At 32.0% G+C, this 72,089-nt stretch overlaps 5 protein-coding genes across 5 annotated transcripts; 3 read left to right on the plus strand and 2 right to left on the minus strand.

Moving 5' to 3' along the window:
- Positions 1–3,844: 3,844 nt before the first annotated feature.
- On the plus strand, positions 3,845–11,981 carry LOC124944665 (protein ENHANCED DOWNY MILDEW 2-like). The gene is made up of 19 exons (XM_047484979.1): positions 3,845–4,123; positions 4,481–4,911; positions 5,008–5,104; positions 5,743–5,796; positions 5,972–6,108; positions 6,360–6,456; positions 6,546–6,644; positions 6,830–7,077; positions 7,434–7,523; positions 7,619–8,116; positions 8,294–8,441; positions 8,552–8,653; positions 9,131–9,223; positions 9,401–9,442; positions 9,856–9,966; positions 10,084–10,155; positions 10,272–10,390; positions 10,474–10,537; positions 10,622–11,981. The coding sequence occupies exons 2-19, from the start codon at positions 4,499–4,501 to the stop codon at positions 11,810–11,812; spliced, it is 3,675 nt and encodes a 1,224-aa protein (XP_047340935.1). The 5' UTR covers positions 3,845–4,123; positions 4,481–4,498; the 3' UTR covers positions 11,813–11,981.
- A 9,853-nt stretch (positions 11,982–21,834) lies between these two features.
- On the minus strand, positions 21,835–22,961 carry LOC124945501 (long-chain-alcohol O-fatty-acyltransferase-like). Its single transcript, XM_047485946.1, has one exon. The coding sequence runs from the start codon at positions 22,918–22,920 to the stop codon at positions 21,853–21,855; it is 1,068 nt and encodes a 355-aa protein (XP_047341902.1). The 5' UTR covers positions 22,921–22,961; the 3' UTR covers positions 21,835–21,852.
- Positions 22,962–31,101: 8,140 nt separating this feature from the next.
- LOC124946237 lies at positions 31,102–32,252 on the plus strand. Its single transcript, XM_047486804.1, has 3 exons — positions 31,102–31,234; positions 31,662–31,873; positions 32,136–32,252. Exons 1-3 carry the CDS (start codon positions 31,102–31,104, stop codon positions 32,250–32,252), a joined length of 462 nt encoding a protein of 153 aa, XP_047342760.1.
- Positions 32,253–33,760: 1,508 nt separating this feature from the next.
- Positions 33,761–34,865, minus strand: LOC124946124 (long-chain-alcohol O-fatty-acyltransferase-like). The gene has a single exon (XM_047486689.1). It carries the CDS (start codon positions 34,854–34,856, stop codon positions 33,774–33,776), a length of 1,083 nt encoding a protein of 360 aa, XP_047342645.1. The 5' UTR covers positions 34,857–34,865; the 3' UTR covers positions 33,761–33,773.
- Positions 34,866–64,727: 29,862 nt separating this feature from the next.
- On the plus strand, positions 64,728–65,465 carry LOC124946238 (uncharacterized mitochondrial protein AtMg00810-like). The gene has a single exon (XM_047486805.1). The coding sequence runs from the start codon at positions 64,728–64,730 to the stop codon at positions 65,463–65,465; it is 738 nt and encodes a 245-aa protein (XP_047342761.1).
- Positions 65,466–72,089: the final 6,624 nt, after the last annotated feature.

Here is a 72,089-nt window from a genome sequence, read left to right on the forward strand (position 1 = left end):
AAAAATTAAATTAATTTGATACTTAAAATTTAATATTCAATTTCAAATATTTAATAATGAATTTTTTATTTACAATAATTATAGATTAAATGCCATTCATTTTATTATTCATTTATTTATTATTAACTTTTCAATTTTAGTATATTAATATTAATTCACCATTTTCTCTTCTACTTCAGTTAGAGTAATAAATATTAACTTAATATTTATTATAATAGGTTTGAGTTAAAAATTATTTTTTTTACATGTCTTAAAAAAATATAATATTTGTGGAGAGAAATTAAATAAATAAAAATAAATGAGTACGAAGATTGCCTATAATGAGATCTCCGACCGAATCTCTCGGTATTGCAGATCGAACCTAATATAATATCAAGATAATAACATTATAAAGGATCCGCAATAAACGTTTGAGAATGTTGAAAGATTTACAATTTCTTTTTACCAAATTATCCACGAGAAAATATTAAGAATATAGTTCCATTGTTTTAGACCTGCAAATGTAGTTGTCTCAATCTATTTTCCTAACCCACACCAATGGTTCATGACATAACCAATGAATACCATAATATTCTAAACTCTAAAGAAGACTCAAGATATAAACAATACCCTTACAATATAACATAAGATGAGGGGTTGTCTCCATTTTTTGAGACACAAAGGACATCATCAACTAACCAAGATAAATCATTTGTGAATGCATTTATCATCAGTTATAATCTTATCGTAAATTGCACTTCATCCAAAAAAAAGAAATCTTAGTGAGAACCATTGACTCTCGTAATTCTCCCAACAAAACATAGTTGAAACAACTCTATCAAAAAGAGAATAAAGTATCCCACATTAAACTTATTCATATCATTCAATCGCATTGTATCTTGGTTCAACGGAGACACCTCTTTGTTGGCCATCAAGGATAACAACCTATTGTGAGAAAACATTTTTTCAAACGATAACCTTCTTTTATACTTGACACGATGATCAAACACTTGAGAGCGATGACTGTGATATCTCTACAAATAACAATAGAGGCAAACAAAGAGAATGCAACCGCAAAACACTTACCCCACACCATTTATCATTCCAAAGAGAATTGATGAACCATCGCCCACGGTAACTTTTTCCATATGATTGATATGTCACTCTATATGTTACATCCCACATGGCAGCTAAGTATTTTAGCAAACCAACCAGACCAATCCATCACATACTTGTTTCTAATTATACTAACCTAAAGTCTCCCATGTTCCGAAGTAAAACGACCACACCACTTTAACAAAATGACCTTATTAAAAGCAAATAGGACACAGAAACTCAACCCATTTTCATCCTTGGGCATTTTTACTTTATCTAGTTAACTAGATGTGAGAACGAAGACTTAAAGGACTCTCACAAAAAATTACACAATAATCTCTCAATTTTTACTACCACATTTTTAGGAATAATAAAAAGTGACATCATGTGAATAGGCATAGATGCCTCCATTAGAATCAACTCGTTCTTCCAAATAGAAATATTTTTTCTATCTGAAAGATAATCGGATCTAAAAAATTTTAGAACGAGATTTCGCACATAGTGGAAACTAAGATACGTGGCCAGAAATCATTAAATGCCAAAACCCAAAATACTTGTCAAACAAAATCTTCTCATAGCCAACGCAGAATTAGAGAAGAAGATTTCAGATTTGCTAAGATTAAAACAAAACCCCAAGCAAATGCCAAATAACCACAAAATATCTCGAAGATATTTAAAATTTCTACAGCTATTCTGAATCATACTAAACGTATTATTAACAAAAAGCAAGTGAGAAATAGAAAAGGAAACTCACTCGATCTGCATTCAACCCCATGGACAAGTTCATTATTTTCAGCGAAAAACATCATCCTAGAAAGAGTTTTCATGACAATGACAAACAAAAAGGTGACAATGAATCTCCATACTTAATCCCGCTCGAACTCTCGAAAAAATCCTCAGAATTATCATTCACGATAATATAAAATTTAGTCGTGGCAATGCAAAATTTTATCTGTTGGATTCACTTATCACTCATTCCCATTCTGACTATGACTTCAAAGAAAAAATCTTAGTTAACATCATCATACATTTTTTTAATATCAAATTTGACGGAAACACATTGACCACCATTGAAGTTAGTTAAATTAATGCACTCATTGACAACCAACGCTGATTCAAAAATTTGTTGCCCTTAATAAACGTCATTTGAATTACATATATAACTAATTGCAACACTACATAATCTGTTTGTCAAACAATTCGAAATAATCTTATAAAAGACGTGACTAAACTAATAGACCAAAAATTTTGTAAGTCTATAATCCATAAACTTTGTAGATGAAAACAATTAAGCTAGATTTCTAGCTTTTGTCAAAATATGAGAAACCATAAAAGTGTTTAATAGGCACCATAACATCATCATCCACACATTTTTGTAAGAAAAAAGGTGAAGTTATCTCTACCCGGAGCATTGTCACTGCAACATTCATTTATAGCATCTTCCACCTCCACCTTCTCCATCGTAAAATGTGCCTCAAGAAGACTCTTTTACTCGTAATTGATAGACACAAAGTTATGTCATCTAACTTTGACCTATAGATAAATGGTTTAAAAAACAGTTTTTTAATAAAACTAAATAATTCTAGCGGAAATAGATGCCTCGCTCTCATGAACAATGCCGAGAACCGAAATAGAATTAATCACATTATTCATAGTTTGAGAGTTCGAAACACTATGAAAAAATATGTGTTTTTATTCCTGTATTTTAACTAGGTGATTCTACTACGCTGACGAGTCCCAATTTCCCTTTCATTACATAGAGAGAGCAACTCACCAATCTAAAAAATTCGAGAGCTAAACTCAAAATTCAACAACTCACACACCTTTTCTACTCCATCTATGATATTGATCTCATAACATAAAGCATCGACCTTAAAACCAAAAAAAACACGTTCCCCACAAATCAGCATTTATACATTCAAAAATTTCTAAATTTAACAAAAAAAAATCTTAGAAGAATGTGACCTATATATCACTTGGTTCTCACACCAAATTGCACCATCGAAAAAAAATCAACTATAGTCAACAATTTATTGTCAAACCTAAATGTATGACAAGCCCTTAAAATCACCCTACGCTCAATCAAGATAGATCGATGATCAAAACAGAAGACATTAGCCTCCCCACAAAAGATTGAATCACTTAATAGAAACTTGTCTAAACGAGATTTAATGAGTTCACTATAATGGTCACCCCTCAACTAGCTCGAGATTCTCAATAGTCTCAGAAAACTCATGCTTGACGCTCGTGAGTCTTCTCGCACCTTATCTTTCGAAAGGAGATCTAACCTCGTCACCCGCAAACATAATATGAAGACCTATATACTACCAACACTAATTTCCAAAATTTTGTAAAAACATATCTAACCCATATATTAGGAATGTAAACGTAACTGGAAAAATCAAATCGAATTGATTTGTGCCAGGTTCACTATTTTCTATATCGAGATTCGTAAATTCGCGAATTTAAAGATAGAACGACAGTTTAACCAATCAACCGTGTGTATTTCAATACTATTTTTTAAATGATTTTTTAATCAACTGGTCTTATAACCAAATCTAATCCACTCTCATTCAATGAACTATAGGAAGATTTTAAAAAATCCACACCAAACCAACCAATAAGAACAAAAGTATTTAGACTCTTACCCTATATTTGATTAAAAAAACTCAAACTCTAAAAACTAACTGTCATCCAAAAGTAAATAATATATTAAGTAAAAACTGGTGACGTATAAAATTCTATTAAGATTTTATCATAGGTAATGAGGATCTCGCCGCCTTCTCTTCTTTGATTCAAGCTATGAAATCTTCTTCCTTCTTTTCGCCATTAATCTCTCCAATTCCAGATCAAAAACTAGTGTATAGATCTATCTGATTGTTTAAGAAAGTTATCTGATTACAGAAATATAGTCAAGTTCGTCGTGGGGGAAGTCCAAAGCGAAATCAACTGAACTCGCTATCGCGTTTGAAGAATCCCATAGCGTCAGAGACTCAAAAGAATCCCATTGTATTAAACTATATTCAACCATTCTTCTTAGGGTTTAGAGGTACGCATGCATATGTTCTTACATTACAATTGACAAATTTGATTTGGGTTTTATTACGTTATGGGTTTCACAATATCCAGTCGCTAATTTGTAATTTTACATATTTCCCTTCTTTCTTTCTTCTTTTGGGGGTAATTTGCGTCTGTGGACCATTCTCGCGAGCGGAAAAGGTTTATTATTTAGGTTATCTTTTCACGAAAATAGAAATCTAACTAAGTTTTCCTCCCCTGCCTCATTTGTCACTGATTATGAATTGTTAATTTAATTTCATACAGATTTCACGTGCTTCGAATTCCGATACACGTATAGTATATTGGGGGTGTTTTAATTTGTGACCTTTCTATGGAGCTATTATAGGTTTTGACTGGAAGGAGGATGCTGGAATCTTCAGATGATGAAAGCGAGATTATACTGCAGGAGGTTTCCAATTATCATTTTGTTGATGGGGAGGATGAACCCATTTCCTTTTCTGAATTACCAATCAGATGGGATGATAAGGAGGAGCTTGATGGGAAGCAAAAACAGATATTCTTGAAAGGATCTGGTGACAATGGGCTTCAACCAATATATAGACAAGTCCTAGAGTGGAAATTCAACATATCTGATGAAAAACCAGAGATATCAGTTCTCGCCAAGGGAATTGGTTGGATCACGCTTGAAAAGCCTAGAAAGAGTTATGAGGAGATAATCAGGACAATCTTCATCACTCTTCACTGCTTATACTTGGTGAAGGAAGATCCTGAAATATCAAGAAAATCCCTTTGGGATCAGTTATCTAGGGCTTTGAGGTTTGTTTGTTATATGAATCTGTTTGATATTTTTATATATCCTCATTTCTACGTATAATCAGTGACTAAACCCATTGTTCTGTGGTGAACATGTAGCTCCTATGATCCATTGCCATCAGAGAAAGATTTGGTCGATCACATAGCTCTAATACGCGAAGCTGTTAGAAGAGACAGAACTTTAGCTAAGGCTGAGGTTTGTACTCAATGTCTTGTATAATTTTGACCACCTTAGAGAACTTGCATAGTATTTGATCAAAATTGAAATTGGTATTTGTTGCATATAGCACAACTATTGAGCTTATTTGGTAACTCAACTAAAAATCGCAAAAGTTAAAACTGAAAGTGATATTTTTGTTTTCGTTTGGTACAAGATTTTTTCTGGGTTGTGATTTCTGGATTATTATTCAGATTATAGTGTGACTTTGTTGCTTTATTTGGTATACAAATTATGTTTTAGACCATGATTTATAGAGTAACCTTTTGTTTTATTTTGTATATATTTAGATAATACTGTGACTTTGTTGCTTTATTTGGTATACAAATTATGTTTTAGACCATGATTTACAGTCATTTTGTATAGAGATTTTTTTTTCATGAGCATGATCCGAATTTATATATTTTTTAAATCATTGTGATTCTTCACAAACATAACAATGTAGATTCTTCATATCATGATCAACCTAAAAAATGTTAATAACAAAACAGCCATTTGTTAAAATTAATTTAGTATTTTAGGCCTGAACACCCTGTTTTGTTCCATGATCATGCATCGGTTTTACAGATCTAACAATTATTTCTATTAACTATCTTGTACATTAATTTGTCGAACAGTTTATAGTTACGTTTCTGGAGGAGAAGCCTCAAAAGAAGAAATTGTCAGAGCAGGTTGTTCTTGCTCCCTCCCTCCCTACCTATTTCTCTCTTTTCTACACACAGAAACATCAATTCACAAATGGACATATAAACACCCCTCCCGAAAAAGAGTTATGCACTAGCATTTGTTTCTCAGGTTCTACTCCTTTTAGCTTTTTGTTAATGATAATAGATTTTGGTTGATCAGGATGTTGCCACCATAGCAAGGCCTGAATTTATTGTCAGCGATCATATGGATGAAGAGGATGAAGAAGGGTCTGATGAAGATGAGGACTTATTTGATTCCGTCTGTTCCATTTGTGACAATGGGGGTGAAATTATAGTGTATGTATTTCTATTCGCTTGAACTATTATGTAATAGATAATTGCTTTATAGAGTGTGTAAATTTGCATAAACACTGATTATAATTGTTAGAGATAATTGATATTTGTCTCTAAGATTACTTTTATTACTGGGAAATAGGAGAATATATTTACTTTGTTTTGGTTGTTGTGTTGCACTTGCCTGTCAAGATTTAGAAAGTCAATTTCTTTAATCGAAAGAAGACTAAAAATTGATATATTATTATATATAGTTGTGAAGGAAGGTGCTTGAGGTCATTCCATGCTATTGAAACTGCTGGTTTGGAGTCTGAATGTGAGACTCTTAGATATTCAACGAGACAAGTAAAAGTAAGTACATATAAACTTTATATAACTGTTATTGCTGTTTGCTTTTTCAATAGAATTTCATCGTTGTACATCTCTTTTTTTTTCTATAGGCAATACAGAATTTTTTCTGTGCAAACTGTGAAAACAAGCAACATCAGTGCTTTGTGTGTGGCAAGTTAGGCTCTTCTGATAAAGAAGCTCATGCAGAGGTGATAAATTTGTGCAGAGTATTTAGTTTTATGTGTACCTTTTTGTTATTTATTATACTGTAATAACTAGGTGGCCATTGCTTTATTGAATTGTCTTTGTTAGTTGTTTTTACTAAATGCATCTTTCTAATCTGTTTTCTTGATTATTTGATCAATGTATTGGACTTCTTCTCTTTGCTTTTCAGGTATTTCCATGTGTTTCAGCAACTTGTGGTCACTTCTACCATCCACATTGTGTGGCAGGGCTTCTTCATCATGGTAACGCATCTGAAGCAGAAAAACTTGAGAAGAAAATCTCGGCTGGAGAATCTTTCACCTGTCCGATTCACAAGTGTTGTGTCTGCAAATTGGGAGAGAATAAGACCGATGTGGATTTGCAATTTGCTATATGTAGACGTTGCCCCAAATCTTATCACAGAAAATGCCTACCCAGGTTCTCCTCCCTTATTTTTGCATCACGAGCCTATTCGATATCATTGGAAAATTACCAAAGTTAAAATTGTAATTGTTTTTTCTTCTTTTGTTATAAGATTTTTTGGATCATAATCAGATCATTCTTCGATACTTCATTTGGCATGATTCAAATTATAGTGTACTTTTTTGCTCAGTTTAGAGATTTCTTCTCTAACATTATCAGATTATATTTTAGTTCATGATTTTTGGTAAACATAACAAATGTAGATTTTTTAAATTATGTTCAATATGACCTAAACCGGCCAATGTTCTTTCCATATGTTGCAATTGAATTAGTTATCACAGTTAACAATTTCCATCTCTATGATTCACTAGGGATATCGCTTTTGAAGATGACAATGATACAGGCTTGGTGCAGAGGGCATGGGATGATCTTATTCCTAACCGAGTTTTGATATATTGCTTGTAAGTGGTATTACATAACTTATATTTTCTGCTACAAGTTGTAAGTTAGTTGCTGAAATGTTATCATGTCTTTCTTTTTAAATGTTCTTTGCTAGGGAGCATGAAATTGATGAAGTACTTAGAACTCCAATCAGAAATCACTTAAAATTTCCAGGTGGTTGGCCAAATAAGAAAAAACAGGCATCAGAGCAACTCCCAAAGAAAGTGAGAACTGTGCCAAAGGATAATAGTGTGGTGATAGAAGTTTCTAAAAAACAAAAATCTAGTACAGGGAAAGTTCGGAAACAAACTGAAAGATCACCTTCAATCATGGATAATGGATCTTCAAGAAGCAGTGTCAAAAGAAGAGTTGGTTCATTAGATATCTCAAATAAAAAGAAAGTTGGCAATTTATCTAAACCATCACTCAAGGCCACTGGTTCGTTTAAAGAGAAAAAGGTTTCTATGGATGACAATGGCCCTTCCTTGGGGGATCAACTATATTCATTGGTATCTAGAACCAAGAAGGGGGAAATTCCTGATCAAGAAGATAAACAAACCATGTCTAATGAGCACGATGATATGCTATCTCTTGATGCTGAATCTCAAAAAAGGTATTGGATTTAGATAAATGTTGTCAAAGTGTCACGAGTAGATCAAAAGAGATGTATAAAATTACTCTAGGCTTGGATGTAGAGAATTATATCTCTTGTAACACAAAGGTTATAGTTAGGGATTTATATGTATATTCTAGATTGGTAAATTTCAATGAAATCTATGGTGAAATGCAGAATACTAGCCTTAGTCGAGGAAGCTTCTTCTTCAATAACGTTGCAAGATATCACAAAAAGCAACAAGATGCCTATGATTTATTCATACTCGTCAAAAGCTTCTGTTGATAAGGGCATAACATTGGGTAAAGTGGAGGGCTCCATTGAGGTATATAGCATAATGTACATTTGCTACTTTTTTTTTGGATGTAAATGCTTCTTCTTCATGGAGAAGTTTCTTACAGTTACTCTTGGACTTGATTGACTGTGTACATGCAGGCAATGCGTGAATCTTTACAGAAGCTAAAAGGTGGCTGCAGTGTTGAAGATGCAAAAGCTGTTTGTGAGCCTCAGCTTGTGAATCAGATTGTTAGATGGAGGGTAATTTGCAGATCTTGTTCTATATTCTTAAACATAAATCTAATTTGTTTAGGATGATTTTGTTTGGAAACTAAACTTAGTAAGATAAAAAAAGTTTTTTGGTTGCAAAAACAAAAATTATAAGTGTTTCCAAATGGGCTTAGGCTGTAAATTTATTGTAGCTTGTTGCTCTATTTATTTGTTGCAACAAAACATTGACCTTGTTTTTTATTATTGCTTCCAACAACTTTATTTCTCTAGCGTGAGTTCATTAAGTGCTGAAGCACCATATGATTCTCATTGAACCTATTTGGTATCGGGTAGGTGGGAACGAATATTCCTTGGTGTTCTAATTTAAATATAAGAATTGTTATTGCATTTTGTAATTGACATGTGAGATATTTTATTTCAATATTTTGTAGTGCTAAATAAGCTTGCTATATGGTTTTCTCTTCTATTGGAACTGATCTCATTGATTCAAATATATGTTTGGTACAGAACAAGCTAAAAGTGTACCTTTCTCCATTCCTTCATGGCATGCGATATACCTCTTTTGGACGCCATTTTACGAAGGTAGATAAACTGAAAGAGGTGAGTATTTTTCTCAGAATGTTCTTCCTATTCATCTATTGGTTATAAAGTTAATATGAAACCATGTTTGAGAAAAAAAATGGGACAACTTGAATTTAGTTAAGTAGGTAACTGAACTCAATACTTTACTAAATTGTCCCCAATTCTTACATCTAAGTCTATATTTTCCATCTACAGATTGTTAATAAAGTCCACTGGTATGCACAAGAAGGTGATACGGTAAAAGATCTCTCTTTTCTTATTTTTCAACCAATTTACTACAACTTCTCTGAACTTGTAAAATTGGAGGCTGATTATCTTGATGCCTAATGACATGTGAGAGGTTATACAGACATTAAGAGCTTGTTTAATCTTCTTTTTTTTTCAAATATATTGTTTGATGTAAAAAGTGGTTTATTTGGGGGTGGGTTGCTGTTCTTTCTAGCCTCTCAAGGAAAATAAACCTTAGTCTCGAGAATGGAAAGAAGAAAAAAAGCCTAATACTTGTAGTCATTCTAATGTCTAAATTTAATTTAAAATGGGAGGCACTGTTGAAGTATATTTATTTCCCCTGATTGTGAGGACATTTTCACCCTGAACTATGTACATCTAAATTTGGGTTTTCTGTTTTTTTTATTGCGCATCTTCTACAGATTGTCGATTTTTGTTGTGGTGCCAATGACTTTAGTTGGTTTATGAAGAACAAAATGGATGAGACGAAAAAGAAGTGCTTCTACAAAAATTATGACGTCTTTCAAGCTAAGGTGAAGGTCTTTCTCCCTTTTTTATGTATATTTTGTATCTTCAATTTGATTGGACACACTTGCAAACATTTTCCATGGGTATTTGATTCATTCATTTGTTCAAATGCTTGTGGACAGAATGATTTTAATTTCCGGAGGCAGGATTGGATGACAGTCCGCCCAAAAGAATTGCCAAAAGGATCAAAGCTGGTAAGACGTTTTTTCACTTAAAAAGTAAAAAACAAAAGAGAACTTCAATCCAAAGTGTTTTTCTTTTTTTCTTCTTGACTCTGTTTTAGCTTTTTTTTTTCTTTTCAAATGTATAGATCATAGGGTTGAATCCACCTTTTGGAGTCAATGCAGTTCTTGCAAACAAGTTCATTAACAAGGCTCTCGAGTTTAAACCTAAGCTTCTTATTCTTATTGTTCCGCGAGAGGCAGAAAGGTAACCTGAACCTTATGTCTTATCTATGATTAGTTGTTGAATCAAAATCCCAACTAAACTTTTGTTTTGTCATATTGGTCCAGGTTAGAAAAAAAGAACCCTCCTTATGAGATGATTTGGGAGGATACTGAGTTACTTAGGGGAATGGTAAATTTCTTCATTCATTCATTCTTTAAAGTGCCATATTTTATTTTTGGTTGCTCATGCGTTTTTGCTTCATCATCTACCCAGTCGTTTTATTTGCCCGGATCTATTGATGTAAACGACAATCAAATGGAAGACTGGAACGTCAATGCACCGCCACTTTATCTATGGAGTCGCCCAGATTGGGCAGATAGACACAAGGAGATCGCTGAACAGAATGGACACTTGAACCGAAAAACTCAAATCATAGAAAGCCAACATGAACCCGCTGTGCAAGTTCCTATAATGATTGATAATCAAAACACCTCCTCGGAAAATCAGCTCCGAAGGTCTCGAAATCCTAAAAATGCATGTTCTCCCAAAACCGATGAAAAGAATGCATCTGAATCTAACCGGAACTCGAATAAGAGAAAGAGGAATGGTAATGAAGGATCGAATAGGGAAAGACTATCCGGTGATCCTTTGTCGTCTGATAGGATGGAGAAGCGATCAGCTGAGCCGACTTCAGACAGGATTGGAACAGAAAGACGATCTGTTGACAAGACGCCAACTTATCCAAGAAAACAATACAATTTTTACGAAATACCTAAAGATGTCCCTCTGAGAGGAGAAATTCCCAAAGAAGAGCATGGTTTATCATCAAGGGCGTTGTCTTCCCATTCTGAGCTTAACAAGGAACGATATTTTCGGAATGACCAATTTGGTAGTGGTGGATCCAATTCAAACGCCACCATTGTTGATGATATAGGAGGGAGGTATAGAGAGGAGCCTTATTCAGGAACAAACCCGACTTGGCCAGGTTTGAGACAAGGCTATGCACATTCCTACCACGAGAGGGAACAGCCACAGCCACATCCACATCCGTTAAGATATCACACTCAGATTTACGGGACACCAGAGAATAATAATACGTTTAGTCACATTAGTAGTAGCAGTTATTTGGCTGCAACAGCAACAGGATCAAGAACAAATCCTCATTCTGGATCAATTACAAATCCGCATTCTGGATTTGGATCTTCACATGGTCATCAACAAATGGTATTGGGAATCGGAAGTAGGGTATACAACCATATGAACAACAACACTGCAGAGTTGCTGCAGAGATATGGGTCCCATTTGGATGAGACAAATCATGCGAGGAGGCCAGAGTTTTCTCCTGTTGTTTATGGAGGGATTCGACCGGTTGCCCAACCTCCGGGGCATTTTGGGTTTGCTCCTGGGGCTTATAGGCCTCCTCATTTCAACCCGAATAATACATCGGGATGGTACAATGACTAGAATAATAATGTATGGTTTTCAATTTCTCTTGACGATTTTGCTGGTTATGAACATGCAGTTTGGTTTAGTTTATTTTCAAGGTAGTGTTCTTATTTTGTAAGATACAAGTTTGGAGTTTTTGAAACTGTAAGTCAGTTGTAAGATATAATTTACATTTTGGAAATGATTTTGTCACATGCTGAAATTTTTGGGCACATATATTTGTTTTGGAAATTAGAAGGATCCTCTCTTATTGAGAATTAAATTTGGCTTTTAGGCAAATTCTTAGAACTTGCTTTGTGATGAAGTACTATTATTTTTGGATTAATGAGAAAATGAATAGTGATATTATTTAATGAAAAATAATTATGATATGATTATAATATTATTTTATATTTACAAGATAGTTCATCTTTGTGCATGTTTTATATTTAATATTTCATCTGGACTTGAAAACAATCATAACTCAATGAGATGAAACAACACAATCTTCTTTAATGTAGGACATTGGACAAGTTTATTTGGTCTATTTTAGTGTTTTTTGTGTTGTTTTTCTATTGTTTTCCCTTTTATTTTATTTTTTGTCATAGGAAAAGAAAATGAAGCAAAAATTAATATACATATTAATTGTTATATGATTATAGAATGTGAATATTAGAATCTCATTAAATTCGTGAATTATTGTAGGATGACAACTTAATCTTGGTGAATAGTAAATTATTAATTTTTTTTTTTTTTTTTTTTATCTCTTTTGTTTGAAATATCATAAAAGTGGTTTATACTATATCCGCAAAAATAATATTTTTAAAGTAAAATTTATTTTAATTTTTTTATAATATTAAAAAGAATTAATTGAAAATAAACTTACAATAACTGTAAAATATAAAATATTAAAAATAAATATATTAATAATAATATAATTATAATTTAATAAGTTTTTATTAGTGTTTAGAGTTTGAAAATTGAGCAAAATATATATATATATATATATATATATATATATATATATATATATATATATATATATATATATATATATATATATACATATATACATATACATATATACATATACATATATACATATATATATATATACATATATATATATACATATATATATATATATATATATATATATATATATATATATATATATATATATATATATATATATATATATATATATATATACATATACATATATACATATATATATATATATATATATATATATATAGATTTTTTGTTTTGTTTCCTATTAGTGAAATGAAAATCTAACGAGAGAGATAATTTTAAAAATTTTATTTCACTTACAAATTTTTTCTATAAATGTTATGAGGAGTGATAGAGTAAGGGAATTTAATAAGGGAATTTGGTGAGGGAATGACGTGGCATCACCTTCTTCATTGGTTGGAAAAGGTAAAAGTAGGAGGAAAGAGAGAAAAGAAAGAAATTATTTGATTTTTTCAGCAAATAAAATTATGCCACGTCATTCCCTCACCAAATTCCCTCACCAAATTCCCTCACCTAATCATTTCTCAAATGTTATTTACGTTTACTCTACAATAGATAAAGTGAACAAGATAAAATAAAAAAAGAGAGATAATTTTTAAAATTTCATTCCACTTACAAATTTTTTTTATATAAAAGTATCTACGCCTATCATTACTCTATAATAGATAATGTGAAAAAGATAAAATTAGTTTTAAGTAAAATTCAATAGAAAAGAAATCCAATATCAAACAAGCTCCATGAGTTACGTTTCTTATTTTTCTAAAAATTAAATGAGTCAAAATTTAAAACTTAATTTTTATATATATTTCTCTCAAAATTATTAATTTTCATAAACACTAAAAATTTATATACCAAATTTATAAATTTAAAATAATTATTTTGATTTATTATCAAATAAATAAAATCAAAATAATTAACCCCAATACCAAAACCTAATTAACAATAAATTATAATTAAAATATAATTAATTAAAGATTATGACCAAATCAAATAAATAAAATTATTTAGGATAAATGTTGTATTCATTTTATCTCAAAATAATTTAAAAAAAATCAAAGGATTAAAATAAATAATTTAGGATGAAATGTGGTACTCATTTCTTCCCAAAATTATTTATTTGACCAAAAAGTATATAAAAAATAAAATAAATTGGCAAAATATTTTTCATATTTATTTGTATATTTTAAAGATTTAAAAATATAAGCTAAAAGGGTGAAAGAAAAATCAATTTCAAACAAATCCTTAAGGTTATAAAATAAAAAATAAATTCACAATCGGGTGTAGCCGAAATGCAGAAGGATTAGTACACCCGAAACTACAGCCATCAGATGAGCGTTGATTTTTCATCCAATGCCCAAAAGTATGTCACGTCGCTCGCTACAACGAAAGGAACACGCGCCCGCGAAGTAGTGAATCAGATAACGCATTATTAGCTGAAACACGACGGAACGCCGAAACGCAACGACGCCTAGACAGAACACAGACGAAACGCTCCACATCCGCATTTACACCTAAAATGGCGTCGTTTTACGCTTGAGTTGTCTTCTTTCTCGTGATCGCCGAAAAATAAGAACATTTCCCATATTTGATTTCTCAAAGATGGAACTCCGCCTACAGTCAACTATTTCGGCTGATTCAAAAGGTGAAATGATCACCCTACCACGGTGATCATTTCCCTTATATTCATAGGTATCAATGATGCCTATTCCCGCAATTGGAATGAAGAACAACCAAAACACCATAATTGTTGTTTGACTGATTCAAGCCTACTTGTTGCCTCAACCAACTTCGGGAGGCTGTAAATAAACTCCCTTAACAATTCCGAAGCCAAGAGAATCCATCTCCAGCTTCCAATTAAAAGATTTCAAAAATCCGTCATTTAAGCTCAAAGCTTCCAATTTTTCAATTTTTTTTGTATAAAGCTCTAAAACTTAGATTAGGCATCCCAAAAGCTTCCCTAAGGCCTAAGGAGTGTTATGCAACCCTTGGTAAGTTTTTCAATCATCCTTTAATTCATACTTTCAATTTAAAATTGAAATTTGTATATTTCAGTTTTCATAAGCTTGTATATTGTCTGATATTTAAATTTGATGATTGATAATCGATCATAAGATTATTTATGAGCTTTTTGTGAAAGCCAAGATCAATCAATCGATCTCAAACAAAATATCCAAATTTGGATTTTAAAAACTTAAAAAACGGGTTTTCTGTTTTTGGGTTAATCCTTAAGAACAACAGTTTAAAAAGCTTTCTAACATGTTTTAATGACGCTGAGCAACTATTTGAATAATGTTTAATCCATCCCGATCATGTTTGATCAAAATAAATGAAAATTTTGAGTTATTGAATTGGTCAAAATGAACAAATACTATTTATGTTTTGGTATCAATCAAATATATGAAGTATAAGGAAATTATTGGCAAACTCTTTTTTATTTCAAAACAATTTTAAAACCAAAAACCCGATTTTTGGCCATAAACTATTTTGAACAAATTGATAATCACATAGGTCGAATGATACCTTGAGATGATGATTTTAATGTTCTTGGGAGCTTCGTGAAGCTATCTAGGCCATTGGATCAAAGGATCCAAGCCTCTATCAAAATTGCAAAACCTGCAATTGTGATGTTCTAGAGGACCGAGAGGTCCGACCAGGACCAAGAGATCCGACCGAGGATCTTCGGTCAAGGCCGATAAATTTAACATAGGACTGACATCCGACCAAGGATTTTTTTCATCCGACCGAGAAGTTAGACCAAGAACTCCTAAACCCAGGACCAATGACTTCCATCTAGGCTTGAGAGGTCCGACTGAGAAGTTAGATCTAGGATCGAAGAGTCTCGCACCCAATCGAGAACATTTGAATCCAGGACCGATGACTTTTACCCAGGACCGAGGCGTCCAATTGAGAATTCTAGCACCCGACCGAGGATCCTAAACTCCGACCAGGGCCAAAGGAGTTTTAGTCCCGACCGATAAAACGAACCCAAGACCTAGGACACCGGTTCTAAGACATGTTTAGTTTCGATTTTCAAATTCCAAAATTATTTTTGTAATTTAGAAACCTCAAACCATTTGTCTAAAATCTTGAAAATTTAGAAAATACTTTGAAAATATTTTTGGAATATTTCCACAAAAATATATTTTGACAAAGGCTTGTTTAAGATTTATTTTTAAACTCTAATGTCTTTTAAAGTGATGTTCTTTAGGTATTTTCCTTCATAGTCATCATCAACAACATGTACGAGTATTTAAATAATTATTGTGACAATTTTTTAAATACGTAAAAACCTATGCATGTCTAGGACCGGAAGAATAATCGGTTAAAATAAAACGTTATACAACCTATTTTCAGAAGACAAATTTATAAGTAGAGACCGTTTTAAAATGGGTACGAAGAATAAAGCGCGAAGCCTTTTTCCGAGTATCACCAAACTACTAATTGAAAAAACTTTGGCTAAAATACGTTTGTACACATATGTTTTTTTTTATTGATTTTCAAAAATCAATTGCCGACTCTGTTTCAAATAATAATCTTTTAAATTAATTATTTTTATTTAATTTAACACAGATTTTTAAATAATCAAATTTTAATTTGATTAAAACAAATCTAAAGATTATTTTAACTTGAACTCAAATTAATTATTCTTATAATTAATTTTAAAAACTGTGAAGGATTAAATAAAATATTTTAAAATAATGTTTTATTTTTAAAAGATTAATGACACCCAAATCGATGTTGAACTTCTCGAACCTCGAGCTTCTCTTAAACATCACAACACATTACCCGTTTGTTTGAGCAGGCGAGTAGTGTTGTTAGTTTGCTGGTTGATCCCTCCATAAAATTTGATGTGATTAAATTTTAAAATTAAAAATTATATATATATATATATATATATATATATATATATATATATATATATATATATATATATATATATAAAAAAGTTTTAAACATCATCTTAAAAATATTAGTACATCATTTTAACCCTTTTAAATATAAAGTTGGATAAACGTGTGATATTTAATTTATATAATTTTAAATTTTATATTATTTATTTTTTCTAAAAAAATAATACATAATTTTATTTATTAGATAACACATCATCTTACATTGTACTTAATTTATATATTTTTAGTAATTGATATTAAATACTTACTTTTATTTTGAATTTTAATGTGAGTGTAAATAAATATAAATAACATGTTAATCAATATACTAATTAACTAGTTGTTCAAAATCTTAAAACAAAATACACACATGGTCAATATATTAATTAACCAGTTGGTCAAAATTTCAAATAAAAAATATATATTTATCTATACAAAATTATAAATTAAATTCAACAATTACAAATGGCCTAATAGTTAAAGTGTTCATATTATACGAATTTGAGAGTGACTATTATAAAGATTAAAATAACAATAATAATATATGTAGGTGCAAATTTGAGAGATGATGAAATGATGATTTGAATTGTGAGTAGTGTTAAAAATACATCATTCAAAGGGAATGTATGGTGGTATATGTGAGTACGAATTTGAGAGAATGATGATTTGAATTGAAACAACATTCTTTCTTGTAGAGACCTAACCTAATATTTGGTATATGTGGTTGCAAATTTGAGAGAATTGTGGTTTGAATTGAAGCGACATTCTCTTTTATAGAGACATAACATAATATTTGGTACATGTGATTGCGAATTTAAGAGAATATGGGTTCAAATTGAAGTGACATTGACATTCTCTTTCCGAGACCTATGTGATATATGTGGTTATAAAATTGAGGAATAAAAGAATGTGCACGTGGGTGCAAATTTTGGGGGAAGGATGGTTCAAATTTAAGCGTCAATCGCATTCTTTTTCGTCGATACCTAAGTAACCTAACATAATATTTTATCTTTTTTTTCCTCATTATATACGTTTTCAATTTCTTTACTCTTTCAACCTTATGGTAAATTATGACAAAAGACTTTTTTAAGAACGTCCATTGTTTTAGTTTTATGGTTTGTAGTTCGCAACGTGACGTTAATGTAAGATTTTGTAAGTACAATACCAAACCACTCGAAAAATATTGATCCGTAGGAGAACTTGTCATCCCAGATTAGTCAACCATCAGACGTCTATGATAAGAGCCGATACAATGATCTCGGTTGCGACCTTAACAAGTAAGATGATATTTGTTTCAAGACTATTCAGCTTCTTTATAAGATAAAATTTCGAACTATAATAATAATCATAAAAATATTATTATCACTTTAAATAATGAGATATTTTTTAAAAATTAATTTTAAAAATTATTTTTACATTAATATTTTTTTTATTATGAAGCATACTATTAATAGTTAAATGTACAGTACATTTTTTTTTATAATTTTCTTTTAGTAGTAGAAACATTTCAAACTCTCTTTAAAAAAAAATAAGAATAATGTAGATACTAATAGTGTTAAAAATTTGTATTATATATATACATATTAAGACACATAAACCATATAATATATAAAATTATTTTATATTTGCACTATTAAGCGCGGGTAACTTTATATTTGCACTGTCGAGTTGAATTTTAAAAATTAATTTTCATTTGTATTTTAACCGTTCAACAATGCAAGGTGAAATGAGATTGTTTGTTCATAGCTTCAAGTAAAACTTATATTCAGAGTTGAAGTTGACCTTGAATAAATAAAAAAATCCGATAAATTTTATTGAAAATATATTTTTTAATATTTATATAAATTAGATAATGTTATGGAACAAAACTTTATACATATTTATAATATTAAAGACATTTTCTCGTTAAAACTCAACTTCGATTCAAAATATTTTTAAACATTTATATAAATTAGATAATGTTATGGAACAAAACTTTATACATATTTATAATATTAAAGACATATAAATTAGATAATGTTATGGAACAAAACTTTATACATATTTATAATATTAAAGACATTTTCTCGTTAAAACTCAATTTCGATTCAAAATATTTTCAAACATTCTTATTTTCATAATCATGATTTATTGTTTGTTTTTATGAAGAATAGGTAACTATATATTTTTTTTGGAAATGACTTATTGGCATTTAGTTAAAGCTCAAAAGGGAAAGAGTACATGAGTTTTGAACTAGGACAAAACAAATCTTTGTCCTAGTTTTGAAAGAACTAAACATGAATAACAACAAACCACAAACACCACAAATGAATACAAAAAATCCTACACAAAACAATTAATTCATCTTGCCTTAAACAATGACAACTTAATGACTTATTCAAAGGTGATACCCCAATTTACATAAAGCTCCAAATTCACCAAAATAATGGGAGTTCTTCTCCATATATGAATAAGAGCAAGTCTATCAAATATAATGTCATTAACACTTGGTCCTCATTTCTCCAAGCTCTTAAGAATATTCTAGCATTCATCTCCATCCAAACTTGATATATAATAGTTCCGTAAGCACTTGAAGACATTAGCATGAAACGAATCACCACTAGTCTTTGTGAGCACTAGGTCTTTAATGTGGCTCCAATCATCCGAAAAACTATGAAATCTGAAATTGTTAGCAAATTTCCTCCAAAGAATATTTAATGAAAGCACTCCTCCAATAAATGAACTATCGATTCTTTACAATTAGAACAAAGAACACAACAAATATTAGGAATTGTCATGAACTTACTTTAGTTTATAAAGTCTTTGTTTTTGTTGCAAAGTTAAGCTCTTTCAATATGTATAATTGAAAATGACTTAAATTTACATTATAAAAATGTTGAAGTGGTGGAATTTAAAAGTCAAATATATATGTTACTTTGGTGAGATGTTTTTATTTATTGTTTTTTTTTTATTATTATTATCCTACCAAATATTTTATAATACGTGTTTGTTTTGACAATTTTTTTAATAGAGTGACTTAAGCATATTATTAAAAAATTGTTTTGTTTTTTTTTATAAAAATTTGAAATAGTTGTCTAATCCATTATTCAGTGTTTCATTAGGTGTCTATTATTTTTTTAATCTCCCATCGAGATTTTGAATTGTGCAATCTAAGGTTGGAACTTTTATATTATGAATCATTTGAGGTTTTCCCCTCAACATTTTTGTTTACTACTTAATTATTTAAAACAAGATATTTATTAATTTAAAAGAAGAAACTTAAATTATTTATTTATTATTCTTTTGTGAGCAGTTCATTTGAGAAAAAAAAGAGTCATAAATAACTAAAAATGTTTAAGAGTTCTAATATTAAATAGCACAATTTAAAATTTGAATCTCATTATCTTTGGATCTAAACAATGCTATTAATATTATATTGAATATATAATTGACCAAAAGATTAATTGTATGAAATTGCATGCAGGTCTGGTGGTAATAGAGTTTTAAAATATCTTACAATGAAGGTCAAACTTAAATAATAAGATTATCATCGAGGAATATTTAATGAATTAGGTTAAAGACTACATATTATATATATATATATATATATATATTATGAAATTATAATAATAGAGCAAAACTGATGAATTTCATTAGTTAAAGTAAGTAATAGATATTATATTATAAAAATAATTTAAATTTGATTTGCATGTTATTGTTTTGAGTTACTAGTATTATATTAAATAATGTTTCTTTATTGTTTCCCTCTTCTTGACATTTTGTTATAAATACACTATTGAAAAAGAAAAAGAAAAAGAAGAAGAAGGAAAAATTGATGTATTTAGTCATTTAAAGTTCTAGAATTACATAAAAGTAATGAAGTGTGAAGGTTCATACTCACATGGCCTTGTTGTGCTTTTAGCTATAAAGTAATTGAATGTTCACGTCACTTTCTAATAAAATATTGTAAATATATAAATTCAATTTTTATTTTTTCTAGAATATATATATAAAGTAATTGAATATTCACCTCAATTCCTATTAAAATTCATTTTTTTCATGGATTAATAGCTTTTGTTGTATTGGACGAATACTCAATGAAACACATTATGGAAACCAGCTAATTTGACAAGACGTTAACAAGATGTATCTTTTGACATATGTTGTGGTTGACAATGAAAATGCCAAAACTAAGAATTATGGGCCAATTGAAAAAAATTTTCCTTGTGATATAAAATTATAATATTTATGGTATAAAATATATAATAATATATATAAAAAAGTTAATATAATTGTGAAAAAAATATACTCATATTAATTTAATAATAAAAATTTGGAATCCATATATGCGGGCCCTCCAATTATATAGCTTGTCCTTCTTTTGGACTGACATAGATATTAAAAACAAGAAATTTTGGAATTGGTTCATAGAAATCTATATATAACACTTAGACATTAAATGAGTTTTGGATAGTATTTGTGTCTCACAAATAAAATGTATAAATTTTACTAAAATTAACTTAATAGCAAAATATAAAAAGAGAAATGATTAAGTGAGGAAATTTGGTGAAAGAATGACTTGACATAATCTTATTCGTTGAAAAAATCAAATAATTTCTCTCTTTCCTCCCACTTTTACATTTTCTAAATAATGAAAGGTGATGCCAAGTCATTCCCTCACCAAATTCTCTTACCAAATTCTCTCTTTATATCACTCCTCATATAAAAAGTACATTAATTTTTTTTTATTTTTATTTTTCTTATATTTTTTATTTTTTATAAGAGACCTTTTAAGTGGACTTTCCTAGTGGGCATAGTTTTTTTTAGATTTTAATTTTTTTTTATCTAAAATCATTTTTTCAATTAATCACTTATTTCATTAACCAAAATATTAAAATATTTTTTATTTTAAATTATTATTTTTTATTTTATTCATATATATCAATACTTTTAAATATTTTTACCAAAAATAATCATTACCTTTTCAAGATAATCACCGATCATTATATTTTTTCCTCTCTAAATTTTTTCAAAAACAACCCTTCGAACACGAACATATACATGTTCTCATAGTTATAAACCTTAAGTACTAAATGTGGAAAAGAATAAAACCACATCATCTTAAAATAACATTAAATTATGAGGCAACCAACCATCAATAAACTAAAAATTACATCAAAAACTAATTACAGAAAATAAAAACAGAATTTTATCCTTAACAAAATTAACCATAATAGGATATTCATCAATAGCCTTTATATCAACATCATTTCTCAATAACTGTGGGAAGAACAACCAATTCCCCGTCACAGCCAAAAACAGACACGTCATCATCACCGACACAAACTCCGGCAACCTCAACCTCCCCGCAACCGCCTTCTTAACCTCCACCTCCACCGCCGTACAAATTCCATGAAGAACAAAAAACCACGTCACCTCCCACGTAGGCGACGCACGTGACAGATAATAATACATAACCTCGTGCATTAATCCCGACACCAAAAACGTCGCCAAAACCGCCGCCGCCGCCGCCAATTTCCGCCGAAGAAACCTCCCGGTAAATCTCCTCACCGGAATGTAAACCGTCGGCCGGAGAATTCCGGTGACCATTAAATTCCAACGTCTACCCCAAAAATCTTGTAAAGATGTAGACTTATAAGGTTGGTCGAATTGCGGTTCTAGATCCGCACCTAGAATTGCCTTCGCCGGCGCGGCGGTTAGGGCTAACGTCAGCTGAACGCCGAAGTATAAGTGTAAGGAATAGAGACAGAGTAATATATATGGATGAAGATATGGTCTGTATTTATATGCTTCGATTACAGCTGAGAAAAGAAGAATCTTGATTGATAAAATAGCTGATTTCTTAAAAACTGATTCAACCTTTGATGGGTTTTTGGATCTTTGAAAAGGGCCTCCGATTTTGATGGGTAGAAGGCCGACGGAGATGAAATGGACGAGGGATTTGTTGGGATTTGGAGGAGAGAGATGAAACAGGGGAGGTTGGTTGAAGGCGAAGAGGAGTAATTTGAAGTTTCCTAGCCATGTTAGGTAAAAGGCCATGGGACCGCTGAAATGGAAGGAATTTAGGGTTAGAGGTAGAATGGTGAAAAGGTAGAAGATGGGAAGGAGAGAGATGAGTTTAGGAAGAGGGTTATGTAAACGTGAGACTAGGAAGTAACAGTAACAGAGAGCTGCCATTGATGAGATCCATACCTTGAAGAAGCTTTGTATTTCATTCTCCATCTTCAAGGAACTCTGGTATTTGATTTGCTAACACTAGCAGGAGGGTTATGTTTTTATATAGCCAATCCTACACTTACAACAACAAAAAAAATATATATATATAAAGAGTGCTGATTCCCACTTTCTACCTGACATTCCATTTTAGGATAGGCTAGGGCTAAACATAAATTAAGGGCTTGTTTTCTTTGGGTTTTTTTAAAAATTCAACCGAAATCAATTTTTAAATCAATCACTTCTTAACAATCACATTACTCATTTCATTAACCAAAATATCAAAATACCCTGTATTTTAAATTATTATTTATTATTTTATTTATATATATCAATACCCTTTAAGTCTTTTTATAAAAAACAATCACCACCTCCTCAAAATCATCACCAATCATTATTTTTTTCTCCCTCTAAGTTTTAAAAAAAATCCCAATCCGAACAAGGCCTAAAATTTTTAGTTGAATTTAACCAAAATTAGGAAGAATATATATATATATATATATATAGAGTAATGAAAGAAAATTATGTGTCTTTATATTACTAGTTTGAAAAAAAAGATAAAAGGGCAAAAGAGAATAAAGAAATTTTTTATTATTTTTTCGATTAATCAAATTACATCACACATTTCTCTCTCAAATTCCCTTCCTCAGTCATATATATATATATATATAATTTGTTTAAAAGTTAAAATCACACATTTCTCTCTCAAATTCTCTTCCTCAGTCATATATATATATATAATTTGTTTAAAAGTTAAAATTATTTAATTAATGACATGATAATGATTACACATAAAATAAAATTAGAAGATAAGCCTCGAGAAGCAAATGGACAAAAGAAAAAAAAAAAAAAAGAAACTTTCACAAAACTTTCACAACATTAATATAATTAGAAAGATTCCCATGTGATACACACAAATAAAAAATATAAATAACATAATTTTTTTAAATTTTTTAATAAATTATGAATAATATATTAAAATAAAAAATATAACACTCTCTTCCATATTTTAATCATTTCGGTAAAACAATTATATTCTTACATATTTCATCACATATTTTTTCGAATGAACCTCTCATCTCCTAACCTTACACTTTCACTTTGGTCAATAAAATATTTGATTCATATTTTTTAATATTTAGTATCGTGATCTCACACTTTGGTCAATCAAATATTTGTTTCATATTTTTTTAATAACTTTCAATTGATACCGACCTATTATCTTTCGACAAACCACATCTTAATCACACTTGTTAAAGGTTGTACTTGTTTTTGTTAGGTTGCAAATTCTAAACATACATAAAACATTTTTAATTTTATTTTTAACCGTTTTAAGTTTATGGGTGGGTCAACCCACAATCCGACCTAAGTATCCATTTACTCTCACATATATATCCAAATTAACCACAGTTCTCGACCCGGCAATCTGGACACTTTAAAAATTAAGCATAATTATATATAAATAAATTAAAATGTCCCGTGTTCATTAAATTTGGTGTTGAATTTAAAATATAAAGTGTTATTAGCCTAGTTGGTTAAAGGGTTATATTTGCTTTGTTATGTTGCAAATTCGAAACATACATATAATATTTTTAATTTTATTTTTAACCGTTTAAAATTTATGGGCGGGTCAACTCACAATCCGACCCAAATATCCATTTACCCTCACATATATATCCAAATTAACCACAGCTCTCGACCTGATAATCCGGACACTTTAAAAATTAAACATCATTATATCTATAGATTATAATAAACTTTAAGAGTTAATTTGTAAGGTAGCAGGGTTAACATGTAAAATAGAAAATCATCATAATTTATGATTTTAAGGAGGTGATAATATTTTTTTTAGTAAAATAATTTAAATAAAAGGTATATATAATAATTTTAAATAAAGAATAATTTCGTATTTTGGTTAATAAATAATTGAGTGATTTGATGGATAAAAGGAGTGAAATGGTTTTGGATTCTTTTGGGTTGCAAACCTTATTTTTGTTTGATTGATGTTGTTGAGTATTTTTTGTTTTTGTTTTTATTGTTAATCCTCAACTAATAATTTATTATGTTTGGTAACATTAAATATAGACACTTTGTCTTTTTAATGATTTTATTGTTAGATTTAAACCACTCTAGTTTATATCATATAATTATATGAATTATTAAAAAATCTTAATAACTAATAATAAGTGTTAGTTTGCTCAGCTTATTTGAGACATTGTAATAAATTTTTAGTAATTTTAACGAATAAGATATCACGAATAAATAAGATCAAACAAAATCAACTAGAACAAATAAGAAAGATAACTAGATAAGCCCAAGAAGTTGAACATATCAAACACCACAAACATTAACTATTCAAATAAACAAATGTATCTAAACGTTTAAAGAATAAGATGAATCAAACAAGTCCCAAGTGAAATCAAACATGAAACTTTAATTATTTTAGGATTCGATTTAGTTGCATGATGGGCTTGAACAACTATGGAGCTTATGCATATTTCTCTCGTGCAAAAACTTAGTTCCTCGTCTTTGTTTCTTCTCAATGTTCTAAAAGTTTAGCAGAAGCTTTCTTGTGCATTTGATTATTCAGCTCATCTCATCTAGATTCTCCCAACGTTAGCATCGGGTATTGCAACTTGATATTTGTCATGTAATTGCAAGCATCGCACAATTCCTTTTCGAAACCCGCAATTTAATGTGGCCATGATTTCACATCACCAAATACAAAACTCCAATCCAAAGAATCTTTGGATATAAACAATGATATCATATTGAACAATTAATTGTCCAAAAGAATTATTAAATAACAAATTGCATGTATACAGTATGGTTTAAGTATTTATAATCTCCCAATGTAAAAGATAATGATTTTAATTTCTTCTAAAGAAGCTAACACATAAAGAATAAGATTATCTTCTAACTAATGGACTCATAGAATCGATCACATGAAAAAGGAACAAAATATTCAACCAAATAGTTACTAAAAATAATATATCAGATACCAATATCTTTGTATCTAGTCTCTATCTTACATTATTATTATTTTCAATGATTAATCTAGATACGTGAAAAACTGGTTTATAAACATAATTGCGAAAATATCAATGTCTCAATCTCTACAAGAATATTATTCAACAAGCCTAACATTAGAAGTTTTATTTTTATTATGTGGTTAAAATTTAGTATGGATTTTGATTCTTCATGACCAATAAAAAAGTATGGGGATATGATTGGCTTATAATATATATTAAGCAATTACCATTTGACCATTGATTTTCAATAATAAAGTAAGCAATTAATTAATTTGTTGGCCATTGATTTTCAATAAGAAAACTAACTTGTTTGAAACAATTAACATTAATAAATTAATGTGATTAATTTTAAAATATATTTTTGATTTTATTTTTATTTTTAATTATATTAATATTTTGAATTTAAATTAGGTAGTTATTTAAAACACTTATATTTAAATTTTAAAATGTAATATCAATCTCCAACTTATAAGTGATCAAGTAAATTATTATTTTTAATTAAAAAATTTAGTAGAATCTACTAATACATTCATTTTAATTTAAGGTGTTTATAGTAAAAATTAAATCCGAAACTTTTGATGAGATCTATATTTGAGTTAACTAGTGAGTTAAACGATGAAATAAGATTATTAGTTTTTCTTTTATAAAAATATTTAATGTATTATATTAATATTAATTAACATAATGTTGTCCCACGAACTGTCTAATGTACAAAAGTTGTCCGACAAGTGGCGTGAAAGACTAAAGCTTTATTGTTTCTTTTGTCATATTGAGACATTTATCATCCCACAATGGTCCAAGCCATTAAAAATAATGTTTTTTAAAATAAAAATTTTGGAAAGAGATTACAATTATATATATCTATGAATATTCCACTTCAACCTAAAAAAGGTATTTTTAATTAAAACTGAATACAAAACTAATTCTACATGATTTAATATGCTATATAGAATAGTGTGCCTTTAGCAAATCATATATCATATAGAAGATAATTAACTTAATTTTAGATGATTTGTTTGAGGAATCTTTGGATATAAACAATGATATCATATTGAACAATTATCCAATAGATTTGTAAGGAATTGCATGAATACAGTACATGTCTAGCCTTAGGGATATATAATTCTACAATGCAAAATTTCTTTAAATGAAGAAAAACATAAAGAATAAGATTATCATTTAGGAACACTAATGGATTCAAGAAATTGAATCACAATAAAAGGTAGGTAAAAGAAACACAATATTTCACCAAATAGTTATGTATGTGTTTTTTTTTCATTCGTTCGCTCAAAAGTTTTAAAAAATTATCGTGTCTTTAAGTGAGGTTCGTGCGATCAAAATTATTGACCCTATTCCTTGCCTCCCCACGTGCTCCCGCGGTAGTAGACGAAGATTTTTTTTGGTAGGTACGACCCATGCATTGCTTTTAAGAAAGAAAACGTTTTGGGTGTTTTAGGCGAACTATGTTAGATAACCTCTTGACTTACCTTCCTCTATATCCCGTAAAAAAAAATGAAAAGGAATGAGGAACCAAAAGTAGAGTTCTCTAGCATAGGCATTTTTAATTTGGCTTGTACATGTTTTAGATCGATCTTCTCGCGAAAGAATCTATCTAATTGACTTTAGAGTCATCACTTTAGTTTGTTTCTTAAAAATACTAAAGAAATAAAACATAAATTTGTTTTTAAGGGTCTAATGCTTGGTTACGTATGAGAAAGAGCCATCAACGCTATATCCCACGCGCCTATCCTAAAGGATCGTCTCCACTCCTAAATAGTTGGCCATTTCATGTTTGAAGGAGTGTTATAATTTCTTGCTGAGTTCAAAATTCTTTTACTCTTTTGAGAATATTGTAACTTGTGTCTAAAATGGCTAGTCCTATTCATTAGAGTAGACAATGTTAAAATAGAGAACTCAGAACAATATTCTGAGAGTACAATCAAGAAGTGAACAATTCCTTGTTTGCTTGATTATAGATCGAATTGAGCATCTGGGTAGAAAATGTTTCAAAAATCACATTGAAGCCCTCCTTGGAATTTTCGGGATCGAGAACTTTGTGTTTAACACCGTCTAACAAAGATATTTTTTAGAAATTGTTCCCAAAAATACTGAAGATTCCCGAGTTGAGAATATTTTTAGGAGCACATTCCAATCGAGTTAGAAATTTCAAAGTTATAGAACTCTGGTTACGACAATGCAAATATAGACGTTTTTCCGAACGTGCTCCGAAATTTTTGAAATTTTTTATAGAGGTCCAGAATATTATCAAGATCTTACAGAATTAATTTCATAATTTTTCTAATTATAAAACTCGAAACACGAGTTTTCAAAATTATAAAATTTTCCAAACGTGTCCTCAAAAATTGTGAATTTTTTTTTTATTATCGTTGAAAATAATATTCTTGACCATCATGTATTTTTTTTTTTAAGATGATTTGGATATTTAAATCCATGAAATGATGTTGTTGGTTAAAGAGGATAAACAAACCAGCCCTAAGGAATATTAGAATTTTAAAATAAAAAGTTTAGGACTAAATCAGATATAAGAAAAGTCCAAGTGTCCCTGTGAAGAAGGCAGAAAGTTTGGGACTGATTATTTTTATGTTACGTGGAATAAGTTAAGATTAAGAGAATTTGGTCAAAATTGCAGTTCAGGGAAGTCAAGGTTAAGAAAGGACAGATTAAAATTCAGGGCTTAGACATAAAGTGAGCATATATTGGTTTCCTCCAATTTTAATTCGAATCCAAAATATTAATTTGAATTTGAATAAGATAATTTGATTTGAGTTAGGTTAGAGTTACCTAAATTAAATAAATTTAACTATTTTTTTATTTAATTAGTCTATAATACTCATACTTTTCTTATTCAATATATTGTTATTTGATTTTTTCATATTAAGCGACTTGATTTTTAAATTGTGATTGTTACTTCCAATAGTAATATTAAGCGATTGATATTCAATAATAATAAAAATAAAACAAACTTGTTTATGATTAACATTAACCAATGTGATTAATTTACAAACATTTGGTTGGAAAAAAATTATTTTGAATGATAATAAAATTTTAAATAGGTAACTTTTAAAGTACATATATTTAAAATTTGAAGATCTTAGCAAAATGGTCCAAAAAGTATTGCTTGGTTTAATGTAGAAAAGCTTTAATGAGGCTGGCTTGGCAGCCTTATCATGTTGTTACATTTATCAACAACACAACGGTCCCTATCATTATTTATCTATATATAAGTTTTTTAATATTTAAATTTGATAGTTTTATAAAAAATAATATTTTGTATTTCATGAATAATATTAATAAATGTGGCAATACCATATTTAAAAAAATATGGTCAATGCGTGTCCCTGGTTGTTTAACACCTTAACAACCTTCTCACAACAAAACAATAGCCTTCGATTGATGTATCGATACAGTACTAATATATCGAACAATGTTGTTAGTTGATTATTTGTTATCAATGGTTAAGATAATTCATTCTTATGAAAAAAATACATCTTTAATTATAAATCTTTAAAGATTAAATTGTATTTGTTAATATACTTTTGTATGTATTTCTAAACTAACAAGCTATCTACAATAATTTAATTCAACCTCACTCAATAACTGTTTTAGTGATTAAAATCTGATCAAATAAGTTCCTTTTCGATTTCATATGAAAGTACTTGTCATTCTAGTTCTTAAAAAAAAGAAAAAAATTGTCCTTCTAAATTCCTTTATATATGTTGAGGTCATATTAAAACTTGTTTTTGCTTTTTCTTTATTGGTTGTTTCAGTCTCTCATAGTACAAGTAAGGATGGTTGATCTCTTTGTCTTCTTAACCAATTTTTCTTTTTTAACCACATAATTTCTAAGAGGAGTAATAGGGAGAGGAAATTTGTGAGAGGGAATGAAGTGTCACCAAATCATTGGCCGAGGAAAAGATAAAATGTGAGGAGAGAGAGAAAAAATAAAAAATTTGTTATTTTTTAGTGAATCAGATTGTGCCCACGTCATTCCCTTTCTCAAATTCCCTCTCCCAGTCATTTCTCAATTCCTAATTTACCATCATCTACTATTTGACCTTTTCATAAATATATATGTTTATTAGAAGTTTGAGACAAGTAGTGAAATAGGAAACGAAGAATAACAAAATTTAAACATGAATATGAATCTCGATCAACATTAATTGTTATAACGGAACGCGTGAGATGACGTAAACAATAAAGAATGACACAGATTTTAACGTGGTTCACCAAGATAAAACTTGGCTACGTCCACCAGAAAGAGATAATCTTATTAGGAGATCAGAACAAATATTACAACCGTATAAACTAGGGTTATGACACGAGTTTATATAACACTCGGTCCCCTGAAACCCTAACAGTTACAGAACTGGGACTGGAAACAATGCTCTCAAGGCAAAGACTTCGCCTTTCTGAAGTGCCCGACTGAACCTTTAAATAGTCTTCAACTAGGTCAACACAATATTTTGGCAAGTAATCTCCAAAATATTATCACAATACTTTTCTAGTTATATTACCATAACGAAAGATCATATTTCCTTTTGTGTTAATCTTATTTCCTTAAATCAAGATTACACACCAAACAGATATATTTTCCTTTTGTTCAATATTCTCTTTCCTTACATCATCAATTCAAGACATCTCAATAAATCTCCACCTTGACTTGAATTCCCTTAAATGTCCCAAATGCATTAATCAATGCTCAAATATTCTATCTCCTCTATCTAATCTAGAGTTGTCATATGACAACTTAACAGATGCATTCGTCAATGCTAGATGGCCCATATGCACTCACCGGTGTCGGATGACCCAGATGTACTCGCCGATGTCGGATGGCCCAGAAGCACTCGCTAGTATTGGATGGCCCAGATGCACTCGCCGGTGTCGAATGACCCTGATGCACACGCAGGTGCTGGATGGATCAGATGCACTCACTAGTGTTAGATGGCCTAAAAGCATTCACCGATGTTAGATGACCCAAAAGCACTCACCGGTGCTGGATGGCCCAGATGCACTCACCGGTGCTGGATGACCCAGATGCACTCGCCGGTGCCGGATGACCCAGATATACTCGCCGGTGTCGGATGGCCCAGAAGCACTCGCTAGTGTTGGATGACCCAGATGCACTCGCCGGTGTCGGATGGCCCAGAAGCACTCGCTAGTGTTGGATGACCCAAATGCACTCGCCGGTGTCAGATGGCCCAGAAGCACTCGTTGGTGCCGGATGACCCAGATGCACTCGCCGGTGCCGGATGGCCCAGAAGCACTCGCAGGTGCTAGATGGCCCAAATGCACTCGTCGGTGCCGGATGACCCAAATACACTCGTCTCTCTCTTTTAGATCCAGAGTTGTCTCCAAGATAACTTAACATCTTCTTAGGTAACCCAAATATTCAAGTCTACTCAGCAAATCTCCACCTTGACTTGAATACTCCCATTGTTGCAAACAATAATAGCACAGACACATTAATCAATGCTGGATGTGACCCAGATGTATTTGTCAATACTAGAGATGGCCCAGGTACATTTATCAATGTTAGAGATGGCCCAGATGTATTAGTCAATGCTAGAGATTGCCCATATGCATTAGTCAATGTCAGAGTTGGCCCAAATACATTAGTCAATGTCAGATGTGACCCATATGCATTAGTCAATGTTAGATGTGACCCAGACGCATTAGTCAATGTCAGATGTGGCCCAGATGCATTAGTCAATGCTAGAGTTGGCCCGGATGCATTAGTCAATGCCAGAGATGGCCCGGATGCATTGGTCAATATCAGAGATGGCCCGGATGCATTAGTCAATTCTAGAGATGGCCCGGATGCATTAGTTAATGCCAGAGATGGCCCGGATGCATTAGTCAATGTTAGAGATGGCCCGTATGCATTAGTAAATGCCAGAGATGGACTGGATGTATTAGTCAATGCCAAAGATGGTCCGGATGCATTAGTCAATGCTAGTGGTGACCTAGATGATCTACTACATCTCTCTTCTAGATTTAGAGCTGTCTCCAAAACAACTTAACAACTCCTTTATTGACCCCAAGTATTCAAGTCGACTTAATAAATCTCCACCTTGACTTGAATAGTCCCATTGCTGTAAATCATTGTGCAACTTCAGAACCGAATACATTATCTTCATAGGTGAATGGTTCTGACATATTCACCTCCTCTAGAATGGCAATCTCAACGGTTATTCTGCTCCTACCGATAACTTCGGCAACCCCATAAGCCCTATTATTTCAGTGAAGCCCGCATTTTCATCTATCACATTATCTTCTCCTCCAGATTGACAATCTCAACGGTTGTTCTGCTCCTACTAATAACTTCAGCAACACCATAAGTCTTGTTGTTTTAGTAGAGCGCGTATCTTGATCTGCCACATTATCTTCTCCTCCGGAATGACAATATCAATGGTTATTTATGCTCTTGTTGACAACTTCAACGACCTCCATAAGCCCTGTTGTTTCAGCAAAGCTCGCGTCTTGATTTGTCACACTGTCTTCTCCTTCTGAACTTGTCGTCTTGATTCTTACTATTGTCATCTCAATTGAAAGAACAAACAATCGAATAACCTGAAGCTCTGATACCAGTTTGTTATAACGGGGCGCGATAGATGACGTAAGCAATAAAGAACAACACACGTTTTATCTTGGTGAACCACGTTAAAATCTGTGTTGTTCTTTATTGTTTACGCCATCTATCGCGCCCCGTTACAACATTAATGTTACTCTTACAACTTGTTTGATTTATTTTTTTTTCTTGTTTTTGAGATTATGTTCTCTTTTCTTCTTAGGTTCACTTTTTAATGTCGAAACTATTTGTCGCAAACTTATTATTGAAAATACAATCGTAAAGTTTTATTTTGTAGTGGAAGTAAATATTAATCGAAAGAACCACTTATATATGTTATTGGAAGAATCACTATTAACCATTGAGTACGACAATGCAAACAATCACTTCAGATTCACTTTCTCGACCTTTTCGTCTTTCACGAGAGTTGCCTTATTCTGATAGTCCGATTGTAGGGATGCCAATTATAATTCGTTTCAGAGTTTTTCGATTGAATTGTTCAATTATAAACGATTTTGCCTTATTTAACCGGTAATTGATTAGAGATGATATTTGTGTTCTCCGTACGATCTCACTTTAATTCTGACCCGAACACTAATAAAACACAATTAAATAAATAACATCACTAATATATTTATTAATTCTTCATATTTTATAAAAATTTTAAATTTATTTCTTAAAATAATTTAAATTTTAAATATATTATAATATATTTAAAAATTCATTTATATAATTTTATTAAATTATTTATTTATTTAAAAATTATGATATATATAACGTGCTGTGCTGCGAATATTTTTTGAAACTAAACAGTCCGTGGGTGATACTAATATTTTTTTTTGAAATATAATGGGATAGAGATTTTCACTTGACACAATAAGTTCCATTACCATCCTATCCAAGTGTTCGATGATCATTGTGTCTTTATGATAACCTCAGCATCATGTTCTTTTTATTTAAGTTTTAGTTCCTCACAATTAATTAATATGTTTATTCATAAAAAGAATTATATTCATACTATTAAGAAGATACTAATAAAAACATATATTATATTTATTATTTTGACAAAAATAATGTATGAATAATCATTACACCCATCTACAAATTCAACAACGCTTAAATGCCGACACATAAGTTGTACTCTAAACTAAAACATGAAAGAAAATATATTTAGCACTTTAACACCCTTAATTAAAGTACCTAAAAAGGTTTGCATGCATATATCATTTATATAATTTTTTTTACCAAAAACAAATAAATGAAAGTAAAAACTGAATTTTATCCTTAACAAAATTAACCATAACAGGATATTCTTCAAGAGCCTTATTATCAACGCCATTTCTCAACATCTGCGGGAAGAACAACCAATTCCCCGTCACAGCCAAAAACAGACACGTCATCATCCCGGACACCAACTCCGGCAACCTCCACCTCCCGGCAACCACCTTCTTCACCTCCACCTCCACCTCCGTACAAATTCCATGAAGAACAAAAAACCACGTCATTTCCCACGTAGGCGGCGCCCTTGAAAAATTATAGTTCATAACCTCATGCATTAATCCCGACACCAAAAACGTCGCGAAAACCGCCGTCGCCGTCGCCCATTTCCGACCAATAAAACGGCTTGTATATCTTCTAACCGGAATATACACGGTTGGCCGGAGAATTCCGGTGACTACTAAATTCCAACGACGACCCCAAAAATCTTGTAAAGATGTAGACTTATAAGGCTGGTTGAATTGAGGCTGGAGATCATTCCCTAGAATCATCATCACCGGGACGGCGGTTAGGGCTAACGTCAGCTGGATGCCGAAGTATAAATGTAAGCAATAGATACAGAGTGATACATGTGGATGTAGATATGGCCTGTATTTATAAGCTTCGATTACAGCTGAGAAAAGAAGAAACTTGATTGATAAATCAGCCCATTTCTTAAAAATCGATTCAACCTTTGATGGGTTTTTCGATCTTTGAAAAGGGTCTTCGATTTTGATGGGTAGAAGGCCGACGGAGATGAAATGGAGGAGTGATTTGTTGGGATTTGGAGGAGAGAGATGAAACAGGGGAGGTTGATTGAAGGCGAAGAGGAGTAATTTGAAGTTTCCTAGCCATGTTAGGTTAAAGGTCATGGGTCCGTTGAGATGGAAGGAATGAAGGGTTAAAGGGAGAATGGTGAAAAGGTAGAAGATGGGGAGGAGAAAGAAAAGTTTAGTAAGAGGGTTATGTAAACGTGAGACTAGGAAGTAACAGTAACAGAGAGCCGCCATTGATGAGATACATACCTTGAAGAAGCTTTGAATTTCATTGTCCATGTTCAAGTGCATGCAAGGAACCGATAGAGTAATGTGTTTATATAGTAAATCATATAGAATGGGCACTCATTCCTATTATATATGGTTTGATTGCAATAAACTAATATATATTTCGAATAGAGTGCCCATTCCTAGTTTCTAGCTAACATGCATTCTTTAGGATATGTTAGGGCTAAACTAAGGTTTTGTTTATTCAAATAATTTTGAAAGTGTAACTCAAACTCAAGTGATTTAAAAGCTTTTATTTAAAGTGGGTCTTAAAAGCTTTTAAATTCAAAATAATAACAATAATAATTTTGATTGGTATGATTGATAATTTTAATTTGTTCCATAAAAATATGTAAAAGTATAAATTTTTAATAAAAATATAATTTATATATATATATATATATAATAAATTAATTGACTAAAACATTTGTTTCTCTCTAAAAGATCATCTCATGTTAAAAACTATTTTATTTGGTCTTTTTGATATTTATTTAGCATTAGAGTTTACCTTGTTTTTTTTACTACTGATTTTTGACTTAGTGTTATATTTGGTTCAGTTTGACATAATGTTTTAGTCCGATCGAATTTGTTGTTCCAATTTTTTATAGACCGGATAATACTATCAACTTTGTACTTTGTGTAGATTGTTTGTTGCTCATATTCGTTAATTGTCTTAGTAACATTTTCTCGAATTTGTATGCATCCCTTTCTAAAAGACAAAGTGTACGCATTTTATCTTTTATAGTCTCACTTTTTTCTCTTTCTAAGGCTTCATATTTAGGGGCGTTTTCAGTGTCGTTCCTGAGATTTTTTAGGCCTTAGGCGAAGCACGAAATTGGGGCCCTACACATAAATTTCACTTGTGTTTCACTGTTGATCTTCAATAACCTTCCAATATCTACAAAGATGCAACATAAATTATCAACGAAAGTGACTTCTTCTTGCATTTTTAGATGCAAAATCATTAATAATTGTATCGTAATCAATATATTCCAAAAAATCTTTTTCAATACATAAAATAGCAAGTCCATTCAATCTATCTTGAGACATCGAAGATCTTAGATCATTTTTTAATAATTTTAACTTAGAAAAACTTCTTTCAGCAGAAGCTACCGTAACAGACAATGTTAGTAAAATTCGATATACAATAGAGACATTAGGATAGCAATCTATTGACATTATAAAATCAAGAATTTCAAATTTTAATTCCCGTCTAGGACCCTTTTCAACCAATAAATCTTTTGTTTTATTATCAAGATTATCGAAATTTATAGGATCATATATATCTACTAGGGGTTTATCCACGAGAGAGATAAAATGGTTGTTCGTTTGACTATCGTTTTCGGGAATGATATTTATTTCCTCCACATTCTCATCTACATTAACTATATTAATTTCTTCAGCATTTATCGCTTCAGTGGAGTCTAAATTTTCAGAAGCTTTTGTTCTTTTAACAAACTTGTCAAGCGCACCACTTTGAGATTTAACAAATTGTTCTTCTAATTCTTTCCTTTTTCGTTTTTCATATCCAGATAAATATTTTTTCGGCGCCATCAAACAGGTAAACTATTTTCAAAAATCTTTACGGCTTAACCACACAAATACACAATCTCAAAACAAAGCATAAAAATAAATAACAATCAAACCCTAATGTTGAATTTTCACTTTTAATGGTTAAACCTTACCTCAAGGCTCAACCCAGCGAAACAGAGCCACCGTCGAAATTATTTTGTTGTCGGTTTCTTTGTCGGTTTCGTTGTGAGTTTCGTTGTCGGTTTCGTTGTCGATGTAGGATATAGAGACTAAGAGAGACAGACAGTGAGACAGACAATAGGGTTTTCAATTTTTTGTTCTGAAAGTGTTAGTTTCTCTATTTGGGCTATAGAGCCATGGGCCAAAAAATCTAACATAATAAAAAAAATTAAAGAATAAGAAACTAAAAATTCTTACTAATACCTAGCATATATAAAAAAATGGGCCCTTTTTGGTCCTAGGCCGTGGCCTAGGCTGCCTACCCCTCCGGGCCGGGCCGGGCCTGGGCGTTTTGTACGTTGATAGTTGGTCTGAGCCCATGCATATCTATCTTGCTTGCATATCGCCTTAGAGGAGATTTTAGATGGTAGACTCGACCTCGAGTATTATTTAAAAAAAAATAAAGTTTTCGTGTCGTTTAGGTTATGTTAGAGAACCTATTTGATTACATTTTTCTCGATTTTCATAAAACAAAATGAGATGCAAAACCAAAAATAGAGTTCTCTACCATAAGTCTTTTAAATTGGCTCGTACATGTTTTAAATCAATCATATATTTGAACAAATTAATTTAGACTTGAGAGTCGTCACCTTAATTTACTTCTCAAAGAAACTAATGATAGAAAATCAAAATATTCATGTTTAAGGGTTCGATGTTTGGTTAAATGTGAAAAAGGCTAACAACGTTATGGCCCACACACTCGTCCAAAAGGATGGTCTCTACTCTATAATAGTTGGTCATTTAACATTTATAAATAATTGTTACACTTGCATTCTGAATTTAGAAATCACTTGATCCTTGTTTGTCTTAATTGGTGTCTAAAAGATGGGTTAGACTTATTCCTTCTCTAAAAATAAGTCTAGGAGTCCATTAAGTTTAGACAAGATTAAAATCAAAGATTTAAGAAAGTATATCGAGCAAGAAATAAGAACACAAAATGGGAAGTGAAGAATTCACATTTGCTTGATCGTATGATTTGTTTATGGATTTATGAGAGAGAATTAATGATTTTTGGAAGACATATTAGAAATTTTGTGGTTTTTTTAGAAGCATGGAACTTCATTAACAAAACAATCAAAATGAAGTGTTTTTCTAAAAGTATTCCAAAACTACATTTAAGGGCTACACTTTCGGTATCAAATTCATTTATTGAGGTGTCAGGTACACCATCGAATCATTGAAAAAATGTTTTGATGCCATCTTACTTTGTTTTTGACAAGTGTGGTTAGCACATAACCTTTCAATCCATACGTGGTAGAGCTCATGAGGTGGACCATAACCCAAGTTCTCGCTTGTCGAAGTTAGGCTATCCGACCTTAACTTCTAAGGTCGGACAAAACACATGGACTTCATTTCCATGGAATTTTCAATAGGTTATCGGTTGCATGACGACCTAAGATCGGTGTCAATGAATTGGTAAGTCTCTAGGCTATGATTTTGTTAGCAAAATATGTAGGATTTGGATCCAAAATCTGATTACTTGAAACGACCTCTAAAAATGCAAGAATAAAGAACACAAGAAAACACAGATTTATAGTGGTTCACTTAAATGAGCTACGTCCACTTCAGTCGCAACCAGATGTCACTATGAAGAAGAAAAATACAGAGTTTTGTCTCACACTTTATCTCTCTAGAATTATGTCTTGCTAATGTAAACTCTTAATTAATAATAAAATATTTATAGAATAAATATTCAAGTAATAAAACCTAAATAACTCTTGGTTAGGTCCAAACCCAAATAAAATGTCAATAAACTTTAATTAACAATTATAAAGTTTATTATAAATGTAGACTGCATAAGTTACAAAAATATTTTCACGAGATGGATTGTAATCCCAAGAATCTTCGATTGAAGTTAAATGGCTCAAACATGATCCGGGTGGTTTGAGGGCAGCCTCACAAAAGTTGTGGTTCGAACTATGCATGCTAGTATCAAACGAAAGGACAACTATGTCTCTCCCCACAGATCAGGGTTGGGAAGCGATCCCATCCCTACCATGTCCATTTCCACGAAATATTTAGCTCAACAGTTCATTTTATAAAAGGAAAGTATTTTTTATGGATCATTAATCGGAAAGACAAATAGTTAGGGTTTATCAATGTTTATATTAGAATAACTACAATTTATTATTTATATTTCTATACAAGTTATTTTAAATAAAATTATATAATATAAATAATATTCATATTAATTAGAAGAAACTAATAAAAACATATTTGTAATAGTCTGACCAAAATAAATGATGAATAATAATATAAAATATATATAAAATATTATTACGATATTTTTTATATTCGTTCAGGAGGTTAGTATAATTTGTTGGAGAGTTAATCGTTTTTTTTAGATTTACGAGCTCGATAATTTATTGAGTACAATTTTTTCTTATATTTTATTTGTTTTTATGTAATGATTATTGTTGTATTTAAACGATTTTTTCATTTTTAATATATATTGAAAATTTTCAAAAATAAAATAGTAAAATAATATGTTATAACTGAGGGATAATAGTAATAGTAATTCTGGTTATTTTGGTAGTGATCCTCTACATTGATAGCTGGCCTAGTATATAAATTATGTTATAAGAACTTTGCATTAGGTAAATTTATATTTATTTATTTATTTTAATTTCAGGTCATATTTTTTCTTCAGAATTTTTTTATTTCCCTTATTTTCTAAACAAAATAAAATTCTTTTCTATTAAGATTTATGTGAAAGATTAAACGTATCTTATTCGAAGATTGATCACAAACGAAAATAAAGTTGAAACTTAAGGATATAGTAGAAAACAAAAACGAAAGAATAATTTAAATTATTATTTATATTTGTTGATGAGAATTAATGACCAAATATATGTATATGTACATAGATTTAGAAAACATTCATAATTAACAAAATAATATATATATATATATATATATATATATATATATATATATATATATATATATATATATATATATATATATATATATATATATAAACTATCATAATATTATATACTTTATTTAAATAAAGTATTTCCTAATATATCATTAGACCACCACCATAGTATTCTTAACAAATAAAAAATAAAACATATTAAAACAATTCATACATTCAACCAAAATTCATACCAATTATCCCAATGCAACACACCAAATAAGAAAAGATAAAAATGACAAGCATCCAAAATTTCCCCATAAATCCCTCTATTTGTGGTTTTTCATTTAATGCATGGGTGGGCTTTGTTGTCTTCCTTCCTCTGTCATGGCATTGTCAATAAATCAATTCTATCATATAATCATATTTTAAAGGTGACAAAATATTATCCACAATACCCTTCATTAATTAATTATAACATTTCTTGTGGTATAATCAATTATTGGATAAAAAAACTCCATTATAATTGGATTATGAATCTACCATCCAAATATTAAATTAAGAAGGCATTTGATTCTATTAATTGAGATGCTTAGAATGAATGAGTGATAATAATGTAATTGATAAGCTTTTGAAGTTTGAAAGTATTTGGTTTCGAACGGTGGGGTACCATTTTTCGGAACCACGGAGAGGGTAGAGGCAAGGGGGTTAGATCATTTCTCACCTTTGATTTTCGTCATTGTAATTGAAGTCTTTTTCATACTAAAGACGAAGATCAATATTGGGTTTTAAGGGTTTTATTATGATTCTCAACCATGAACGTTGTGCGTATCTCATTTTTTTTTTGAATCTTGTGACGGTTTCAAAGTAAATGTTGATATATATTTATGGATTTTCATCACTTGAGTATTCATGATTGTAATCAATAGATTGAATGAGATTTTGAGCTTTAGAAAAGATATGATTCATCAACGTATTTTGAGACCTTGGGGAAGAAAAGTATGTATAATATATAAATAAATAAAACGGCTATTCTCTGCTAAAAAGACTCAAAATCGACTATGCCAACGCAATTAAATTTGCATAAGTTGAATATTGGAAGAATCATCTTAATTAGTAAAATTATATGACACTCTTTCATAAAATAAGTCTCCCGAACTAATAATGATAACGAAAGAACTAAAGAAAAAGTTGAACCAAAAACCCTCGTATCAAATGCTTACAACTAAAAGGTCTTGAGCCCTTAAAAGACGTCGTATGCTTTTAAACGATATCATAAGCTAGCTACGAAAGAAAAAGAAAGAAAGTTTGGATGGATTAATTCGAAATTCAATCCGATATAAATACGAAATACTAATTCAGATTGGATATTTCAGATCGAATTGAGATCAGATTGGATTAGGATTATTTAAATTATCCAAATTATCTAAATATAGAAATAATTTTCAATATATTTTTCTTTAAATTTCAATTTAATATAATATACTTTTTACTTATTTTCGCATCCCATAGATAATTTTTTTTTCTTTTTTCCTTTTTTATAAAAAAATATCATATTCAAATTTTTTAATATAAATAATTAATAAATCGAAATTAAGTAATTAAATCAGAAAATGTTAAATTAAATTATCTTAGAGAGGTGAACATTTGACATATTAATCCGAACCGAATCTGAATTACAAAATTTGATCAACTATTTTGGTTTGGATTAAATTCGGATTGAATTAAATTTAGATTTAGTTTAATTAGGATTGAATTAATTAATTCAAATTAATTTAAATTAAAATATATAATATACTTAATTCACTTTTCATTTTTTAATTAAATACAAATAAAAAAATGAATTAATTATAAAAAAAATATTATTAATAATTTCATGTTCATATTTAAAAATAAAATAAAATAAAATATATATATTAATTTGAATTGTCTAAATAAAATTCATATCTTATCCGTATTAATTAGTAAAATAGTTTGAATTACGAATTGGAATAATTTAGTTTGAATTTAATTTTGATTGAACAAAACGGATCGATTTTATCCGTTTGTACACCCCTAGTCATGGTTGTTGCCCGAGCCTGACCCAGATGACACAAAAGGATCCAAGAGATGTGTACGTACCTAATTTAATTTTGGATGCCTTGATCGAAATCTTTAAATTTAAATTGAGTTGGTAAAAGGCTTTTATAAATTATTTTTTTAATTTGATCTTAGTCGAAATTTGTTGATCTTAAGTTTGTTGGGGGTGATAAAACAATAAACCAAAAATAGAGATGCAAATGGTGTAATGGATGAAATTAAGGTTAGAATATATTGTAATTATTCCTACAAAATTGTCAATGTTTATGTTATTTCGATTGTGAGTTAGATCGGTTAATTTAGAGTTTGATTGAGAAAGAGAGAAAATAAACCTTGATATCCGACCAACTTGAAAATATTTTAACGTTTTATAAATATTGTGAGTTTAAAGTTATCTTAATTGTGGAATTGGGCATAAAGATTTGAGGCATAATTTGGTGTGTATCAATGTTATATATAAAAAAGAGAAGGAAGATATGTGCAATTATTTGTTTGATTTAAAAAGACATGAAATCAAATAATGATAAAGATGTCAATCAAATCGTATTATTATAGAAATGTCAACTAAATCGCTATGAGATCGTATCATTATGGCTAAGTCTAAGATATCACATGATCTTTACCCTAATTATGAATTCTAAAAGCATATATATATTGTAAACGAGAAGAGTGTGTGAGACTAAAAACCTAGAACAAATAAAGAGAGTTAAAGTTTGTAATTCTTATTATAACTCTATCGAATCGATTCTCTGAAAACAAGACGTAGAACATTGTTGGTCTAAACCTTGGTAAGATTCTTGTGTTGTTGTTTCGTTATTTCTTACTTTTACGCTATTAATCTACATTCCACTACGATTGTTATTATTCGGTTTTCATTCTTAGGGTAATAATTTTCATCACAAACCGGTATTAGAGCCAAGTTTGGCTAAGTCAGTCGCAGTTCGATTTTTTGGTGAGTTTTCTTGATTTGGTCAATTATTTTGATAATTTGAGATGGGGTCGACTTCTAGGGTTGATATCGAGAAGTTTGATGGGACAAAGAACTTTGGGTTATGGAAAATAAAGATGAGGGCACATTTTGACAACATGGGAGTTGTTAAAGCAATCGAGGGGGATCACAATTACTAGCCTCGATGGATGAAGAGAAAAAGATGGAGGTGTTAGAAAGGTCCTATAACATCTTCATTCTTTTTTGGGGGAAACGGTTAAAACCATTTCATTAAAATCTTAAAAGTGGGAGGGTCAAGAATCAAAGCTAGACAAACCATAGCTATGATTAAAATATGACAATCAAACGACCCTAAAAATCTAATTAGTAGCCATCAGACACACAAAAAACAGAGATTACAAATTGTATCAAATCCTAATTATCCCAATCAGAATTTTTATTTCCATACCAACCTGATGTTTCAACAGGTTGTCTTCCTCTTCCCCTTGTCCTTCCTCTTCCCCTTCCCTTACAATGAAAGGGGGATGAACTGAAGGGGATGATGAATACTGCCTATTCTCATTTTGATTTTTCCTTTTATATGAACCCGTTCTGATTTGATAAAAAGAATTATTCTTCAGGATTTCTGAGCTCTTCACCTTATTGTTCTCAACTTGATTTTCGTAATCATTGTCTCTATATTCTTCAACTTCAGCTTCAGAATTCTTAACAACTTTGGATTCTTCTATATCAACCTTAGAATTCTCTTCTTCCTCTTGATTAGTCTAAGTATCTTCATCTATGTTTTCATCAGCAACCACTTCAACTTGATTTGATTGAGAATCTTCAACTATCTCTTCAACTTGATTAGGTTGAGGTTCCACCTCCTTCATCATACTACTTTCGTCTTGTACATAATTTTCTTTATCTTACATTTCCTGATCTTTAACCACATTTTTATCTTTGATAATAGGCACCTCTGTTTTATTTTCCTGCATCTTTACTTTTTGGTCTTTATGAATTTTCTGATCTTCTTCCTTAGACAAATCACAATTTGGGCCTGCATGTTGGAAGATATTGTAAAAAAATGCATCTGTATGGCCTCAACTAATAAGTGATTTCCATGACAGTAGATTTTCCTTTTCTGTCTACTACTATCATATTATTCGGCAGTGTGCTTCTAGGATGCACCTCAATACTAATTCTAGCAAATGAGAGGTGCTCTTCTCCTTCAGTAATTGGGTCCATGTATAATGATATACCCAATAAACCTGCAAAATGACTAAGAACTTCTACATTATACATGTGTGTAGGGACATTCCAAAGTTTGAACCATATCTGAGCTGTATCTTTAGGCTTGCTTAATAGGTTCAAATCTTCAGACCATCTTTCCAACTTCATGTAATTGGATCCAATGTATGTATGCCCATTTTTCAGAATTTTATCCAAATTTGATCCCTTCTTAAATTATAGAAAGTAGAGATCATGTACATTTTCTGAAATTTTCTTCAATACCTTTTACTCCCATTGCTTCATAAGTGCCTCTTTAGTGATTATGAAGAAAACTTTATTCTTTCCTATATAGTTTTCCACTACTACATTTTTCCATTCCCTAATACAATTTCCTTCTACTATAGCAGGAAATTTAAATTCAAAAGGAGAATTCAGTACCTCCACTTTTGTCTGTACATTGCCCAACTAGATTTTTCCTTTATATGCATGATCTTCAGCCTTTTTCGCAATCTTATTTTTCAAACTTCATTGATTTTCCATGTAGAATTACTTCTGATAGTATAAGTCTTCGATTTATGTTGAAAATAATGCAGGGATCAATGAGAAGAAAGAAAGAGTTTGGATGATAGGATATAATCAAAGGGCCAATTTATTTGGACTAAAAAAACAAATCACCAAACTCCTGATGCATGCTAAGAAAGGAGAGATTGTACTTAGCAAGGAGATAACTGTATTTGGGCAACAATTGGGTCTTTGTTGATTTCCTGTACTTTTTCGTTAATAACTTCTTCATCTATGTTGTTCATTCCCTTCTCTGCAGTTTCTTTGACTCCTTTAAGAATAAAGTTCTACAATTCATTGGTCTTGACTCCTTTAAGAACAAAGTCCTTCACTTCTTTGGCCTTATTGTTTTTCATTTTACCCATATTCCAAAAAGACTTCAGAACAGGGGATTAAAGTTAGAACAACAATCTTAAAACGACCTTATTCAAACCCTATACAATTTTTCTCTGATGTCCGAACGTGCCAGACGTGCCGACGATCTTTACTCCAACCACGTTTCCCATAACTGACTACCAAATCAACTAAATCGCGCGACTGAGCAACTGTGTCGACCGTGTCGATTGTGCTGAACGTGCCGACGATCTTGATTCCGACACGATTCTTGATTGAATATGAGAATGTGCACGTATTTGGAGAAGAAATTTAAGATTCCGTCGCTAGAAAATTCTCGCCGGAAATCTCTAGTGCTTTTCTCTCCCTAGGGTTTTTTGAAATTTTTGTAACATTTTGATTCTTAATCTTAGTGACAAGGTGCTGAGAGAGGTTTCTAGTGTCACGACAGTAATAGATGTGTGGCTTCAGTTGAAGTCTTTGTATATGACTTAAGACACTATCGACTCTAATTTACATCAAGAAGAGATTTTTCAAGTTTAGAGAGGTTGAGGGGAATGACTTGGAGACGCATCTCGATGATCACGTCAAGATTTTCCTTAATTTGGAAAACATCGGGGAGAAATATAAGGATGAGGATAAGGCGTTGATGCTTTTGAATTATTTACCGAAGTCATATGAGACGTTCGTAGATATACTCAAACATGGGAGTGAGAATCTTACCCTCAATAATATAATGAGTGTGTTGAGATCGAATGATCAAGAGAAGAAGAATGAAGAGAGTAATATAAGTGGAGATGGACTCTTGGTTCAAGGAAGAACCGAAAGGAAAGACAATAAAATCAAGAAGAAGAGGCATTCAAAGTCTCTAAGGAAAAAATCTAATAAGTGCTACAATTGTGACGAGGGGAACTTTAAGCGAGATTATCCAGATTTAAGTAACAACGAAAAGAATATCGGATAAGCGGTGGTTGTTCAAGAGGTCAGAATGGGTATAAAAGTGCGGATGTTCTTCTTGTCTCCACTAATTAGTCTGACAAGCGTTAGATTATAGATTCTAGGTGTTCGTTCTATATGACACCTAACGAGAGTTAGTTCGAGACCAATGGAAGACTTCAATGGGAGAGGTTTTATTAGGTAACAACAAGTCTTGTAGGGTGATGGGGATCGGAACAGTGCATTTGTAGACGCATGATAGAATCAAGAGGGTATTGCCAAACGTATGACATGTCCCAGACCTTCAGATGAATTTAATCTCTCTCGGCTTACTAGACCAACTTGGTTTTGCATGAAAGGGTGAGAAGAATGTATTGAGGGTCACAAAGGAGTCGCTAGTAGTAATAAGAGGCATGCGAGAGAAGAGTCTTTACGTCTTTCAATGAAGCATCTTGGTTGGTGATATGGAGGTAGTGGTAGAGCCTCGAGATGTATCACCCCCACGAATTTATGGCATAAGAGATTGGGGCACGTGAGTGAGAGGGGTTTGTAGGAGTTGAGTAAGAGAGACTATTTTGGCAAGAAGAAACTTGATGATTTGGAGTTTTGTGAGAATTGCATATGCGGTAAAGCTATGTGGGTGAAGTTTGGATGTGACTCAAGAGACGCTCAGTTATGTTCACTTAGACTTGTGAGGGCCGACAAGGACTGAAACTCCAGGTGGAGGTCGATACTTTATCAACTTCATTGATGATTGTTCGTGCAAGGTTATGGTATACATATTAAAGCACAAGGATGAGGCATTTGTTAAGTTCAAGGAGTGGAAAAAGATGGTAGAGACTCAGATTGGGTAGAAGGTTAAAAATCTTTGAACAAATAATGGTTTTGAGTACCTAGGCGAGGAGTTCAATCAATTTATCAAGGAATAAGGAATAGTTCATCATAAAACCGTTTTAACAGACACCGCAATAGAATAGTTTGGCGGAGCGAATGAACATAACGCTACTTGAACATGTCTAGTGTATGTTGTTTGAGGTCGGTCTACCGAAACGATTATGAGGTGAGGCGGTTAACACTATGTCTTATCTTATCAATTGTTGTCTATCGACGACATTGGAATGCAAGATACCAGAATAGGTTTGGAATGACGCTCCTCCAAAACTTGACAACTTGAAGGTAATTGGGTGTGTAGCTTACATGCATCAATAGATGGAAAACTTAATTCGAGAGCAAAGAAGTGTATATTCGTTGGATACCTTAAAGGAGTAAAGGGTTGGAAACTACTTTACAAGGGCGGGGAAACGACCAAGTGCATCATTAGTCGTGACATGATCTTTAAGGAAACTGAGTCTTATTATGGAGCAACACAGTTAGTCAAAGTTGTCGAAGTCGCTAGAGAAATGGTCGAATTTGAGGTGAAGTTCTTAGGAGGGATTACTAAAGAATCGCTAGACACGAGGGAGGCTAGTGAAGATGATGAAACAGTCGGTTAGGTAGAGGAGGAAGGTATGGATCTGGAAGAGAACCTTAGCTCCTACCAGTTAGCGCGAGATAAAGGCCGTAGGACAACACGAGCTCCAAAGATATTTGGCTAATCCAATTTGGTGGCCTTTGCATTCCTTGTGGCAGATGATGTACAAGATTTAGAGTCAAAATTTTTTAGAGAAGCAATTGAGAGCGATGAGAGAATCGAATTGAAGTGTGCTATGGCGAAGGAGATGGCATCGCCTGATAAAAACGAGACATAGGAATTGGTAGACAAACTCATGAATCAACGGGTGGTTGGTTCAAAGTGGGTGTTAAAGTGAAAATAATGTATAGAGGGTAGTGACAAGCTAATGTTTAAGGTGAGATTAGTAGCTAAGGGCTTCACACAATGCGAAGGGGTCGACTTTAACAAGATTTACTCCCCGGTAGTGAAGCGCACGTCAATTCATGTATTGCTCACTCTAATGAATCTGTTTGACTGGGATCTCGAGAAAATGAACGTGAAGACGACATTTCTTTATGGGAACTTAAAGGAGAACATTTCCATGACGTAACCTAAGGGAAGGGTTAGTCAAACCCGGTGATAAAGGCAATGTATGTCTCCTTAAACGTTCTCTTTATAGTTTAAAACAATCCCCACGACAATGATATTCGCACTTTGATTTGTTCATAGTTCGTAATGATTTCGTGAGGAATAATTTTGATAAATGAGCCTATGTCAAGTGGGTTGATAGTTGTGGGGTCTTCATATTGTTATACGTGGATGATATGTTGATCGCATCAGGATATAAGGAAGAAGTTCGAAAGGTCAAGAGTTTGTTAGGGAGTGAGTTCGAGATGAAGGATATGAGACTGACAATTAAAATATTGGGGATGGTGATTGAGAGGGATCGGGATAAAGGCTCCATGTTCGTGTTTCAAAGTGACTACTTTCGAAAGTGGTTGCCAAGTTTGGGATGTCTGACGCTAAGGCGATTCAAACGCCATTAACTACTCATTTCAAGCTCTCCTCAAAGATATCACCGAATAGTGATGAGGACAAGATCAGAATGTCAAACACCCCATATACAAGTGTCGTTGGTAGCTTAATGTATGTCATGGTATGTATGCGACCCGATCTTTCTCATGCAGTTAGTCTTTTTAGTCGCTTTATGGCGAACCCGGGAAAAGAACATTGGGAGGTGACAAAGTGAGTTCTTCATTATGTTGGGGGATCCTTAGATATCAGTCTTTGTTTTAAACGGACGGGTGTAAATGTTGATAAGTTGAGAGGATATGTTGATTATGATTTTTTGTATGTGACTTGGACAAGAGAAGGTCCCTAATGGGATATGTGTTTACCCTATTTGGATGGTCGGTAAGTTAGAAGGCACAATTACAATCTGTAATTGCCTTTTTAACAACGGAGGCTGAGTATATCGTTGTGACGGAGGGCGACAAGGAGGAACTTTGGTTGAAGGGTCTCGTGGGTGAATTTAGGGTGAAGCACGATAAAGTGGAGTTATTTTGCGATAACCAAAGCATCATACACGTGTACAAAAACTCAATGTTTCATGAGCGCACAAGCACATCGACATTCGACTTCACTACATTCGAGATGACATACCAAATGGAACGATAGTTCTGGAGAAAGTTCACACAGATAAGAATCCCACTGATATGACCATAGAGGTGGTGATGGAAATCAAGTTTTGAAAATATTGCAACTTGATTTACATCACAAAGGTTAGAACGTAGTCATAGAAGTATGAGGATTGGTTTTAGAGTGTTCTTGGTGATGAGGCTCATTCGTTTGACAATAGACATGGGGTTAAGGTGGAGAATTTATAGAATTGAACCTAAAGATTTTAGCACAATTTGGTGTGCCTCAATGTTAGGTACAAAAAGGGGAATAAAGATATTTTCGATTATTTGTTGGATTCAAAAAGACATGAAATCACATAATGGTGAAGATGTCAATCAAATCGTATTATTATACAAATGTCAACTAAATCGACACAAAGTCATATCATGGTGGAGATGTCAAAGATATCAAATGATCTTTACCCTAATTATGAATTCTAAAAGCCTATATATACATTGTAAACGAGAAGAGTCTGTGAGACTAAAAACCTAGAACAAATAGAGTGAGTTAGAGTTTGTAATCCCTATTATAACTCTATTGAATCGTTTCTCGAAAACATGACTAGGACATTATTGGTCATAACCTAGGTAAGATTCTTGTGTCGTTATTTCGTATTTTCTTATTTTTACGTTATTGTTCTGCATTTCACTACGGTTACTATTATTTTGTTTTCATTTTTAAAGGTCATCATATTAATATATTTATGTTAAACCAACTAAAAATATGTCAATATGTCAATTCAACAAGATAAATTTAATTCATATAAGTAAATAAATGATGAATAGAAAATCATTTTAAATGAACTTTCATTAAAATTATTCCATTTAGAAGGCGCCTCCACCGTCCAAGATAGGAACGAGATCCCATTTGTGCAATTTCTGTAGATTGAAGGATTTGTATTATTACCATTTTATTCTAAGGAATTTTTATTGGTAGTAGTTGTAAAATCTTTGGAGATATGAAAAAAGACTTAGATCAAAAGGAAATGTGGTATTCGTTTGGTATATTAGTTGAAAATTCTACTTTTTACCTTTTTTGTTGTTCTTATGTCACTTAGATTTAAGGATATTTTTGAATTTCTCTAAATCTCATTTGGATAAGTTTGGTTGATGTTGAGTGAAATTTCCTATTATCTGTGTGTGTAAGATATTTTATATCGAAATTACAAATAGATAAAAAGATATAAAGTATAATTAAACAAATTTAAGTGTTATTAGGGCATGTGATTGAGTAAGAGTTTTATCATCTCTTATCATTTAAATTAGGTCGAGATAATCGTATTGAAATTATTTTTAAAAAATAGGATAGAGAAAAAAAATTAATAATAGATTATTTGTTAATAAGATGACAATTATTAATTTTAATAGAAAGATTTAAATAAAATATTTAGATTAATAAATTGAATGATTTATTGATTAGAGAAAACGTGATGATTTTTTTATTAGTTTTGATTATTTAAATAATCTAAAATATAATAAATATTAATTTTTGTTTCTACCGATCTATTTCAATTTTTTAAAGTTATTTATTTCTTATTTTTTCACTTGAAAACAAGTTTTATCTAATTATTTAATTATATATATATATTTTTATTAAATAAATAAAAACCACTTTTATTTTAATAACTAATTATTAAAATAAATTTGGTTTTATTTTTATTTAATAAAAAATATATAATTAAATTAGATAAAATTGTGTAAGTTATTTTTATTATTTTAAGAATTAAAAGAAAAATATTTGGTATAAAAAAATGATCCATTTTTTCTTTATCTTGATCTAAACATTTATAAAAATTTACTTATGAAAGATTTTATTTAATTCAATTATATCTTTTTTATTGAATAAAAATCAATTTGTTTTAACTTTTTACTTTAATAATTATTAAAAATATTTTTTATTAAATAATAATAAATTAATTGTAACTTCTTACTTTAATAATTATTAAAAATATTTTTTTATTAAATAAATATATTTTTTATTTTTACTTTTTACTTTAATAATTAATAAAAATAAATTATTAAATAAAAATAAAAATTACTTTAACTTTTTACTTTATTAAAAGTGATTCTGATTGGGATGAATATTTGTGATTTAATTTTTTTCTTATTATGCCCTCTTCTTTATATAAATATTTAAATATTAAAATTAAATAGTTAATATATTTATTATCAACAATATTATGATATCTTAATAAAATGTCTATAAATAAGAACCTCCCTCATTTAAACAAATAAAATACTATAAATAAGAACATCCCTTATTGAAACAAATAAACCCTAATAAAATACAGAGTCTCTCTGCCTCCTTTTCTTATTTTCGCCGTCTAGCATTGTTTTTTTCATATATATCGATTCAACACCTCTAACAAATCTTATGTTTCGAGCCATTGTTAATTTGTTATAATGTTGTTATACTTTGTCTATGGGTCATACTTGGCTTTAGATCGAGACTGGAATCTAAAGTCTAATTTATATAGAAGTCATAGTTGTTGGTCTTTATGGACAAGTTTTATTTATGCAAAGTTTTATCACCAAATTGAAGGAACCCCAAATAGAAGTATTGTTCCTTACATTGTTCTGGTTAGTTTTTTAGATATTAGGGTTTTTTATTTATTTAATTATTTTTGTTAGATATTGATTGATATTTATGGACGTTGTTTTAATATGCAGGTCTCAAGTTTGATTCTTATTGAAATTTGTAGTGACAAGTCATAATCTAGGTGAGTCCAATTATTTTAAACCGAATCTTGTTGAATTTACATATAACAATTAAAACCAATCAATATCGTATTCCTAATGCCGATTGCGTTCTACTGTGAAAGGCTAAATCATTTCATCGGAGTTCATTGATTCAAATGTTCTGCCTCGCAAAACTTTCATTAATTTTTTTTCTTCTATGTTTTTTTTGTTAGTTGAAAATGTTGAGTGGTGATTGGATACTAGTTCGAATGTATAATAAGATAGCACGGAAAAGACGAACTACCCATCCTATCTCAAAGAAGAAACTACAGATGACTTATTATGTCCACAATGGGTTTTCAAAAATAACTTGTTTCTTCATTCGATCAAATGTTGAACAAATCTTGAAAACCACAATGGGTTTTCAAAAATAACTTGTTTCTTCATTCGATCAAATGTTGAACAAATCTTGAAAACGAGAGGGAGCGTCACAACGAATTGTTGGATCTATTTCATTTTGTGTATCCTTAGTTTTTTTTTGTAAGAGTTGTATATTCTCATTATTTTTGTGTTATTTTCTTTTGTTATTGGTTTCAACAAAGTTTTGTATTGATGACTTTACCAATTGTAATCTTTGGTTTCAAGTTAATCTCAGATTGCTGAGATCCTTGATCTATAGAGTTTCCAATTTTACATGTATTGATTTTTTTTTAATGAAATGACTTGTGGTCAAGACTCGGGTTCAGCAGTCTAAGTCCGAGTTAGGGTCTGATCCAGGTGTCAAGGTTCGAGGATGGTCTAGTGGTCATGTAGACACTTTATTTTTACACCCCAAATTATAACTTTTAAAAATTTAGAGTCAATTAAAAATAATTTTTAAAATTTAAACAAGAAGCTCATTGGACGAAATAAAAGAATAAAATAATTAATTTGGAAATAATGGCATATCAATTATTACCGAATTAATTAAAATTCATACATTTTAAATAAAAATAAATTAATAAAATAAATAAGGCAAATTGACAAAATAAAATAATGAAAATATTAATTGTGATATTTATTGTTTTTGCAAAAAAATTTAATAAATTTAAAAACATGTGGCACAGACGGCACAACACAGAGGAGAAATGGCACAGTCCGACACGACACTAAAAATGAACGGGAAAGTTTTGGCAGTATTGGAAGTAATCCAAAAGCCTAAATCGAAGTTTGGCTCACCGGAGAAAGTTTTGCAGAAAACTGTTTTGGCCGGAAATTGCAGGTCTTCGATTGGGGCGATTTGATGTGTAATTTTCAGTTATTGTTTGATGGATTGGTAGTAGAGGGGTAGGAGACTATTTATAGTGCTCGAAGGTCGGTTGTAGAAAGCCAATTTGAGTCTTCTTTGATCGCTGGCGTTCTTATCCTGAATTCATGGCAGTCTTATCCCGGGGAAGATAAGGCTTCTAGATAAAGGGGAAACGTAGGCGCTGACAAGGGGATCATGTGGCCGAAAAAATCAACGGATTTGATCACCTGTGGACGAAGCTAGAGCTTCTAAAAGAAACGTGCCAGTGAGGTGCGATTCCGACGACCCCTGCGTCCAAGCGAAGAAGACGAACAAAACAACGGTTTTTTGAGTAACGGAACGCCGAGTTCTGTCTGGTTCCGTCAGCGGTCAGCCTGATTGACTAACGGAGTTAGTCTGTCCCATTAGTTGATCCAGTGCGGGCGCGCGCGCGTGGTTCTTCTACAGCTGGGTGTCTGGCGCGCTTTGGGCTGTCGGATGAGATCTGGGTGCTCATCTAATGGTCCAGGATCCTACTGTAAAGTTTAAACATAAAATCAGCCACACAAGATTATACAATTTTAAATTTTATTTAAAAGGTTATTTAAAATCGAATTTAATTCCTTTTAAATTCATTTTTTCACCAAATATTTCATAAAAAAATATTTCTATATTCATAATAATAATTATGATCATGTTTTAATTTTTGGGAAATTTTGGGGAATTTTGGGGTATTTTTTATTTAATTGGTTTAAGTCATGAATTAAACATAAATCATGAATAAATCCTATTTAAATACTTTAACCCTTCCTTGGTCTAATTTGGGTAAAATATATACAAATATTTTATCCTCAAATTATTTTGGAATTTTGAAAAGTTTCCTTAATTAAGGTTTAATTACCATAATAATTAATCCTTAATTGGGTTTTAATTCCTTCATTCAAGTTATTTTAAATATAAAAATCCAAAATATTATTTTAATATTATTAAACATAATAATATTATTTTTCGAATAGGGTAAGTCAAATTTTCATGCTTACAGAATGCCCCTCTCGAACCGAGTTTGAATAAAACAATCTTAGTTTTTGGAAAACATGGGTTCGAGGTTTGATCATAAAAATTTACACCCTATCCTATAGTGAGATAGAAGGATAAAACCTGGATAGCAGCAGCTGCTGGTGGGGAGTCATTTCAATGACTCATGGTTGGGGAGATTACGTGATCTTCCTTTACTTGTTGTCTTCTGTCAGGGATAGACTATCATAATAGTCTTATCATGCACCGGGTATATAACAAGGTGTTGTGGGGATGAGTCATGATAATGGCTCATTCTCTTCTTTACTGAATCTTACATATGATAGGCTACGACAATAGTCTTATCCTATTGGGGAGTAAACGGGACTCCAACTAGGGATGGATTACTACAATAATCCTGTCTTAACAATGACTGATGGTTCCTACCAACAAATATGACTCACCTGGAGATTAAAAAGAACTCTTTGTGGGGAGGAGTCTCCTGCAAGTAAGACTACCTATCGGGAGGTAGGACTCTCTTGAGGAATGCTCTATTAGGAATACAATCCCATGGGGATATAGGTATAACTTTCGGGGATAATGATAACAAGCATACCGCGTCCATCAACAAATAGAATCCACTACTAGAGAGTAGTCATTACAATGACTCTCGAGGATGTCTATAATACGATAGGACTTTTTTGGGGAATAAAGAGAATTCTCCGTTGAGGATGAAGGGAGACCTTCTAGGTGACGTAACAACAATCACGTTGGGTAGTGATAACAATCACGCTATCGTGGGGACTGTAGCAACCATCGCTATGTGGGGATGATTACAATCGTGTTGAGAATTTAGGTTATAACAATAACCTATAGATAAGTTGAGTGATCAGAATCACTCTGGTGGGGAGTGGTCATGGCAATGAACGATATAGATACCTATCAAGAGATAGGGCTTACTCTTGCAAGGGATATGCGAAAGCATTCGCTCCGAGGAGAATGGGTTATAACAATAACCCTTATGGTCACCGTACCTTCTAAGGATGGGTTATAACAACAACCCATATGTGGATGTCAATCTGTTGGGGATAGGTTATGACAATAACCTATGTAGATTCCTATTGAAATAGAGCTTTAAGAATCATAACAATGATCTTATGTGCCTATTAACTAGGGATTTAAAGAGGTCTTGTACGAAGTGACCTTCATATCTAATTGAACATTCTACTTCCGATGAGGATTGTTCATGAGAGGAGCTGTCCTGATTAGTCCTTTAGAGGCTGAGGACTAATCCTTGAGAATGTTGACATTGTCGAACAAGACTAGAGGCCAATTAGTCCACTCTTAGTTGGGGACTAATTGATGGGAGTTATGACAAAGACATAACCATTGGAGGATGGTTGGTCCAAGAGGACTTAATCCTGGTAAGGCTGGATCGGGAGCCGTCATGATCATACTAAGACTAGATCAGAGCCGTTGTAATCCTGCTAAGGCTAGATTAGAGCCGTGGTAATCCTGCTAAGGCTGGATCGGGAGTCGTGGTAATCCTGCTAAGGCTAAATTAGAGCCGTGGTAATCCTGCTAAGGCTAGATTAGAGTCGTGGTCGCAAAATAATATTAGACATAATATCGTTTTAGGGCATCTAGATTGCTAGGAGCAATAAATTCTTCGCCTTCAATTGTTGAAAGACGAACCGCACCTCCAAAGAGGATTTTCTTCATGAGAAAGGGACCTTGCCATCTTTCCCATAGGGTCTAACAGTTCACAGGTTACTTTGAGCACCAAGTCACCTTCTTTTAGGCTTTTGGGTTTGACCTTTCTATTAAAGGTATCAGCCATTCGTTTCTGGTAAGCCTGAGTTTTACATAACGCATCCAACCTATGGTCTTCCATCAACGTCAACTGGTCGTATCGAGCTTTTACCCAATCTTCTTCAACAACGTGAGATTCCAACAGGACTCTCAATGTGGGGATTTCGATCTCGATGGGTTGTACGACGACCATGTCGTAAACTAGAGTCTCGTCTGTCGATGCTCGAGTAGTTGTACGATATCCCCATAAGGCAAATGGAAGCTTTTCATGCCAATCCTTATATGTATTGGTCATCTTCTTAATTATCCTAATTACATTCTTATTTGCCGCTTCAATGGCGCCATTGGTTTGGGGTCGATATGGTGAAGATTTGTGATGTTCGATCTTGAATTTTTTGAGAAGGGATAAAACTTTTCCTTAGAAGTGTCTTCCATTATCCGAGATAATAGCATGAGGTACTCTGTACATAGCTATGATGTTAACACGAATGAATTTTGCTACCTGGTAGACTTGAGGATCTTATAAGACGATGTCTCGACCCATTTAGAGAAATAGTCGATGGCTACGAGTATGAACTCATGTCCATTAGAAGCATGGGGATATATTTTCCCAATGACATCAATACCCCATGTCGAAAAGGGTCATGGTGATGTAATGCAGTATAGCATAGATGCTGGAGTATGCTTTAGATTAGCATAGATTTGGCATTGGTGATAACTTTTCACATAGCTGACACATTCTTGCTCGATGTTTTGCCAGTAATATCTGAGGCGGAGTATTTTCTTGGCAAGGGCGAGTCCATTCATGTGTGGACCACACACACTTGCGTGCACTTCTTCTATGACCCGTCGTGCCTTAGGACTATCGACGCAAAGTATGTTTTGACCATCAAAAGATCGTTGGTATAGCTTGTTAGCTATCCAAGCATAGTTGGTGGAATACTGGCGCAGGGCTCTTCGTTCCTTAGCTCGGAAGTGGGACGAATATTCTCCATACACAATGTAGTTTTGAAGGATATCGAACCATGGTTTTGTGGGAACTTGAACGGAGGCTACCACACCGACTTCGAAATCGGATTTTCGTTTCTGACGGATCTTTAGAGGTTTGACCTTAATTCCAACAGGAATTTGGGTCATAGCTGATAGTGTGGGTTAAGCATCGGCAAAGCGATTTTGGCTTCTTAGGGCATGTACAAAAGACACATGACCGATCTTGTCGATAAAACGGAGTAGGCAAGTGTGATAATATTTGAGATGTTCTCCTCGTACTTGCCATGTTCTGTTAACTTGGGATATAACCAGATTGGAGTCGCCAACTACGTCTAATTTAGTTGCTCCTCTTTTGTATGCGATTTTGAGACCTGAGAGACATGCTTCATACTCAGCCTCATTGTTGGTCACGGAATACTCTAACTTAATAGAGATGGGATTGTAGGTTCCCTAAGGATCTATTAAGAGAATTCCAATTCCGTAGCCATGTTTGGAGGAAGCTCCATTAAACATTAACTTCCATGTGTCTGAAGAGATAAACATTATGGAGTCATCAGGAAAGTCGAGTTCGAAAGAATGATCGACTATGATAGGTTGATATTTTAGAAAGTCTGCGACAACGCTTCCTTTAACAGATTTTTAAGCCATGTATGTGATGTCGTATTCGGATATCATCATCATCCATTTAGAAAATCTAGGCGACAGTAGTGTTCACTGAAATAGATAATGGACTGGGTCAAGTCGGGACACCAGCTTGATGAGGTGGGCTTGCATATAATGTCTTAGTCTTTTGGTGACTCATGCGAGTGCCCAACACACTTTCTCGAGTGTTGAATAGTTCAATTCATACCCAGTCATTCTATTGATTAGGTAGTAGACGAAAATCTCGAGTTTATCCTCGTTTTCTTGAGCCAGTAGGCTACCCATAGTCGAGTCTATCACTTTGAGATAGAGAATTAAAGGAATATCGGGCCTTGGAGACATAAGAACTGGTGGTGACTTTTGATAGTCTTTGATTTTGTCAAAATCTTGTTGACAAGTGTCTTCCCATTAGAATTTCAGATCCTTTTTCAGTAGCTTGAAAAGAGTCAGTTTGCTGATGAACCAACTAATGAACTGGATTTTGCCAAGGAAGCCTCAGACTTCTCGCTCATTCTGAGGCGCAGGCATAGTCGTAATGGTCTCGATTTTAGAGGGATCAATTTCTATTCCACGTTGGGTGATGAAATATCATAGCATCTTACCAGTGGTAACTCCGAAAGCACACTTCTTTGGGTTCAACCGAAGCCGATACTTTCGAATTCTTTGCAAAAAATTGTCTAAGTTAGGAATATGAACCTATCGATCCTTAGACTTTACGATCATGTCGTCTATGTAGACTTCCACCTATATATGGATCATGTCGTGTAAGATCATCGTTACTGCTCGTTGATAGGTAGCTCCGGCGTTTTTGAGACCGAAAGGTATAACCCTAAAACATAACGTGCTTACCTCTGTGATAAAGGTAGTCTTCTCTTTGTCTTCTTCTGCAATCAGGATTTGGTTATATCCTAAGAATCCATCCATGAAAGACAAGAGCTGATTGTCAGCAGCATGATCGACCAGAATGTCAATGTGGGGCAAAAGAAAGTTATACTTAGGACTAGCTTTGTTCATATCGCGGTAGTCTGCACACACGTGCATCCTTCTATCCTTCTTCAAGACGAGAACCACATTGGCTATCCATGTGGGGTAGTCCACAGTTTCAAGGAATTTCGCTTCCAACTACTTCTGGACTTCTTCTTTGACCTTGGAAACAACCTCGGTTTTCATCCGTCTTAACCTTTGTTTAACGGGTTTTGCCTCTAGATAAAAAGGAATCTGATGTCGGACGATTGTAGGATCCACTCTGGGCATATCCTTGTAAGACCAAGCGAACACGTCTTTGTTGGTCTTTAGCAATTCGATCATCTCATGACACTCGTCATCACTTAGTCTTTGTCTAATCAACACGATTTGAGGATCGTCCTGAGTATTGAGGTTTACTTCGATTATTATTTCGGATGCGGAAACGATCTCGTCCTCGTGTTCCAAAAAGTTTTTCATTTCAAAATTAAATTTAGACTTGAATGAAACATCATCATTATCTGACATATATTCGAAATTGTACTATGGCGTTTTATTGGATTCTTTATTACAAAAAGAAGATGACATCTCATCAGAATTGTCATTACAAACTTATTTATTTATTACAACATCAGACACTATTTCACAGTCCAAAAGGGGTGTGATGTTTCTATCAACACTCAGGCTGATTATAGGAGCTTTATCAACTACCAGAAGGTTTGTGGAGTTTATCTTACAAGAGTCTTCATCAACAACCACATCCTCGTCCGTCAGAGAAAGATCTCTAACAAGCTTTTCCAGGGTTTCATGCCAACAAGAACTCCTTTTCCTCATCATATTAAGGGATGAATTAAGATCAAAAGAACAATTTAGAAAGATTTCGAAACCTGGAGAGCGAGTTTGTAAAACTCGGTTGAAGAAAGGTTTAGGGAAATCGAAACACAATGTGGTTTCTCCTTCTCGCACAAACTGTCCATTTAGGGTTGGAGGAATATGTATAAATTGTTTAGAGATTTTACCTTTCCTAGATTCCTCGTCCTCTGTCGGAGCATAACCAACACCGAAGTTGTCTGAGTTGTAATAAGACCAGTGGAAAGAAGTCATGCTGGTAGCGTTCGGCCTAGACCCATTCCTGGGAAATATCTCATTTTCCGCATGAGACGCATGGAGATTCCGTTGTAAGGAGTGAAGTCAAGAGTGAAAAATGAGTCATGACCTTGCTTAAATATAGGACAGATGTCGAATCCACTTAACTCAATCTCTGGGTTAGTGGAATGAGTTGAACCGATGATGGTTGTGACGTATTTCTCACCTTCTATGGTGAAGAGTTTGTCGTTAATCGTGAAGAGGATTTTCTGATGCAGGGTAGAGGCAAGAGCCTTAGCCTGGTTCAACTAGGGTCGTCCCAAGATCAGGTTGTACGATGGTAGCATGTTGATTACACAAAATTCTACCTCAAAATGTACATCAGCTACGTAGATCGTTGTTAGGTAGTTGCCCATAATCTCTCGACAAGAATTGTCAAAGCCATGGAAGCACAAGTCTAAGGGGAGGACTTTATCAGCAAAAATGTCGAGTTCTTGGAGAGTCTTCCAGGTACATATGTTCAATGTTGAACCATTGTCAATCAGATTCATAGGAATGACTTTATCAGCCATCTTTACAGAAATGTAAAGAGCATTAACATGGGGTTCATCGGGAGCAGGTATGTCTTTGTCCTCGAAACCTATCATGTTGATCTGAGGAGTTTCTGAGATGATACCAACCAATTCTTCAGGAGTCGTGTGGGCTGGTATACTAGCCTCGATTAGCTCATTCAGAACACTTTGCCTGTGTTCAATAGAATACATCAGGATTTCCCAGATGGAAATGTTGGCATTAGTCTTCTTGAGGTGAGCGAGAAGACTATCACCAGGGTTTAAAGCTCTAAGGAACATGTCGAATTCCAGTTATGGCTCATATCTTACCATCATCAGTCAGAATCTTGATAGTCTCAATACCCACAATTCTACATATGGCATCATTTCCCATGATAACGTTTCCACCATCATAATCTTCATAGGTATCGAACCATTCTTTGTTCAGACTCATATGATATGAACACCCTAAATCCAACACCCACGTATCAATAGAGTGTAGATAAGTGTTATCTACAAGGGAAATGTCCTCCTCTGAGTTAGTGTCGCTGTCTTTATGTGCTATAGCAACCGTAGAATATTTGCCCATTTTCTTAGGACAATTATTCTTCCAATGACCAGGTTCTTTACAGTAATTGTAGATGTCTTTATCACTAGGGCTCTTAACTTTGTATTTTTTATCCTTCTTCTTTCCAGACCCTTTGTAGTTGACTGTGCTGACAATCAACCCAAATGTTTGACTATCTACAATTTCACTGTTCGCCTTATGGCGTAGCTCTCTAGTATGAAGTGTTGATCGAATTTCCTTTAGAGCCACGGCGTCTTTACCCACAACGAAAGATTGAACAAAATTTTCAAACGAGTTGGGTAAAGATACCAAGAGAATTAATGCATCATCTTCATCTTCGATCTTAACATCTATTTTTCTCAATTCAAGTAATATAGTGTTTAACTTATCAAGATGTTCACGAAGAGACTTACCTTCAAGCATACGAAGACTAAACATACGTTGCTTTAATAACTTGTTAGTTAGTGACTTTGTCATGTACAAAGCCTCTACTTCGACCACAAAACGATTGCGGTATCTTCATCTGATACCTCAGTAATCACTTCATCATCCAGACAGAGTAAAATTATTGAGTGTGCCTTCTTTTCCAAGACCTCAAGCTTAGCAGTGATTTTACCAAAGGTAGACTCCTTTGCAGGACCTGCAACTATCTTCGCATTTTCCTTCGACGATGGTGCCCAGACGCCTTGTTGTTTAAGTAAGGCTCGCATTTTGATCTACCATAGACCAAAACTGTTCCGCCTTGTGAATTATTCGATATTTAGATTCATTGAAGACATCTTCTCGCAAGAAAACAAATAATGATAAATTGATCGGATCTAACCCGCTCTGATACCAATTGTTGTGCGGAATGCAAGAAAGTGATGAATAATAAAGTATGGAAAAACAGATGAAGAGAGATTTCTTATTGTCAAAGATGAAAAGATTACAGCAAAAGGAAAAAGACTACGACTATAAAATTCAGAAAACAAGAAAACGTAAACACCTAACTTAATTAAGCGTACTTGTAAAATAATTGTGATGTAACTGAAATTAATATAAATCACAAACATATGATGGTTGTTATTAATTCATATACTAAAGGCAAAACGTTTCTCTCTCTCTAACATATTTGAAGTACACAAATGGTAGCGAGATTCACGAACAGCTATCCTGTCTACAATGGTGGAAGATGGGTCCTTCGTTTCAATACCCTTAAACCCCTCCTTGAATTAATTGACTATCTCATCAAATCAAAACCTTCTCTTGAATCGGATAACACAACCATGGTCAACTAGTGGACCGAGTTACACGCTGAAATTGCTAATATGGAAATACAAAGTTGTTTGCTCGTGGAGAAACAAGTTCGCATTGATCAGCTGTTGACACATAATAATTATCTCTTAAATATCAATCATAGGATACCTATGTTTTGAAAAATAAGCTAGAGAGAGTCTAAGAATCTAGACTTTAATTAAAATGCTTCAAAAGTTATATTACAACAAGTTATGGGATTATTCAAATTCTGATTTTTTAAATAGTTCAGATTTATTTAAAAGAATTAAATGTGATAATTTTGAGAATGGTATAAATTTTTTTTATTTTGTTTCTAAGACGTTTAAATGTTATTAATATATAATAATAATAGTTCAAAATAAATAATATTTTAAGTATTTTTGTTAATTAATTAATTAATGCTTGAAAAATAAAATAAAATAATGTTGGATTAGTTTGAGTTATTTAAATAACTCAAAATTGTAAGGGGTAATCAATGAAATTGTCTTTTATTTTTTTTCAAGCATTCATGGTTTCTTTGATTTTTTTTGTTTTTTTTTAGTTTGTCTAGTTTTTTATTTATTTAGATTTAACAAATAAAAAACTAGAAATAGTTGTTTGTTTTTTAACTTTTCAAAGATGATTAATTTATCAAAAACATATTAAATACATGATTTGATTTAATTTAACAGTTCACCATGTTCATACGCGTCGTGCCATATTCGTGTTATTGTATTTGTATTGTCGTTTTTAGTATTTGTATTTTTGTTGCGTCGTGTCGCATCGTGCCGTTTCGTGCCATATTTGTGTTGTTGTATTTGGGTTGTTGTTGGAGATTTGTATTCGTGTTGCATCGTGTTGTGTCGTGCAATATTTGTTGTTGCTAATTTTGAGTTGGTTATACATAGTTTTGGCAATATTTGTGTTGTTATATTTGGGTTGTCATTGGAGATTTGTACTCGTCTGATATCGGTAATACAATTACTGCTCCAACCATGGATCCATATATGTTTGAGAAGTTTGAGCAGTTTAAGCAATTCCTCGCCTCACAGCCACATGTCATGTCCGCCTCCTTTCATAAAGGTTTAATGTCATCATCTAATAATTCAGGTAAATCGTCTCCCTTATGGATATTAGATTCAGTCGCATCTAATCATATGTCTCCTAATATTAACTCATTTGTGTCTGTCAATTCTGTTCCACCATCTTCCGTCGTGACTGCCGATGGTACTCTAACGCCATTGGAAGGAATTAGTTCTGTACATACATCTTGTTCTCTCTCCCAAATGTCTACTATATTCCCCGTCTTTCTTTAAACCTTGTATTTGTTAGTCAATTATGTGATTTTGGTCTCATAGTTTTGTTTACTTCTTCCAATTGTTGTGTTAAGGACCCACAATCACAAAAGGTGATTGGGACAAGCCGTAGGAAAGGAGGACTTTATGTTTTAGATGAATTCAAAGTATCAGATGTTAATGCCTCCAGCATTGACTTGTCATTATTTCATTTGAATAGTTTATCTTCGGAATTTTACCGTTGGCATTCTCGTTTGGGTCATGTTTCTGGATCTCGTTTAACATTTTTAGTGTCTACTGGAGCTTTGGGTAGTTTAGAAAGTCATGACATTTCTGATTGTAGTGGTTGCAAAATGGCTAAATTTTCAGCATTGTCTTTTTATAAAAGTGTTTCTTTTTCCACTGCTCCATTTGATCTTGTGCATTCTGATGTGTGGGGACCTTCTCCTGTTTCTTCTAAAGGAGGTTCTCGATATTATGTTTTGTTTATTGATAACTTTACTCGTTATACTTGGATTTATCTAATGAAACGCATGTCTGAATTTTTTACTATAGTCACCAATTTTCGAGCTCTTGTGAGAACCCAACATTCTTCAATCATTAAATGTTTTAGGTGTGATTTGGGAGGTGAATACACTTCTAATGATTTCTCTCAGTTACTTTCCTCTGATGGTACAATTCACCAAACCTCATGTACTGACACTCCTCAACAAAATGGTGTGGATGAAAGAAAACATCGTTTATCTTGTTGAAATAGCTCGTTCTTTTATGCTATCAGTCGAGATTCCTAGTGTGTTTTGAGGGGAAGCAGTTCTTACCGCTTCTCATGTAATCAATAGAATCCCAATATCTCAAAATTCAAGTTTGTCCCCTTTTGAAAAATTATATGGTACGTCATTCACTTGATTATTCTTCGTTGCGTGTTTTCGGTTGTATTTGCTTTGTCCTTCGACCACATGTTGAACATAATAAGTTGTCTCCCCGGTCTGCCTTATGTGTCTTTCTGGGTTATGGTGTTGGTCAAAAGGGGTATCATTGTTTTGATCCAGTTAGTCAAAAATTATATGTTTCGCGTCATGTTATGTTTTTAGAGCACATTTCATTATTCTTTGTTCTTGCTAGTTCAAATCATATGACCCAACCAGATCTAGTTCGTATTGATCCCTTTGACACTAAGCCCGATGAATATATATCTGATACTTTAGTTCACGATACTTTGGTTCGCGATACATCCACCTCCCATGTCCCTGCTCCTACGACCATCCAAATTCTGGATGAGATTATGGATCCTCTTTCTAGTCTATCTGATACTTTGGTTCACGATACATCCACCTCCCATGTCCATGCTCTTACGACCACCCAATTGTCGGATGAGATTGTGGATCCTCCTCTCTGTCACTCCACTTGCATTCGTAAGTCTACTAAACTTTCCGATTTTAAGTACTCCTCTTATTCTACTTCATTTGTTTCCTTTGTCACCTTTGTTCATCGTTTTTCTGAACCTTTATCCTATAATGAGGCAGTTCGCGATCCCCTTTGGCAGACTTCTATGGTCGAGGAACTTACTACTTTACATCAAACTCATACATGGGATTTGGTTTTACTACCGTCTGGAAAACATGTCATTGGCTCTCGTTGGGTCTACAAAATTTAAACAAAATCAGATGGTTCCATTGAGCGATACAAGGCTCGACTTGTTGTTAAAGGCTATTCTAAAAAATATGGCATGGATTATGAGGAAATATTTGTTCCTGTTGCGAATATGACAACTGTTCGCACTTTGATTGTTGTTGCTTCGGTTTACCAATGGAAAATCGATCAAATGGATGTGAAGAATGCTTTCTTAAATGGTGACCTTCATGAAGAGGTTTATATGATGCCTCCCCCAGGTGTTCCTCGTCAACTTGGTGAAGTTTGCAAGCTTTGAAAAGCTCTTTATGGTCTCAAACAAGCACCACGTGCCTGGTTTGAAAAATTCTCTATGGTGATCACTTCGCTTGGCTTTCTTCCTAGTCACCATGATTCGGCTTTATTTGTCAAGGGTACAACAGCAGGACGCATTCTTCCATCCTTGTATGGTGATGATATGATTATTATAGGTGATGATCACGATGGTATTGAATCATTGAAGTCTGAGTTAGCACACTCATTCTCTATGAAAGATTTGGGCATGCTACGTTATTTTTGGGGAATTGAGGTAGCTTATTCTCCAAAAGGTTATCTCTTATCTCAATCTAAGTACATTGCTAATTTGTTTGAGCGTGCTCGACTAACTGACAGCCGAATTGTTGATACACCCCTTGAGACCAATGTTAGATACTCTTCGTCCGATGGCACTCCTTTGGAGGATTATGGTATGTATCGTACCATTATTGGCAGTTTGGTTTATCTTACTGTAACTCGACCAAACATTGCGCATGCAGTTCATGTGCTTAGTCAGTTTGTCACTACCCCTACTACAGTTCATTGGGCTACTGTTCTTCGTATTCTCAGGTATCTTCAGGGTACTCAATTTCATAGTCTCATGCTTCCTTCCACATTTTCATTAGAGTTGCGTGCCTACTCTGATGCGGATTGGGCTGGTGATCCTATGGACCGCAAGTCGACCACTGAATATTGTATTTTCCTCGGTGATTCGCTTATTACATGGAAGAGCAAGAAACAAGATGTCATCTCTCGGTCTTCTACAGAAGTTGAGTATCGTGTCATGGCCTCGTGAGTTTGAGAGGGGATGTTAGATATATTAGTTTTATTATCTTTATTAGCACTTAAAGGTATTTTAGTCTATTAGCACTTAAGGGTATTTTAGTTTATTGTAATCACTAACTATATAAACTCTTTCATTACATTCGGTTTATTTGATATTTGCTAATAAGAAACCCTAGTCTTTCTCTCTTTATTTTATCAAACACAATTCATCAAAAACTAGTTATATGGTAAATGTTGGTTTCCATCGTGTTGGCCAAGGTTTTGTTCATTGGAGCTCAAGTTGCCTTCAACGAACCATATTTCACCACTTCGCTACAAGATTTCTAGGGGAGGCGATGAAATCTCGTGGTTACATACACGCTAAGGATTACAATATACAAACCGATAAATCTTTTGTCAAAATTCCATATGTTTTTGGTATCTAGATCATTTTGGTATTTATGAAATCTTCTCAATAGGTGTGAGGTTGTGGGACACGCGTGTGGTCCGAGAATCGGGGGCAACGTTGTGTGGGATTCTGGTGTCGTTCCTAGTGTCGGGATTAATGCACGAGATATTTTTTTATTACTTAACAAGAGTAAGATATATGTGGGGGTTTACGAGGTTCTTTGTTCTTAATCGTGTTTGAGTGGTGATTGAGTTGGGTGTACACGGTGTTGAAGCAATAAGGGTATATCTCCAACCCTACACCATTCTCAAACCCATAATAGGTTTTCAGCTCCAACAGCACGCCAAACCAAACGCAAACTCATAATCTGTTTTCCCCCATTTTCTCTCTCCCAAAAACGCATATATGCAGTTCACAAAACACATAATATTAATTAAAATTTAAAAAGGTAATTGAAGTTTAAAGATATTTTAATTTGGATATTTAACTTTTTATATAATTTATTTTAATTTTTTAATTTGGTCCTTTCATTTTTAATTAAAGTAAATTATTATATTTAGTTTTTTATATATAATTTATTTATATGTTTAATTTTTATTTATCCTATATATTTTTATTAATATTTTTTACCTATCATTAATTTATAATAATAAATAATATTGTAAAAAAACTAAAAAATAACAAAATACAATAATAACATTTCTTAAAAATACTTAAAAATAAAAATAACATTTCTTAATATTATAAGTATGTATAAGATATTAATCTATAATTAATTTTATCATAAATATTTTTAATAGGGTATAAAAAATATTAGGGTTTAATATGTGAAGTTAATAAATATAGATAGTTATTGAAAATATTAAAAAGTTGGTATAAAAAAGAATATTCCTAAAATATTTTTTTGAATTTAAAAATGGGTTTTTGAGTTAGGGATGAATTACTGTTTGATATCACATTTACTATATTTTAAATTTAAAAATGGGTTTTTAGGGAGGCGATGAAATCTCGTGGTTACATACACACTAAGAATTACAATATACAAACCAATAAATCTTAGGTCAAAATTCCACATGTTTTTGGTATCTAGATTAATTTGGTATTTATGAAATCTTCTCAATAGGTGTGAGGTTGTGGGACACGCGTGTGGTTCGAGAACCGGGGGCAACATTGTGTGGGATTCTGGTGTTGTTCCTAGTATCGGGATTAATGCACGAGGTGTTTTTTTATTACTTAGCAAGAGTAAGACATGTGTGAGAGTTTACGAGGTTCTTTGTTCTTCATTGTGTTTGAGTGGTGATTGAGTTGAGTACGCAATCGCATTAGCAAATTTTGCTCCAACAGTCCGACAAATGCATCAGCAAAATGGGAATTTATTCCCCTAAAAAAACATATATGCGTTGTATATGCGTTGTGATGGTTCATATCACCAATTTTGGCCATTTTCTAAAATTGGCCATTAGACATTTTTCTCTTTTTTAATAACTTTTAATTTCTATATATATAAATTAATTCTTTAATTTATATTTATTTTACTTTTAAGATAAAAAATTATAATATTTTTTAAATGTATAATGAAATTATTAAATTTATTATATTTGAAATTTTATCTAATTTATTTTATATTTTATAATTTATTTTATATTTTTACATTATATTTGATAACTTAAATTTTATAAATTATAAATGATACAAATAAACATAGAAAATACATTAAAAAAACAATCATTATCGTTACATAATAAATAGTATAATAATTAAAAGTACAACATAAATAATACAATAATTAAAATCGCTTACAAATAATAGAAATGAACGGTAAATTAGCACCACTTCCTCTAAGATTATTGAAATAGTCCGAAAATGTAGCCGAGGTGGAAGGATCTGGTTGACTTTTATTTTGAGCTCTTTCTATCATAATTTGGGCTTGTTGAGCCCCGAATAAATGCGCGCACATTTTAATCTTATATTTTACTCAAATCTTTCCTTAAAGTCTTGTTGTCTTTTTTACTCTTTTTCAACTCATAACGTTTGTTTTGCATATGGTCATTTGCCCTTTTCATTTCTTCAGTCATTTTTTTTTGTTTGTTTCTTGTATTTTATTTATGGTCAATGATGTACTAACATCATTTTTCCTTTTCAGTTTTACTTTTTTCACTCCGATAGGTCTTTTAGATGGAGAACTAATGTTTGAATCTTCCAAGTTAAGAGAAAATGAGGAGATACTAGGGATGCTTGTCCAAAAGAATTTGGAGTTGGATTTTCTAGCTCGGAAGAGGCATAGTTGACAAATTGATTTCCCTACTACTTGTGGAATAATCTTTAAATTTTTCAAAATTTTTAACAATGTTCCACACATGATCGAACTTCCAACCTGTTTTGAACTTAGAATCTTTCGTGAACAACACTTTAGCTTTGAACATCTGTGAAATTCAAATAATTAAATATAAAATGCATAAGTAATAGTATATCAAATAATATGTTAATACTCATAATATCTTCATTTGAAGCACCGCTTTGATTCATATTCTCAATTTGTTTTATGGATGCATTAAGTCTCCTTGCTGCTTTTTGGAAAGAATCTAGTCGGGCTTGCATAGATCTTTTAGTACGAATTTCCCAATGCTCCAGCCTTTCTCCATTGAAAGATTCTTCAATACGAGACCATAATCGGTCACTTGTTTGATTAATTCCAATAATTTGGTCCTCAAAAATTTCGATATAAACCCGACATAAGAGAATATCCTCATTTATGTTATAGGTTGCTGATCGGACAGACATTCTTAACAATGGATGAAGGTAAATATGTATTCAATTGAATTCAAATGGTAGGATTTAGTGAATTATATGTTACCCTCAATTTCAATATATAGGTAAATCCTAACACTTACCATGCTTATTACATTGAATTGGAAATGACCATTCACTCAAATTAATTAAAATGTCCAGACAATGAAAAGTTTATCATATTTCTCCACATAAATTAATTGAAACAACTATACAATGAAAATTTTGTCCTATTTTTCCACATAAATTAATTGAAATGACCATACAATGAAAAGCTTGTCATATTTTTCCACATAAATTAATTGAAATGACCATACAATGAAAAGCTTGTCATTTCTTCACATAAAATTAATTGGAATGACCATACAATGAAAAGTTTGTCCTATTTCTCCACATAAAATTAATTGGTATGACCATACAATGAAAAGCTTGTCCTATTTCTCCACATTAAATTAATTGGAATGACCATACAATGAAAAGTTTGTCATATTTCTCCACATAAAATTAATTGGAATGACCATACAATGAAAAGTTTGTCCTATTTGTCCACATAAAATTAATTGTAATGATCATATAATGAAAAGTTTGTCATATTTCTCCACATAAATTAATTTAAATGACCATACAATGAAAATTGTATCATATTTCTCCACATAAAATTAATTGAAATGACCATACAATGAAAAGTTTGTCATATTTCTTCCTCAAATTAATTGAAATGACTATATTACCATGCTATTATAATTACACTACTATAAATACATAACATATCCTCTTGATATTGTTAAATCATTCATAACTTATCACATATATTTTCCACAAGTCTCCATAATGAATTTCAACGTTAGTGATTCATCATCATCTTCTTCAGATGATGAATATGATGATTCATCAAAGACAACAAAATTAATGTCGTCTTCACAAAAATAACAACATGATCATCCGACAACTTCTTGAACAACAAAGCTAACAAGTACTACATCATGGTTCAGTTCCTGGATATATTGTCATCAATCGTGATCGTGAAAATGTCGATCGTAGATTATACAATGATTATTTTTCAGATAATCCAATGTATAATGAGACCATGTTTTGTCGGAGATATCGAATGTCTCGCTCATTGTTCCTTCGAATTGTTGACGAAGTCAAAGATCGTGATTGCTACTTTCAACAACAATTGGATAATGCGGGCAGACTTGGATTATCTCTAATACAAAAAATAATGGCAGTTTTCCGTATGTTGGCATATGGTGCTCCAGCAGATACCATAGATGGGTATATTAAAATTGGAGAATCTACTGCAAATGAAAGTATGAAAAAATTATGTCGCGATGTGATTGAGATATGTAACGAACGCTATCTTAGAAGGCCACCACCAAATGATATTTCTAGACTTCTCAATATTGATCAGCAACGTGGATTTCCTGGAATGTTAGGCAGTTTAGATTGTATGCATTGGAGGCGGAAAAATTGTCCAACCGCGTAGGCGGGGAAATACGCAGGCCGTAGTGGAAAGCCTACTATCATTCTCGAAGTTGTCACAGATTATAATCTTTGGATATGGCATGCATATTTTGGTTTGCCAGGCACCAACAATGATATAAACGTGTTAGAGTCATCTCATTTGTTCTCGAATCTAACTCAATTTCTCCTCTAGCTCATTATGTAATTCAAGGAAAAGAATATAACACGGGCTATTATTTAGTTGATGGCATATATCCAAAATGGTCTACTCTTGTGCAAACAATTCATGAGCCACATGGTTAGAAGAAAAATATTTTGCAATGAAACAAGAAGTATATAGAAAAGACGTTGAACGTGCATTCGGAGTTCTTCAATCACGTTTTTCTATTATAGCGGGACCGATACGATATTAGAGAAAAAAGTGTTGCATGATATAATGACTACGTGCATAATTTTATATAATATGATTGTTGAGGATGAACGTGACCTTAATGCACATATCGAAATTGAAATGGAAATGCATTCACCAAAGGTCGAGATGGTGATAGATGAAAATACTCGATTTCAAGATTTCATATCTCGGTATGGAAAAAAAGAAATAAATATGCACACATTGAACTTCGTAATGCATTAATTGATCATTTGTGGAAAGAGTACACCATTTTCGAGAATTGATACATTGTTTATGTTATGTGTACGTGTACCAAGTGTTTTTTATTAATAATGTTTGTTTTAATATAATATGTTTGTTTATTTAAATGTATTATTAAATTATTTTGTTGTTTATGAATTATTGATATATAATTAATTTTATTTTAATTTTATTAAATGATGTGAAAAGATTGGAATTAAATATGTAAAGTTGATAAATATATAGATAATATTAATAAGGTTAAAAAGTTAGTGTAAGAAAAGAATATTCTAAGAATATTCTTTTAGGTTTGGAAATGAGTTTTTGAGTTGGAGATGAATTATTGTTTGATTTAACGTTTACTGCATTTTAGGTTTAAGAATGAGTTTGTGGGTTAGAAATGGTCTAAGTATTTGTCTTTTTTTCCACCGTTTGTGAATAGTGGAGTCGATACCAAGCTACCGAGAGTTAAGCTAGCCTCCACTTTCTCAGTATTTAGACAAAAAAAATAATAATAATAATAATAATTATTATTATAAAGAAGAAGAAAATAAAACATGTATAGTGGAAAAAAATTGAGAGAAAGGTGTGGTGTGTATAATTCATCTGAATTTACAGGTTATTATAATAAATTTAAATAATGTTACAACTTAGAGCTTTTTGATCTTAGGGTTTTTAGGATTTTTGTAAGTTTTTTTAAAAAAAAATCTTATTTGATAAAATAGTAGGTTATTTAGGGTTTCTATAAGGATAAAGGTCAAAAATGTATTTTTAAATTTAGTAAAGTTAAGGTAAAAATATTTTGATTTTTTAATTGATAAAATAAAGAATTTAATTGTTAAAATGATAATAGTAATGATAGATTAATTTTTTTTAAACATACATATAATCTTAAAAACCCAAAATTTAGTTTTACATAAATAAATAATTAAGTTAACCTAGTTCAAACATAATCTAAACTTTTTCTTAAACAAATCTAATATATTAATTAATTAAATATAAATTCAAACTCCTTTAATAATAAGAAAACATAATTGATAAAGTTAAACTCTAATTAAATAAGAATGACAATTTGAAATCGTTCCGCAGTAATCGAAATGAATTTTTTCATTTCGGACAGTTTTTTCCTTATTTGGTTGGTAGTTGATTGGGCTTCGTCTTGTCCTGTTTCGATTTCAATGCTGTTCCGAATACTATAAACATATTTAAATATATAAAATTACTAATATATTAATTTATTTATTAAATATATTTTATTAAAATTTTAAATTTTTTTTATAATAATATAAAATTTCAATATAATACTATATATATTATATTAAAAAAATCTTTATAGAATTTTATTAAATAATATTATTTTTATA

This window comes from Impatiens glandulifera, chromosome 7 (assembly GCF_907164915.1).
Source record: "Impatiens glandulifera chromosome 7, dImpGla2.1, whole genome shotgun sequence".
Classification (NCBI taxonomy): Eukaryota; Viridiplantae; Streptophyta; class Magnoliopsida; order Ericales; family Balsaminaceae; genus Impatiens; species Impatiens glandulifera.

What these genes read in the sequence shown, in the direction of transcription:
- LOC124946124 (XM_047486689.1), bottom strand. Translation starts at nt 34,856, where the DNA reads ATGCACTTGAACATGGACAATGAAATTCAAAGCTTCTTCAAGGTATGT.
- LOC124946238 (XM_047486805.1), top strand. Translation starts at nt 64,728, where the DNA reads ATGGTGATCACTTCGCTTGGCTTTCTTCCTAGTCACCATGATTCGGCT.
- LOC124946237 (XM_047486804.1), top strand. Translation starts at nt 31,102, where the DNA reads ATGGCCCAGAAGCACTCGCTAGTGTTGGATGACCCAAATGCACTCGCC. An exon ending in TGGCCCAGAAGCACTCGCAG is followed by an intron (nt 31,235 to 31,661) that starts GTGCTAGATGGC and finishes GATGTGGCCCAG; the next exon opens with ATGCATTAGTCAATGCTAGA. An exon ending in ATGCCAGAGATGGACTGGAT is followed by an intron (nt 31,874 to 32,135) that starts GTATTAGTCAAT and finishes CACCTCCTCTAG; the next exon opens with AATGGCAATCTCAACGGTTA.
- LOC124944665 (XM_047484979.1), top strand. Translation starts at nt 4,499, where the DNA reads ATGCTGGAATCTTCAGATGATGAAAGCGAGATTATACTGCAGGAGGTT. An exon ending in AATGGGGGTGAAATTATAGT is followed by an intron (nt 6,109 to 6,359) that starts GTATGTATTTCT and finishes TATTATATATAG; the next exon opens with TTGTGAAGGAAGGTGCTTGA. An exon ending in GTTCCGCGAGAGGCAGAAAG is followed by an intron (nt 10,391 to 10,473) that starts GTAACCTGAACC and finishes ATATTGGTCCAG; the next exon opens with GTTAGAAAAAAAGAACCCTC.
- LOC124945501 (XM_047485946.1), bottom strand. Translation starts at nt 22,920, where the DNA reads ATGGAGAATGAAATACAAAGCTTCTTCAAGGTATGGATCTCATCAATG.